A 63986-nucleotide genomic window follows, 5' to 3' on the forward strand; every position below is an offset into this window, starting at 1 on the left:
GCTGCATCATTTCCTTATTTCATTTATCTTTGATCATTTTGGTATATGATTGGATGTTAGCAGCTTCTTTATACTTGTTTAGTTTTGGTGTATTTTGTAGGTAGAAGTACAGGGGGTTTCCACCATCAAATCCCAATAAATGTATATTAATTGGTTTTACATGAAATTTATAGCATCTGCAAATGGCGGTATATATACTGGAATTTAAAAAAAAAAAAACACCAACCTGACACTGGGTGGGAACTGACTAACTGCCAATCACATCTCCAGTGACACTAATACAGTGATCAGTGCTAATAAAAAGCGCTGACACTGTACTAATGACACTAGACAGGAAAAGGTTAACATCTGGGGCGATCAAAGGGTTAACTGTGTGTTAGGTAATGTTTTTATTGGGTGCTATATAAATCCTGTATAGTAATAATAATAATGCTGTGTGCTGTTTTACTAAGCAGACCTGCTGCTTTCTATATACGTATATCTGCTGTGCAGAGAGATAGAAAGCAGCACATCCATGCTGACAGGAGAGAGATCTGTGTTGTTCACACACAGATCTCTTCCCTCTAAGCTTTGCCAACGATCCCAATAATCACCGGCCGGGACCCAGTGATTGACACTCTTAGGAGTCAATAGGAGTCCTACCCAGAAATGCAAAATCATATATATTTGAGTGATTTTGCCCAGCAAATCCGCCCTGCAGCAGTACATATGCTATGGGGCGGTGGGCAAGTGGTTAAAGCTTGTAGGAGGAGTTTTTAATATTCCCTTATTGTCCTTTGAGGCTGCAAAACCCCTCTGTCTGGACAGCATTGATTGGCTGATCACACGCACTCTTCCAAGGAAAAAAAAACTCTCTTGCTATACAGACCAAACTGAGCATGTGCAGCTTGCCCTCAAGGCTCTGTTCTATCAGCAGATGGATTGAGGACAGTAGAAGAAGGAGAGGATCCAGGGGCGGACTGACAACTCTTGGGGCCCCTGGGCAATAGGGGATCATGGGGCCCTTGTGTCCTTGCACAAACTCAAAAAAGCCTATGAAAATGGTACCAGGGGCATCTCATGGGGCCCCCTACTGACCTCGGGCCCTCGGGCAGTGCCCGAGTTTCCAAATGGTCAGTCCGCCCCTGGGAGGATCAGAGAAGACAGGATCAAGCATCCTTTTTACACAATGCAGAGGATTAACCCCTTAGGTTTCACAGTGAGTATAACAAGCATGCTTTACTGCATATACAGACTGATTTTACTGTTGTGGGTTTAGTAACAATTTAAATACACTAAAACTATTTTAGTGTACCCAAATACAATATAATTCACTTTTTCTTTTATAATTTTAAAAGACGAGACTGTGTAAATGGATACTAAATATTTTACTTGGTGTTCAGCTTCCAACATCTATGACTACCCTATGAGAGAAACCCCCTGTCTTTCTGACTCTGGGCCTCTTTTTTCAGCAGCAGGTTGTTCTCATAGATCAGTAATAAGACATCAGTGTGAGGTCGGGAGTCAGTTCCTCCATTGCGGGCTTTGTGTATGTGAGGGAACTGGGTTCTGCCATGGCAGATAACCCTGTGGTTGGGTGAGATAACTCCTATCAGCTACTCTGTGGGGGAGTCCATCACATAAACAACCGCACTCAGAGCTGGCAGCCAGAACACGTCAGAGCAACAAGGTTCCTAGTCCTAGAGAGGAAAAGGGCTGCTTATTTCTCTAAGCGTATCATTTATTGTAATGTTTACATTTGACATGTCACATTTATATTTTTTCATGCTAGTGGATCAAGAATATTTGGACAAATAAATAACATATTTTAAACCGCTTCCCCTTCCGACCACCCTATATCAGAACTACTACTATAGGGCGGCAGGGATGCGCAAAATCACATATATACAGTTGTGTTCAAAATAATAGCAGTGTGTTGAAAAAAGTGAACAAAGCTCAAAATCCTTCTAATAGCTTTTATTTCCATACACACAAATGCATTGGGAACACTACACATTCTATTCCAAATCAAAACATGAAGGAAAATATATCAAATTTGTGTTGTTCCTCTAAAAAAATTTAAGAAAAGTGAATATTAGACTGTTCAAAAAAATAGCAGTGTTTGTATTCTTCTTTACAAACTCAAACATTCACTATATAAACTGAAAAATGTTTGAAGATTTTGCTTTCCTTTGAATCACTTAATGAATATTTAGTTGTATAAGCACTGTTTCTGAGAACTGCTGTACATCTGTGTTGCATGGAGTCAACCAACTTCTGGCACCTGTGAACAGGTATTCCAGCCCAGGATGATTGGACTACATTCCACAGTTCTTCTCTATTTCTTGGTTTTGCCTCAGAAACTGCATTTTTGATGTCACCCCACAAGTTTTCTATTGGATTAAGATCCGGGGATTGGGCTGGCCACTCCATAACGTCAATCTTGTTGGTCTGTAACCAAGATGTTGCACGTTTACTGGTGTGTTTGGGGTCGTTGTCTTGTTGGAACACCCATTTCAAGGGCATTTCCTCTTCAGCATAAGGCAGCATGACCTCTTCAAGTATTCTAATGTATTCAAACTGATCCATGATCCCTGGTATGCGATAAATAGGCCCAACACCGTAGTATGACAAACATCCCCATATCATGATGCTTGCGCAACCATGCTTCACTGTCTTCACAGTGTACTGTGGCTTGAATTCAGTGTTTGGGGGTCATCTGACAAACTGTCTCCGGCCACGAGACCCAAAAAGAACAATCTTACTTTCATCAGTCCACAAAATGTTGCGCCATTTCTCTTTAGGCCAGTCAATGTGCTCTTTGGCAAATTGTAACCTCTTAAGCACATGTCTTTTTTCCAACAGTGGGACTTTGCGGGGGCTTCTTGCAGATAGCTTGGCTTCACATAGGCATCTTCTAATTGTAACAGTACTCACAGGTAACTTTACACCTTCTTTGATCTTCCTGGAGCTGATTGTTGGCTGAGTCCTTGCCATTTTGGCTATTCTTCTATCCATTCGAATGGTAGTTTTTCGCTTTCTTCCACGTCTTTCAGGTTTTGGTTGCCATTTTAAAGCATTTGCGATCATTTTAGCTGAGCAGCCTATCATTTTCTGCACTTCTTTATATGTTTTCCCCTCTCCAATCAACTTTTTAATCAAGGTACGCTGTTCTTCTGAACAATGTCTGGAACGACCCATTTTCCTCAGAATTTCAGATAGAAATGCACTGTAACCAACATGTACAACATTTGCTGCCTTCCTTCCTTAAATAAGGGCAATAATTGCCACCTGTTTTTCAAAGAATGAATGACGTCACTAATAGAACTCCGCACTGCTATTATTTTGAACATGCCCCTTTCAATTAGTGATTCAATTACACAGAATCAGCAGCATGCATGTCATGACTGTTGGGTCTGTTGGATTTCTATTACTCTACTACACATGCTAGTAAATTATTTGCCATGTAGAAATATTATTTCTACCAAAAACAGTGATTGATCAGGTTAGTGATGTCTGACTGCTATTATTTTGAACACAACTATATATATATATATATATATATATATATATATAAATATATGTATATACACATCACCCGGCTGGTGATTCCCCGCCAACACCCGGTGATCGCCGAGCATCACTGACAGGGAGAGGTCTGTGTGTAAACAATACAGATCTCTCGCCTGTCAGCTCCAGCATGCTGCTTTGTATTGCTCTGCATAGCACAGCAATACGAAGCAGTGTGATTACACAGTAAAGCACAGCACACAGTAAAACACGCACAGCACACAGTTAACCCTTTGATCGCCCCAGATGTTAACCTTTTCCTGCCCAGTGTCATTAGTACAGCATCAGTGCTTTTTACTCGTCGGCACCCGGTGATCAAGGAGCATTACCGACGGAGGGAGAGAACTGTGTGTAAACAATGCAGATCTCTCCCCTGTCAGCTCCTGCACACTGCTATGCATGGCTTTGCATAGCAGAGCCATGCAAAGCAGTGTACTTACAGTGAAGCACACACCGTTTACAGTAAACAGCACATAGTTAACCCTTTGATTGTCCTACATGTTAACCCCTTCCTGCCCAGTGCCATTAGTACTTTTTATTAGCACTGATCACTGTATTAGTGTCACTGGGGATGTCAGTGACAGTTAGACAGTTCTCCCCCCAGTGTCAGAAAGCCTGCCACAGTCTTGCAGGCCCGCTATAAGTCGCTTATCTCTGCCATTACTTGTAAAAAAATTTAAATAAAAATTCCAGTATCTATACCACCATTTATAGACGTTATAACTTTCACGTAAACCAATTCATTTACACGTATTGGAATTTTTTTTAGCAAAGACATGTAGCAGAATACATTTTGGCCTAAATTTATGAAGAAATTAGATTTTTTTTATTTCTGTACTGGACATGTTTAATAGCAAAAAAACAAAAATATTGCTTGTTTTTTTTTAAATTGTCGGTTGTCGGTCTTTTACTGTTTCTAGCACAAAAATTAAAAAAATGCACAGGCAATCAGATACTACCAAAAGAAAGCTCCATTTGTGGGAAAAAAAGGACTTAAATTTCATCTGGGTGCAGCATTACATGACCGCACAATTATCAGTTAAAGTAACGCAGCGCCGTATCGCAAAAAATGGCCTGGTCAGGTAGGGGGGTAAGTGGTTAATTGGTTTTGGAGAGAGTGGGAAAGGACCAGTACCCCTACTGGGAAATGTACCCCTCACTTCTTGTCTGCACAGAAAGTGATGGAAATCTCTCCAACAAGGGGCACAGGCAAATACATAGAACATAGTAAAAGTGGAAAAAGGTGAGAATTGACAATTTTTCTATTCTTGTCTGTGACAGGAAGTGAGGGAAAGACCTCACTTACGTAGGCTTTGAGGCCTGAAGACAATTAATGGGCGGTTTGTTTATGTGACTTGAGCCGCCTGTTGTGTCTCCATACACTCACATGGGCGGCCTGCACACCACACCTGACATCTCAAGTTGCATAGATACACAGCCCATTCTACGTGGTCTACGTGACTCTGTGCCCATGTGAAGGAGGCCAGAGTCTTCCATAAAGGGGTTACAGAAAGAATAGTAAAACAACCGTAGTAGATAGAATAGAAAACGTTTGTGGTGAAAGGCCTTTTGTTTTTTAGTTTATTTAAAAGAGAAGTATGGCCGAAGCTTTTTTTGGCCATTCTTCTCCTGTGGGTCACAGGAGTTCACATACTTTTGCTCTCCTTTGACCCAGATTCAGCTTTTAGCAGGCTATAGTCCACTCTTAGCTGACATGGAAGAGCAGCTCCAGACCCTGGAAGGATTCCGACTGTATTGTTGAGATCCAAATAGAAGATGGTGCTACAAACCATAAACTGTATCAGCTATGGGATGAAGTGTCAAATAAATACTCTATGCTAATGCAGGCCATAGACGGGTCGAAAACCAGCCATTTTTTTTTAAAAAAAAGGAAAAATCGGTCGTTCAATAGGCCGACGTTACCACCAACGGTAAAAACAATCGGTCGATTTTTGTCCCGTCTATGGCTGGCATTTAATTACTTCTGTCCCTTGCAGAGAGCTCCGCTATTATATTTGACATGAAAAAGTATTGCGGTTGCAACAATGTATCCATTTGTATCCATTTCGGATACAGAGGTTTTTATTTGCATACAAATAGATACATTTGTTGCAACCGCAATACTTTTTCATGTCAAATATAATAGCGGACTGGAATTCTTATTCTTTTTCTGCTTCTTTTTCTTCTTTTCTTCTGCTTCTTTTTCTTCTTCTTCTTCTTTTTTGTCTTCTTGCAGGTCACTGCTCATGCACAGATTTTTTATCGGTAAAATGATCGGCCAATTTGCCCATCATTTCCGGGAAAATCGGCCAAACGGCAAAATCGGATGATTTTTTTCCAACTTTACCAATAAAAAAATGTGCCAAAACCCCGGAAAACAGCCGACCAATTAACCCACTAATGGTGTGAAAATCGGCCAATTTTTTTTCTTCAGCCGAAAAATCGGCCGATTTTCGACCCCTCTATGACCTGCATAGGACAACGTTGTACATACCGTGAGAGTCCAGCACTGACACGGTATGAAATAAATATACTACAATTCTTTATTCATGATCAAGCGAGACATAAAAAGAATTCATCCAATAAAATGATTGACGCGTTTCAGCTCCACACACTCTGGGCCTAAGGCTGGCCATACACTACACAATTGTCTTCCAATTTTCTGTTCAGTTTCTGCCCAATTTCCTTTAGATTTACCTTCCACTATGTAGTGCAAGAGCCTTCCTAATTAGATACAATTGAAAGTGTTGTTTAGGTTTGACCTCATATTATATGGTTTTTGGTAAATCTAAAGCAAATTTCTCAAGAAAATTATATAATGTATGGCCAGGCTTAGGGAAGGTAAATCTAAAGGAAATTGGGCAGAAATTGTGGCCAGGCTTAGGGAAGGTAAATCTAAAGGAAATTGGGCAGAAATTGAGCAGAAAACTGTAAAAAAATGTTGTATAGTGTATGGCCAGCCTTAGTCATAATCCATTAGTGTTGGTATCCACCCAGCTTCCTCATCCAGCATCCACCTGTGAAACATGGACATGTGACTCAAAAAACGCACTAAAAAAAGCAACTGCAGGTGTGTTTTGTATGCCATTTCAATGGAGAGGTGCATTTTTTGAGTGGTTTTAAACATGCACCAAAAATGCAGCAAGCAGGACCTTTTGCAACTGAAACACAAATGACTGGTGTGAAGAGTTCAATTAAATTTAAAAGGAAACATTTTTCATACTTTTTTCTTTGGCTTTTTTTAATTGAAAAACTTACTAAAAATTGATCAGTGTGAAAGGGCCCTTACAATATTCCAAGCTTTCTCTGAGGACTACAGCACACCTCCCCTGTCATGGAAAAAAGGACAAGGGAAGTTATTGTAGTACTTTCCTAGTGTAACAAAGCTATTTCTCCATAGATACATTACAGTGGGTGAGTGTTTTCACTCTAGGACAGGAAGTGTGTTACTGGCAGGATCACCAGGTGAAAAAAAGCCTAAAAAAAGCAAACAAATGCAGCCAATACAGAAAAAGACTGGTATGCTATAATGAATTACATTTTTATTTTTGGAGTGAGATATGCATGAAATGCAAAAAAAGTATTAAATCACACATCTAGCCCTTTTAAAATATTTTTAAAGTGTTAGTTCACCTTTACACATAAAATAAAAATGTGAACTAACACCACACACCCTCCTCACCGCTCTGGTCCCCACTCTACTTACCTCAGTAGTTGCTAAACTGCCATCACCCCCTGCAACTGGTTTAGCAGTCCAGGGATTTGAAACCCCCATTCTTTGCTCTCTTCTCCTTGTCATGCTTCCAGTATGGACAAGATTGATTCTGATTGGCCAGCACTGTCATAGTGAATCAAATCTGATCCTTTCCAGAAGTGCTGCACATAGAAGAGGGAGAAGAGTGTATTTCAAATTCCTGGACCTCTGGACAAGCTGTGGGACTGTTGATAGCTCGATGATAACGCTTCAGTGTGAACAGCACTGTGTGCTGCCATGTGCAAAAATTTCATAGGTGTTTCAGAAGCGTTAAAAACGCTTCCCAAACGCCTGTCTGACGCCTGCTGACAAAGCTAGTGTGAATGTAGCCTAATAGTTGAAAAATATGATCGTAAATTATCAATTGCATCTCAGTTTTTACACTTTCAAATGCCTGCATGATCAAAATACGATTGAATTCATGAACAAAGCATCTCAGTGCTCCTAATAAATGCAACATAATCAAATCGATCTGCCTTGGTCAATCAACTCAATTTAACCAATCTAAATCAATTAAAAAGGAGGTTATACTTATTCAGTTGTTTGCCAATTTGATTGTTAGGATCTAATCACACATCGATTTGATAATAAATTGAAACCTGCGTGGCCACTATAAGTATCCTTGGTTGTTATTTTAAAATGTTGACAGCTATGAATTTAGTGGGGTTTTTTTACTGTTTATCAAATATTACATATAATTTATTTTTATTTTCCATTTTCATGTAACTTTGAACTATATTGTCATGAACTACTTCCTTCTCTGTCTCTGGCTATTACTTTTGTGATTGATTGCTTCCCTTCTTTGCTTTGTGTGCTCACTCTGTCTCACTTCGAAGTGTCTCTAGAACTTCCTCCTGATGGTTTTGTCCTCTTTTCCTTTCAGTTCATGTTGTGGTCCTGCAGCCCTTGTTTCTCTCCTCCCCCTACACTTCTCCCCCTCTTTCTCTCTTCTGTCTTCCACACTGCTGACTAACTGTTCAGATATGCTTCCCTCTCATCTCTCTGCAGCTGCTTCAATTCTACCAGAACAACAGCAAGACTTCAACTGAGAAACTTCAGGAGAACAACAGCGAGACTTCAACTGAGAAACTCCAGGAGAACAAAAGTGAGACATCAACTGAGAAACTCCAGGAGAACAACAGCAAGACATCTTCTGAGAGACTCCAGGACAACAACAGCGAGACTTCAACTGAGAAACTCCAGGAGAACAACAGTGAGACATCAACTGAGAAACTCCAGGAGAACAACAGCAAGACATCTTCTGAGAGACTCCAGGAGAACAACAGCGAGACATCAACTGAGAGACTCCAGGAGAACAACAGCGAGACATCTTCTGAGAGACTCCAGGAGAACAACAGCGAGACATCAACTGAGAGACTCCAAGAGAACAACAGCGAGACATCAACTGAGAGACTCCAAGAGAACAACAGCGAGACATCAACTGAGAGACTCCAGGAGAACAACAGCGAGACATCAACTGAGAGACTCCAAGAGAACAACAGCGAGACATCAACTGAGAGACTCCAGGAGAACAACAGCGAGACATCAACTGAGAAACTGCAGGAGAACAACAGCGAGACATCAACTGAGAAACTGTAGGAGAACAACAGTGAGACATCAACTGAGAGACTCCAGGAGAACTACAACAAAATTGAAGGTACGTGAGCATGCATCATAATTTGTAACACATAAAGAAAGCCGGCCTTACGTTATACAAACATAATATGTGTTGCCTGACTATAATAGGTTCCAGTGGGTTAAGACTGGGGTAACTTTAGACCAGTCTTTTTCAGCCAGGGTGCCCAGGCACCCTGAGGTGCCTTCAGGTTTCTTCAGGGGTGCCTTGGCACAATGCCTAAAATTTGATCAAAAGTTGTATACAAGCCGGGTGGATCAAGCATGCATTTTAGTTACACAAAGCCACAGGTTTTCATTGTGCACCATTACAACATTCTAGTTGCCAGTGTCCTAACAACCAATGACCTCATCAGTTTATAAGGAGGAGGTCAGGCACTTGCACAGCATCCTTGTTTGCCTCTCCCTTACCCCTCTACATCAGCACTGGTTTCACATTGGCTGAGTGAGGACGAGAAACTGAGGGAGAAGAGAAACACTGGAATACTAGTCAGTACCAGTGTGCAAAGCTGTATTTGCTTTGGATAACCTCTAATGTTGGGCATCCTCCTAGCTGCTGCTGTGTTTTTGTAAAAATTTGTTTAGTTTTCTACATTTTAGAATGAGGTGCCTCAAAATTGTACAGAATTTTAAAGGGTGCCTTGACTGGAAAAAGGTTGAGAAACACAGCTTTAGACCTTACTCTTTTTGGGGAAGAATCGATAGACTACATTGGATTTTTCAAGGCAATAGCTATAGCTTTAAAGCTGAAGTTTAGGTATGGCAATTTTTACATAGTTACATTGGTCCAGCTTGGACCAATGTAAGTATGTGTATGCCATAACTGTAAAATCTTTGTGGAAGCTGGAAATCACCAAAGTAGGCACTGCTACTGCAGTGATCACCACTAGCTTCCAGGTCCCGTGCCGAGCAGCTGCTCTGCTGCATTGTAAACACAGGAGGTCACTTATTCGGTGAAGAGGTGGGATGGTGATATCAAAATCTCCACCTTGTCCAATCAGAGAGCACTTTGAAAAAATGCAGTTTTCTCTGAATGGTGCCTGTGCCGAGCAGGCGATCTCCTGGATTCATTAAGCAGCAGGGCAGCCACTCAGCATGGGAACCGGGAAGCTAGTTGCTAGTGGCTACCCAGCCTCTCCCAGTAAGCTGTCTACATGGTCCACCACATGCCAATTCATGGCAATAAGGACACCTCAAACTAATTAATTGGAGCAGTTCTGCCACCTTCATGGTGTAATCTATTATTTTTGCCATTTGTTTACGTCAGCCTACTTTACATACACGACCCTTACTAGATGGGTTAAACCTATAGCCACACTGAAATCTAAATGCTTACTTTCACATTGACATGCATTTTTGACACATTTCATTTAAGTTTATTTGTGTGGCCCCATGCAGGTCAATATACCAAGCATGTAATGGTGTGAGCAGGTTCTAATGAAACAATACGTTCAGTGCAAACCAGCCCTACAGAAAAGACTAAAGAACTGCTCCTGAAGATTGTGGCTGCGTCTCTGGCCTCAGAAAAGACCCAGGTGTTCTGATATGTGTTGCATACTATAGCATTCATGGTTTTACGTGATAGTTTTTCAAAAAGGATGTTTTAATTTCAGCCAGGATCTGGTGAACTGAACATTTTCTGGATTATTCCTTGGGCTTCCAAACTTTTTGGTCATTGACCAAGAACAAGCAAAAGTAGAGTCTGAACTGCTTATCTGTAATTTTTTCTTGATAACCAGATGATTGACATGACAATCAGGCAAATGGCATTTTCTTTCATTTAGCTTTTATTGAAAAAGCAAAATAAACATACAACCAGTATATGTTGAATTTTTGAACAAAATACGGCTGATGTGAATGACCAGGCAATTGGCATTTTCAAAAGGAGATGAGCAAAGGGAACCCCTGTGTATTACTCATGACAAGATACAGTACCTTTAAGAGTGTGATTTGGTAGGCATACTTGACCATGTACAGTCACAAACAGTAGATTCTTACTACATGAAGGTAATTTCTTGCCATATAGTGTTGACATGATGGCAAGACCCAGTCCATTCTGAACATCACTTGTGTAGCCTTTGCCTACAGCCCTCTTGACATGTGCCAATTGTGTCTGAACAACCAAAAATAAAAAGTTGTTAGAGGAATGAATGATTTCCACTATGTACATCTGCTTCAGTCTGCGGCTCAAAAGAACTTGCATTCCCTGTAATTGAGGTTTTGTCTTGGCTCTTTGTTAACATACAAAGGCAGTTGTCATAAGGATCCATGACTCAACGTGACAGCTACATTCCTCAGGTTTCACATTTGTGCCAATGTTTCAGTTTACTGTGTGTAGACAAAAGTCCGAAGTCTTTGTAGAGTTATATCTTGGTCATTGTTGTTGAGCTACTTTTGAATGAATGTCAGTTGGCCATCCGGTAAATTTTTAGATTGCAGAAAGAGACCCATACAAACAGAAGTACTGGCCAGAATTTGTAAAGGGCTGCTGTGTGGTGTACAGTCTATGTCTGGGCTGCTTGAATTGAATGAAATATCAAACTGCTTATTCGTAACAATCAAATGGATCCAGTTATATGTTGCTGCACGGGACTTCCTATCAAAGGTTTGTAAAATGAATAGATATAAACTGCCATGCTTTCTAAAACAACGCTGCTTTGAAATGCCAGTCCAACCACACTATAGACATTCTTTGTAAATATCCTTTATGGATGAAAACAAAATCTGAACCTCAAGGTTCAAGGCCTCATGTATAGCCACAAAGCCACCATGTGATCTGAATCATGGTAGAGCATGGAGGACATCTTACCACTGATTTTAAAAAGGATGTCACAAAATAGTTTGTGGCAATGAGGAATCAGGAGGGAGAATGCGTTTTGACTACACAGTGGTACCTCTAAAAATACCACCTGCCTAAAATAATATGTATAAAATAGTAATAAATAAATACCAGGATATGACAGGGGATCACACCAGGTTAGGGTTATCACCTCATCCCTTTAAAACTGAACACATATTAGTTACACAGGTTCGGTGGCTGACTAAGGTGGTAATTAAACTCACTTAGTGCCTTATCTGCAATAAATTAGCCTCAGAACCTGAGTAATTAATATGTGTTCGGGTTTAAAGGGATGAGGTGGCAACCCTACACTAGGTTGATATAAAGGCAGATTCTGGTACCTGTGGTAGTTATATGTAGTTATACACAGTATTTTATGATTTTTTTTAATGAATACATACCTGAATTAAATAGTATTTTAATATCTGTCTAGAATTCAGGGTGTTGTTCTGTGCATTTGAGTTAATTGTTCAGACATGGCTGTAACTATTGACACTTTATATTACAGCCTTTTCTTTTCATAACTTTTCATAAACAGCACCTTATCATCCTATTGCATGCCTGGTTTATTCCCCTGGTGCCCAACCTGTGGCCCCTTTGGTATATGATGTGTGGCTGTCAGACCTCAGCAGTCTGTAGTGGGAACATTAATTAGGGTAATAGCATTTCTATTAGCCTCATGCTACATGTTCTCAAGTTTACATTGCAGCTTATCCCCAGTCAAAGATGTAGCATGTCCACACTCTCTGACCCTCAATTCCTCTATTAAGTCTGCAGTTTCTGACAGCCTTCTCAAGCATTACATATATTGAACATTATGTGCGGCCATTTGGTGATGTCAGGGTGGCATTTGAGGCCCCTTTTAGTTCATACGTTTACAACCACTTGTTTAGACAGGGGAATCCCTATTTGCTTGCAATATTGAGTCTTTTGGGGGGGTAATGTAATCTGTAGTGCCACCTGCTGGTGAAATGTCCAATCTACTGCTGTGTCAAACAAGGTGGTTGATGTACTAAAGGAAAAACAGAATGTTTGCTTAGCAAAGTTAGCTACACTATATTGTTAAGTATTGGGACACCCCTACAAATCATTGGATTCAGGTGTTCCAATCACCTCCATGGCCACAGGTGTATAAAATCAAGCACCTAGGCATACAGACTGCTTCTACAAACATTTGTGAAAGAAAGCTGTATAACTCAGGAGCTGAGTGAATTCAGACGTGGTACCGTGATGAGTTGCCACCTGTGCAATAAGTCATCATTGAAATTTCCTTGTTACTAAATATTCCACAGTCAACTGTTATTGGTAATATAACAAAGTGGAAGCAACAGGGAACAACAGCAATTCAGCCACGAAGTGGTAGGCCACGTAAAATGACAGAGCGGGGTCAGCGTATGCTGAAGCGCACAGTGAGTAGGCATCGCCAACTGTCTCCAGAGTCAATAGTCCAGCAAACTTTGTGTGGCCTTCACATTAGTACAACAACAGTGGGTAGAGGGCTTCATGGTTTCCATGGCCGAGCAGCTGCATCCGAGCTTTACATCACCAAGTGCAATGCAAAGTGTCAGATGCAGTGGTGTAAAGAACGTCGCCACTGGACTCTAGAGCAGTGGAGACGTGTTCTCTGGAGTGACCAATGACGCTTCTCTGTCTGGCAATCCGATGGACGTGTCTGGGTTTGACGGTTGCCAGGAAGACAGTACTTACCTGACTGCATTGTGGCAAGTGTAAAGTTTGGTGGAGGGGGGATTATGGTGTGGGGTTGCTTTTAAGGGGTTGGGCTTGGCCCCTTATTTTCAGGGAAGGAACTCTTAAGGCGTCAGGATACCAAGACATTTTGGACAATTTCATGCTCCCAACTTTGTGGGAACAGTTTGGGGATGGCCCCTTCCTGTTCCAACATGACTGCGCACCAGTGCACAAAGCAAGGTCCATAAAGTCATGGATGCGCGAGTTTGGGATGGAGGAACTTGACTGGCCTGCACAGAGTTCTGATCTCAACCCAATAGAACACCATTGGAATGAATTAGAGCGGAGACTGCGAGCCAGGCCTTCTCATCTGACATCAGTGCCTAACCTCACAAATGGTCTTCTGGAAGAATGGTCAAACATTCCCATAGGCACGCTCCTAAACCTTGTGGACAGCCTTCCCAGAAGAGTTGAAGCTGTTATAGCTGCAAAGGGTGGGCCAACTCAATATTGAACCCTACGGACTAAGACTGGGATTCTATTAAAGTTCATGTACGTGTAACGGCAGGTGTCCCAATGTAAGAAATTGCTTTAGTTAGTATATAAATTTTACTTTTTCCTTCTACGGCCATGGATAATAAGCAGGAACCTGCTTATTACTCCCATTCACACAACATAAATAATAAATATATGCTTAGCTTTGTTCACTAAGCTAAGGGAACCTTTATTTTTTTAAATGATAGTTCTCTACTTCATTGGTAAATCTATCCCATTTTTTCATACTGCATCAGATACCAGATTTCACCAGCCATCTTTTGCTCACAGTCTAAAGCAGTGGCCTCCAAACTGTGGCCCTGGGGCTAGATGAAGCCCTTTGCTTGATTTTATCTGGCCCTTGGAGCAACATTCCCCCCACTGTCCGCCACAATGGTTGCAACAGCGGTTCCTGCCACTGGCACCAGTGATGGAGCACTTTACCTCCCACTGCCACTAATGATGGAGCACTTTTCTTCCCACTGCCACCAATGATGGGGCACTATTCCGCCTTCTGACACCAGTGATGGGGCACTTTTCCTCCCACTGATACCAATAATGGGGCACTTTTCCTCTCACTGCCATTATTCATGGAGCACTATTCCTTCCCCTGCAACAAATGCTGGGGCACTTTTCCTCCCACTGATACTAATGATGGGGCACTCTTCCTTCCACTAACACCAATGAGGGGGCATTATTCCTCCCCTTAATACCAAAGACGGAGCATTGTTTACTGCTATTGACACCAAGACATTTTATGCTCCCGCTGTCCACAATCTTGCCCCCCTACAGTTTGAAGGACAGTAAACTTGCCCTTTGTTTAAAAAGGTTGGAGACCCCCGGTCTAAAGCATACATACATAAAGCCTTTTCATGTTGCACCTAGGGTTGCCTGAGCTTCTGAGCTCCAACTTCCCATTATGTCAAGGTTGAACATACTATTCGTTCAGATTGTTCATTTGCACCAGGACCTACTTCTGTTTGTACTAAATGTGTGTCAGGTGGGTGCTGAAAGACCTCCTGATACTGTCAAGTATATCTGCACATGGCTCACTTTGATCATTACAGGGTGAATAAATGTTTTAGTTAGCCAGTAGTTGCACATGGGGGGCCCAAAAATTGGTCTTGCACAGGGGCCCTTTGGTGAGTCTGCCATAGTGTTACATTTTGCTTTACTATGCTAGCAACTGACTCTCTGTACTTTATTCTTCCTGTATGTATTTGAATGGAAGAAAAATTGGAAATCCCCCTAAATTCCCCAAAAATTGGCTTGTTTTTATATTGCTGCAAAAACCTTTTTATAATGTCACATTGATTCGGGAAATGGAGGTAGTTTAAAGGTTATACTTAGTTTATCCAGCACAAATCAGTATGATTGTGAAATGTCTGGACATAAAGAGCTTGGGATAAACAGCCAAAAATACTTTCACGATTTATCAATTGATGACAAAACCAATCTGACTAGATCTCCTGTATAGTGTCTACCGGGAACTGGTTGCATTTAATATAAACAAAAAGCACAGAGTATGTGAAGCATGTGTGTAGAGATGAGATGGTGAGGCATGATGAAGAAAACATAGTCCTTTAATTTTTCTTCCAAGGACGTCAGGCACTGAGCCAAGTGGAGCATTCTCTGGTAATCTGGAGGGTCATACTAGGCCCCAAGTGATGTTTTTCTCCACCTCGCAGCATAAGCCTATGAGTCATCTGATGACCCACAGAGATTCAAGCAAGGTTTAATTGGATCCACACCCAAACTACAACAGTCAGCACTTACCAAAGGGAACCTATCCAGGATTTTGTAAAAATGGCTGTTAGGCAATCAAGCTTAGTTACAATGGATTTAGTAAAATCAAGCAAAATAGCTTGGACCAAGATATGTAGAGCAAATCAACAAGCTGACCTTGATGCGGACTTCTACAGCTGCAAATGCTTGTCTTCCCTTCTATTTCTATGTTTAACTCCTAGTAGAATGATCTAAAAGGAAAGTAGAAGGAAAGATCTATGTAAGCTACAAGTCCTTGGGGTCATAACATAGGGCTATGGATTAACTCCCCTTTGTGAGCCCATGTTTCACTCAATGTTTCAGTGCTGATTTGCTTATTGGACCAGCACTGAAACATAGAGTAAGTCACAAGCTTCTCTATACCCAGAGGTATTCCCTTCAGATCCAAGCACCTCTATACCCAGAAGTATTTCCTTCAGATCCAAGCACCTCTATACCCAGAAGTATTTCCTTCAGATCCAAGCACCTCTATACCCAGAAGTATTTCCTTCAGATCCAAGCACCTCTATACCCAGAAGTATTTCCTTCAGATCCAAGCACCTCTATACCCAGAAGTATTTCCTTCAGATCCAAGCACCTCTATACCCAGAAGTATTTCCTTCAGATCCAAGCACCTCTATACCCAGAAGTATTTCTTTCAGATCAAGCACCTCTATACCCAGAAGTATTTCCTTCAGCTCCAAGCACCTCTATACCCAGAAGTATTTCCTTCAGATCCAAGCACCTCTATACCCAGAAGTATTTCCTTCAGATCCATGCACCTCTATACCCAGAAGTATTTCCTTCAGATCCAAGCACCTCTATACCCAGAAGTATTTCCTTCAGATCCATGCACCTCTATACCCAGAAGTATTTCCTTCAGATCCAAGCACCTCTATACCCAGAAGTATTTCCTTCAGATCCAAGCAACTCTATACCCAGAAGTATTTCCTTCAGATCCAAGCACCTCTATACCCAGAAGTATTTCCTTCAGATCCATGCACCTCTATACCCAGAAGTATTTCCTTCAGATCCAAGCACCTCTATACCCAGAAGTATTTCCTTCAGATCCATGCACCTCTATACCCAGAAGTATTTCCTTCAGATCCAAGCACCTCTATAGCCAGAAGTATTTCCTTCAGATCCAAGCAACTCTATACCCAGAAGTATTTCCTTCAGATCCAAGCACCTCTATACCCAGAAGTATTTCCTTCAGATCCAAGCACCTCTATACCCAGAAGTATTTCCTTCAGATCTAAGCACCTCTATACCCAGAAGTATTTCCTTCAGATCCAAGCACCTCTATACCCAGAAGTATTTCCTTCAGATCCATGCACCTCTACACCGAGAAGTATTTCCTTCAGATCCATGCACCTCTATACCCAGAAGTATTTCCTTCAGATCCAAGCACCTCTACACCCAGAAGTATTTCCTTCAGATCCAAGCACCTCTACACCCAGAAGTATTTCCTTCAGATCCAAGCACCTCTACACCCAGAAGTATTTCCTTCAGATCCAAGCACCTCTACACCCAGAAGTATTTCCTTAAGATCCAAGCACCTCTATACCCAGAAGTATTTCCTTCAGATCCATGCACCTCTATACCCAGAAGTATTTCCTTCAGATCCAAGCACCTCTATACCCAGAAGTATTTCCTTCAGATCCATGCACCTCTATACCCAGAAGTATTTCCTTCAGATCCAAGCACCTCTATACCCAGAAGTATTTCCTTCAGATCCAAGCACCTCTATACCCAGAAGTATTTCCTTCAGATCCAAGCACCTCTATACCCAGAAGTATTTCCTTCAGATCCATGCACCTCTATACCCAGAAGTATTTCCTTCAGATCCAAGCACCTCTATACCCAGAAGTATTTCCTTCAGATCCAAGCACCTCTATACCCAGACGTATTTCCTTCAGATCCATGCACCTCTACACCGAGAAGTATTTCCTTCAGATCCATGCACCTCTATACCCAGAAGTATTTCCTTCAGATCCAAGCACCTCTACACCCAGAAGTATTTCCTTCAGATCCAAGCACCTCTACACCCAGAAGTATTTCCTTCAGATCCAAGCACCTCTACACCTAGAAGTATTTCCTTCAGATCCAAGCACCTCTATACCCAGAAGTATTTCCTTCAGATCCAAGCACCTCTATACCCAGAAGTATTTCCTTCAGATCCATGCACCTCTATACCCAGAAGTATTTCCTTCAGATCCAAGCACCTCTATACCCAGAAGTATTTCCTTCAGATCCAAGCACCTCTATACCCAGAAGTATTTCCTTCAGATCCATGCACCTCTATACCCAGAAGTATTTCCTTCAGATCCATGCACCTCTATACCCAGAAGTATTTCCTTCAGATCCATGCACCTCTATACCCAGAAGTATTTCCTTCAGATCAAAGCACCTCTATACCCAGAAATATTTCCTTCAGATCCAAGCACCTCTATACCCAGAAATATTTCCTTCAGATCCAAGCACCTCTATACCCAGAAGTATTTTCTTCAGATCCATGCACCGCTATACCCAGAAGTATTTCCTTCAGATCCAAGCACTGAGCAGAGGGGAAAGAAAGTGTAGAAACAGTAACTATATCCTAGGTGTAAATGGGCAATTAAAGCAAACCTGTTGCTTTACCTTGAATGGGGAAAGTACAGGTCTGCAGTGAGTATATCCTAGGTGTATATTGGTGATTAAGCAAACCTATTGCTTTGCCCTGAATGGGGAAAGTACAGGTCTGCACCTTTCATATTAGTGGATAATGACTTTGTACTTGGCAGAACCTAAGGGCTTTTTCATACCAGCAAGTCACACTAAATGTGTTGGTGCACACTGGGAGTAAACAGTGTCAATGTACCAATCCCTGTGCATTATACAGTTAACTTTTTTTTCTTTTAGAACTTTATTGAAACATCACAAGTGACATTTCATTAAGCTCTACTCACACAACAATGTTGCAATGCGATAATGTGTATTACAACCCTCTGCACTGAAAAAAGGGAACAAGGCTTTTTGCCTTGACAGACAAGACTGCCCAGTGCATTCCCAGCATACCTGGAGTAAACAAACACTTAAACTGTCTGGTAATAGCAATACAGCCTGAGGAAAGAAGATGCTCTTTGCAGTGTACAGTAAGGGAATATTTTACATGAACACGTATACTTTCCTCTCAGCTCACTAGTCTGCCAAGAATGAATCATTTTCAATGACTTGAATAACTGCAAAATCGTTGAGGTTGACCCTTCCATTGCCAGAAGTTCACTGTCTCCAAGTAATGAAATATGCTGGATAAGACAAATTGTCAGTTAACATTGGCTTATTCTTGCAAAATTAAGCAAAGTAGGTTGGACTTTTTAGGTACCCCAAAAAATTGTCTCATAATATGCTATTCACATTTATGTTATGATAGCAACAATAGCGACTAGTTTAGTGATAACTTTATGCATTTCTTTGAGATAATTTCAGTGACATCAGGAGTGTCATTTGGTAAAGAGTAAAATTATTATAGCATAACCTATTTGTGATCACTGTCTGGGGGCATTCCCTAGACCAACAGAAAGGAGACTGAGATGGGATACTGGGAAAAGCATATCAGTCACATTGGGATCCCAAATATATAGGGAAAGGGGTAATTACCAGGATAATAGAACCAGGGAAGTATGCCGTAGACCGTATGGAAGCACTTTGTGTAACCAGATCCTTATGCTAGTTGCTGAGAGTCAGTGCTGAGAAAATAAAGATCTGAACCTACGAGAGAGATTGAAAAATACTCATCATTGGCCTGTGGTGGGAGAACCAGCAAGTACCATATCGAAGTGAAAAAGAGGGGGGAGCCTGATGGCATCCATATACTTATATTTGAAGGACATCCTTAAGAAAGAGGTATGTATGCCCTTGCTTTATATTTGGCTACCCTACTCTCAGCAACTAGCATAGAGATCTGGTTATATAATTTGTTTCTTTATTGTCTGCAACATACTACCCTGCTAATTCCCCCCTTTCCAATATAATTGGTATCCCAAGATTGATATGCTTCTCCCAGCATTCCTTCCTAGTCTCCTTTCCGGTGGTCTTGGGCATGCCCACAGACGGTGATCACAAATAGGTTATGCTATATTGATTTTACTGGTCACCAACCATCACTCCTGATGACGTTGAAATTATCCCGAAGAAACACGTAAAGGTATCGCTCAGCTAGTTTACATCATTGTTGCTATTGTAACATGAATGTACTTTAAGCAATACCATGAGGCCTGGTTTTGACGGTGTGGTTGCATTCTATGGGTAGGGCAGACCATTCATTTCAATTGATCTCCCTATCTGCAGAATCACAGGGAAAGAGGTCCCCAATCCTTTTTTAAAATTGCACCACATGGAACCTTATGGTGCTCTGGCACTGTCTAGTTTCATGTACGCAAAAATGTGATTAGTTTGCCGATGAGTGGGGGTGCCATTAAGACTTTTATGGCACCCCCATGCATCTGCTCAAGAACAGCACATTCCCAACACACAATAATGTGAACCTAGCCTAAGATGATACTCACAAGTTATGCTTATATTACAACTTGGTATAGAAAGAGACATGAGCAGGGGGGTGCCCCAAAGTTTTTATACTTTATAATGTTTGCTTTTATGTCATTCATGAATAGATGCTTAATTTTATGAATAACATGTAATGAGACTATTTTTTTCCTACTTTATCTAAATTTGCTATTACGATTTGGAGATGTGGGTACCTCTATTTGAGTTTTGAAGGATTTGTGTATACAGGTGAAACTCGAAAAATTAGAATATCGTGCAAAAGTTCATTTATTTCAGTAATGCAACTTAAAAGGTGAAACTAATATATGACATAGATCCATTACATGCAAAGCAAGATAGTTCAAGCTGTGATTTGTCATAATTGTGATGATTATGGCTTACAGCTCATGAAAACCCCAAATCCACAATCCCAGAAAATTAGAATATTGTGAAAAGGTGTAATATTCTCGGCTCAAAGTGTCGCACTCTAATCAGCTAATTAAGCCATAACACCTGCAAAGGGTTCCTGAGCCTTTAAATGCTCTCTCAGTCTGGTTCAGTAGGAATCACAATCATGGGAAAGACTGCTGACCTGACAGTTGTGCAGAAAACCATCATTGACACCCTCCATAAGGAGGGAAAGCCTCAAAAGGTAATTGCAAAAGAACTTGGATGTTCCCAAAGTGCTGTATCAAAGCACATTAATAGAAAGTTATGTGGAAGGGAAAAGTGTGGAAGAAAAAGGTGCACAAGTAGCAGGGATGACCGCAGCCTGGAGAGGATTGTCAGGAAAAGGCCATTCAAAAGTGTTGGGGACTTTCACAAGGAGTGGACTGAGGCTGGAGTCAGTGCATCAAGAGCCATTACACACAGATGGATCCTGGACATGGGCTTCAAATGTCGTATTCCTCTTGTCAAGCCGCTCCTGAACAACAAACAACGTCAGAAGCGTCTTACCTGGGCTAAAGAAAACCAGACCTGGTCTGTTGCTCAGTGGTCCAAAGTCCTCATTTCTGATGAGAGCAAGTTTTGCATCTCATTTGGAAACCAAGGACCCAGAGTATGGAGGAAGAATGGAGAGGCACACACTGCAAGATGCTTGAAGTCCAGTGTGAAGTTTCCACAGTCTGTGTTGATTTGGGGAGCCATGTCATCTGCTGGTGTTGGTCCACTGTGCTTCATTAAATCCAGGGTCAATGCAGCCATCTACCAGGAGATTTTGGAGCACTTCATGCTTCCTTCTGCAGATGAGCTTTATGGGGATGCTGACTTCATTTTCAAGCTGGACTTGGCACCTGCCCACACTGCCAAAAGCAAAAAAAACTGGTTCAATGACTGTGGGATTACTGTGCTTGATTGGCCATTAGAGAATCTATGGGGCATTGCCAAGAGAAAGATGAGAGACATGAGACCGAACAATGCAGAATAGCTGAAGGCCGCTATTGAAGCATCCTGGTCTTCTATAACACCTCAGCAGTGCCACAGGCTGATAGCTTCCATGCCACGCTGCATTGAGGCAGTAATTGCTGCAAAAGGGGCCCAAACCAAGTACTGAGTACATATGCATGCTTATACTTTTCAGAGGTCCGATATTGTTCTATGTACAATCCTTGTTTTATTGATTGCATGTAATATTCTAATTTTCTGAGATTGTGGATTTGGGGTTTTCATGACCTATAAGCCATAATCATCACAATTATGACAAATCACGGCTTGAACTATCTTACTTTGCATGTAAAGAGTCTAACCCATATATTAGTTTCACCTTTTAAGTTGCATTACTGAAATAAATGAACTTTTGCACGATGTTCTAATTTTTCGCGTTTCACCTGTATACATTCTTCCTATATTGGCTTAAGCCAGCCATACATAGGTCAAATTCCAAAAGAATTTTCTTTAGAAAATCTTTTCTAAGAATTTTCGTTTGAATATCACACCATTAGTGGGCTACAAAAATGGCAGATTTTCATGTGACCATCGAATTTGAGTGATCGGGCATGTTGGAAATGTTTAGTTAATGATGGGAGAATCGCACGACAAATATAATCGAAAAAGAAATAAGCAGGAACTATGACCTGGAAAGAAAAGAAAATTCTTGGCCAAGAAAATTCTTTTCTGTAGCAACACATGGTGAAATTGAAGGCTTGGTTGTTCAAATTTCAAAATTAATGGTGGCACCATCGGGTTACAAAACGCACAAAATTTCTGATTTTCTAAAGAAAATTTGTTCAGAATCCGACCCATGTATGGCCTGCAGTACTCTTATTTATTTCATATATGTGTTCTTGGTTCAGTTCTCACTGGACACTGCCTTAGTCTTTAATGTACAGGTGTACCTCGGTTTACGAACGCCCCGGTTAACGTCATTTTCGGTTTACGAATGAAAATCTATTGAAAATAATGGCTCGGTATAGGAATTGTTTTTGCAATACGAACGGATTAATTGGTTTTCAGTGCATTTACATGTCCCCTGTATAGTACTATGCCTTTAAAGTGCACTTTACAAAGAGTTTTGAACAAATAAGACTTTTTTTTACTTTTTCCTGACCTCCGGAATGGATTAATTGGTTTTCAATGCATTTACGAATTTTGTTTTAATGATGTCCCTTTATGCCTTTAAATTGCACTTTATAAAGCGTTTTAACAGATAAAACTTTTTTTATTTTTTTTCTAACCTTCGGAACAGATTGTTTTTCAATGCATTTACAAATTCATTTTTAATCATGTCCTTGTACAGTATTTATGCCTTTAAAGTGCACTTTATAAAGAGTTTTGAACAGATAAAAGACTTTTTTTTTACTTTTTTCTGCCCTCCGGACTGGATTAATTGGTTTTCAATGCATTCCTATGGGAAGCCACGTTTTGGTTTACAAATTTTTTGCAATACAAAAAGTCCTGCAGAACTAATTAAATTCATAAACCGAGGTACGCCTGTATAATGTTTTTGTGTTCGGTATATTATTTGATGTGTATATCAAATAGTAGGGATGCAATAGTGGTTTTGCATCCCTTCTATTAAATATACTGTGGAGGAGGAAGTGGAGTTCACTGAGTGTGTATACCTGGACTTAAAAAGATTTATATCAACACATGCAGATTTCACAAATATTAACTAATATAGAGTACTGTATATGCAACATTAATGTTAACAATGTTGGTTTGCACCCCTAATGTTCTCAAACAAATTGCCCCTAGGGACGCATGAATATTCCTCCTGGGATTGTGTGGTTTTATTCTAAGTGCTCCGGCTTCCTCCTATAACCTGAAAGCATACTGATAGTTTAATCAGCTCCCACCCAAAACTGTGTGTATATCTGTATGAGTGTAGTAGGATCATTACTGTAAACTTTGTATAATTTGGCAGAATTGTCAACGCTATGCAGCTGGAAAACATACAAGGTTCACTTTAATCTCCACCTACACATATTTTCTAGTCTTACACATTGCACACTGGACACATTCATGTATTCATTTCAGTATACAATCCTTTTACACATCCAACTTATATTTACAGTTTATATCCTGTTCCAGTTTAGTCATTGTAGAGTCACTTTATTGCTTTGATACTGGAAGACAGCGATAAACATCATGGCACAGACAGCAGAAATAGGTGTTCTGGTCTTTGTCAGCAGGGATATAGTCAGATCACTGTGTGTGTATGATGATGATGATTTTTAGTACACTTACTGAGCATCCCAGGACAGACTGCATGAGAAAGGTGTAATTGACTAAGTGTCATCTCTGTCTGCTGCCTCATTCCTCTGCTATCTGCACCTCTGATGAGCTTTACGGACACCAAGAGAAAAATGGTGACAGGGAAAGGCACAGCCTGTGATTGACAGCCTCAGCTCTGTTCCTGTGTGTTGTGTGAAGGGGGTGGTGTCCCTTCCCTCCAATCAGCTCTCAGAGCTCTCCTCAGTGATGTAACTTCAGCCCACACCCTCTGCTTTTCAAAGCTGAGAGATCCTGTGTAACTTCTGCACTTTTAATGGATGTAGGGGACAGACAGCTGTAGATAAACATATACAACTTATGTATGCGGTACTACTTAGGACGATTTGTTTTTTCTTGTATCACCTGAGGGCAGCCACTTCACTGGTGTAGCACTACCCATTAAAGCTTGGGTCCCCATATAGTCCTACACAGCCAGGCAACACCATTTCCTCACTCAGACATACATCCAGGAGACAGTAACCTGTTGGATGGGGTAAGGAGCGTATGGGATGCCCAAGGGTAATGGCAACAGAGGACAAACTCCGTAGCAACTATATACAAGTCTTTACAGCAAACAGTCTCTTTTGGAGAGCTAGCCAGTATCTCCTGTATTACTATCCCAGACCCCAGATGACTCCTCTCCTTAGGTAAAAAGCTAATCCAGTTTCCCACCAGAGTGCCTCTTTTCCCTTACTGGCCCAGGGGGTGCAGGTTTGCTACCTCACTCCTTTCTCCTGTGCTGCTGTTGATGCTGTTGGGTTGGTGGTTGCTACCAGGCCTTCTAGCTGGGCCTCTCTTTCCCAGCTGCACAGGTGGTCCTCGCTCTGGAGTGCCGGTGAAGTCCTAAGCTTTCCTCCTTCCAAGCTCCACTGCTTGTAGGTGGGCCCCTTTCCATCCGGGACCCCTCCTGGACTCCTGCTGAGCAGGTTCAGTTACTTTTAAGGGCTGTCCTGGCCCCTTGCCAAGCCTCCTGTTGGGGATTGGCCAGGATCCCTTAAGAGTACAGACTAGCCACTCCTTACCTCTGCCCAATGCTTCTAGATCTTTCTCCAAAGTTCCAGAGCAAGGGGAAGTCTGAGAGAGCTAGTCTGCAGAGCCTCTCAGCTCTGACATAAATATGACCCACCTGGCTATCACACCCAGGCTGCTACTCAGCCCTCCTAACTAACAATTAGGCTCTAGCTCCCCCTAGCTTTCTAGGAGGTTGCTAAACAGGTTATAAGTACCGTATTTGCCGGCGTATAAGACGACTTTTTACCCCTTGAAAATCTTCTCAAAAGTCGGGGGTCGTCTTATACGCCGGTATACGGCATACTGACACTTTTTAGGGGGGCGGCGCAGTGCCGCCGCCCCCCCTTCCAACGGAAGGGACACTAAGTACAGGGGTGGGCAGGGGCTGTTTCTTACCTGGCTCCGGTCCCACGACGATCCGGACCAGGAAGCGCGGCTGCTCCTTCAGTTCGGCCACTGAATGTTCGCGCGGCTCCTCGGCTCCGCCTCCTCAACGGTGATTGGCCGCCAGAACTGTAGCTCAGGAAAGGCACACAGGCGGCCAATCACCGGCGAGGGGGCGGGGCCAAGCGGCCCCATGAAAATTGAGTGCAGGAGCAGCAGGTAAGTGTTCAGTGTAGAGGTGCTGCTGCAACCACATATGCTGGCTGCAGCAGCACCATACTAGAACAGGGTCAGCAAGTGTAATTGGTGTCAGTGGGAGGAATAGTGCCCCATCATTGGTGTCACTGATACCAATGATGGAGCACCATTCCTCCCACTGACACCAATGATGGGGCACCATTCCTCCCACTGACACCAATGATGGGGCACTATTCCTCCTCCCCACTGACACCAACGATGGGGCACTATTCCACCCCCACTGACACCAATGATGGGGCACTATTCCACCCCCCACTGACACCAATGATGGGGCACTATTCCACCCCCCACTGACACCAATGATGGGACACCATTCCTCCCACTGACACCAATGTTGGGACACTATTCCTCCCACTGACACCAATGATGGGGCACTATTCCCCCCACTGATACTAATGATGGGGCACTATTCCACCCCCCACTGACACCAATGATGGGGCACTATTCCACCCCCCACTGACACCAATGATGGGACACCATTCCTCCCATTGACACCAATGTTGGGACACTATTCCTCCCACTGACACCAATGTTGGGACACTATTCCTCCCACTGACACCAAGGATGGGGCACTATTCCCCCCACTGATACTAATGATGGGGCACTATTCCTGCCACTGATACCAATGATGGGGCACTATTCCTCCCACTGATACCAATGATGGGGCACTATTCCTGCCACTGATACCAATGATGGGGCACTATTCCTCCCACTGATACCAATGATGGGGCACTATTCCTGCCACTGATACTAATGATGGGGCACTATTCCTGCCACTGATACCAATGATGGGGCACTATTCCTGCCACTGATACCAATGATGGGGCACCTATTCCCCCCACTGATACTAATGATGGGGCACTATTCCTGCCACTGATACCAATGATGGGGCACTTATTCCTCCCACTGATACTAATGATGGGGCACTATTCCTGCCACTAATGCCAATGATGGGGCACTATTCCTGCCACTAATACCAATGATGGGGCACTTATTCCTCCCACTGATACTAATGATGGGGCACTATTCCTGCCACTAATACCAATGATGGGGCACTATTCCTCCCACTGACATCGATGATGGGGCACTATTCCTCCCACTGACATCGATGATGGGGCACTATTCCTTCCACTGGTGTGCATTGGAAGAGGGGTAGTCTTATACGGCGAGTATAGCCCAAACACTACATTTTAGCAGGAAAAGTAGGGGGTCGTCTTATACGCCGGCAAATACGGTAAGTGTAAGGCTAGTTTCACACTACAGAGTTCTCTGATAAGGGATCTGCGGTGGATAGTTTTTTCGAGACCAACTAAGCTGTGACTTCCATCCATTCAAGAGGTGATCCTGCTTTCTCCTGAAAGCCTGTTTTTTTTTTTTTTTTGCTTGTTTTTATTTTGTCAAATGGCAACTTTGATTGGGCCTAATGTGCAAGTGTTTGGCTTGCGGTCGGGGCATGGTTCCATTAACTTGAATAGGTGAGTTTGACAGACAGTACCGTCTGTCAACTCAACAGTCCGTGTTAATTATCCACAATGCAAAGCATCACAGCCAGGAAATGTGTACAGCCCCTCCACTCAACAGAAATATATATAACTGATAGAAGGCCAGGAATTGGGGGGTCCACTCTTCAGTCTTACAATGTAACTGGGATATACAGGTATATATACTGTAGTTGATAGAAGGCCAGGAATTAGGAAGTACACTCCTCAGTGATACAGTGTTACAGTGTTATAGAAAACTGAGAGGAAGCCAGGAATTGGGGGTTCACTCCTCAGTCTTACAAAGTAATTCTGATATATATAATTGACAGGAAGCCAGAATTTGGGGATCCACTCCTCAGTCTTACAAAGTAATTCTGATATATATGATTGACAGGAAGCCAGGAATTGGGGATCCACTCCTCAGTCTTGCAAAGTAATTCTGATATATATAATTGACAGGAAGCCAGGAATTGGGGGTCCACTCCTTAGTCTAACAGTTTAACAGCAATATATATAACTGATAGGAAGCCAGGAATTGGGGGTCCACTTCCCAATCTTACAATGTAACAGTGATATTTATAACTGATAGGAAGCCAGGAATTGGGGGTCCACTTCTCAGTCTTACAAGGTAACAGTGATATTTATAACTGATAGGAAGCTAGGAATTGGGGGTCCACTTCTCAGTCTTATTGTCAGATGTGGTAACTGTTGTGGCTCCAAGGATTGCAACTTAGCGTATTTTACCAGTAAACAACACATTGAAACTATGCCCTGGCATTTTATAAGTGCATTAGAGAATTTTTATTGTGGCTTTTAAAAAGGGAACAAGGAATATAGAGTTATAAAACATTTTATTGGAACTCCAGGGAAGAGAGTAAATGCAGTAATAAATATGATTTTCATTTCAGGCTTTTATTTTTAGTAGTGTCATTTGTGATATCTCAGGAAATCAAATCTAAAGCTTTCCAGACAGACATCTATTTTGCATCAAATTTCTTACATTTGATCAGAATTTTCACTCACGTTTTGAGTATTTCTTTTTGTCCTGCTTAGGTCCTTTTTTATGCAGGCGCCTGTGTTGCGTCTGAGCAGGGATTCCATAATGAGGTTTGACAGTTCCAAACCGCATGACAAGTCATATCCTATTTGTGCCTATAGAACCGTTCAAATCGGTGCAATTCTGACTTTGTGGTGTGGTACTGATTTTGAAAAAAGGTTCCTGCGCTATTTGTGCCGATTCTATGTGCGTCTTGCTTAGACATCTGTGCATGAAGTCGTACAGATGTCAGGTAAGCCACACATGAAATCGCACTGATCAGCGGCTTTGAAATCATACTAATTCAAATGAAGTAGCGCGATTTCAAAGCCCCATTCAATGTAAACCAGGGCTAATAGTGTTTTTCTATCATTGTGACCAGCAGGAATGAGAGGTAGACAGGGCATGCCATATAGAAGTCTTTCTCAATCAGAGTTTAGCAGAACCCTGGAGTTCCTTCAGAAGTTGCTAGGGGTTCCTATAGAAGAGAGCAGTGGCAGATTGATCTCCTGCCTACACTGACCCCCATTTCAAAGGGTCACTTGTACATTGACCACAAATGTAAGAGGTCACTTCCACACTAAACACCAATGTAAACGGTCACTTCTACACCTCCCACCAATGTAGGGAGTCACTTCTACAAAGACCACCAATGTAAGGGGTTACCTATACACTTCCCACCAATGTAAGAGGTCACTTCTATAAGAACCACCAATGTAAGGGGTCACTTCTACACTTCCCACCAATGTAAGGGGCCACTTCTACAATGACCAACAATGTAAGGGGTCACTTCTACACTAAACACCAATGTAAATGGTCACTTCTACACCTCCCACCAATGTAAGGAGTCACTTCTACAAGGAACACCAATGTAAGGGGTCACCTATACACTTCCCACCAATGTAAGAGGTCACTTCTATAAGGACCACCAATGTAAGGGGTCACTTCTACACTTCCCACCAATGTAAGGGGCCACTTCTACAATGACCAACAATGTAAGGGGTCACTTCTACAAGGACCACCAATGTAAGGGGTCACTTCCACACTAAACACCAATGTAAACGGTCACTTCTACACCTCCCACCAATGTAAGGAGTCACTTCTAAAAGGACCACCAATGTAAGGGGTCACCTATACACTTCCCATCAATGTATGGGGTCACTTCTGAAGGGACCACCAATGTAAGGGGTCACTTCTACACTTCCCACCAATGTAAGGGGCCACTTCTACAATGACCAACAATGTAAGGGGTCACTTCTACAAGGACCACCAATGTAAAGGGTTACTTCCACGAGGACCACCAATGTAAGGGGTCACTTCCACGAGGACCATCAATGTAAGGGGTCACTTCTACACTGACCACCAATGTAAGGGTTCACTTCATTCAATGTAATGTTTTTCTACAATTTCCACTGTCTGTATTTCCTTTCTGGCCATCATTATCAGGCATCAGTATCACCCCCTCACCCCCCTCATACTTACCACACTCGATCCATCACTGTGCCTTGTGATGAGGAAGTAGGGGGTGGGGGCTGAGTTGCACTGTCTGTGTCTATGCATGCAGACAGCATGGCTTGGGATTGAACCTGCATGAGTGCCCCCCATAGGAAGTGGCTTCCTATGAGGGTATTCATTGAAGAGGAGGAGCCAGAAGCGGGGTAACCAAGAGGAAGAGGTTCGGGGCCATTTTGTGCAATTCCATTGAACAGAGTAGGTAAATATATCATATTTGTCTTTTAAAAAAATATATACATTTTTGCCTTTACAATCACTTTAAGTAAACCCCATTCTTTATTCTTTTATTTATAAATCTCTACAACCTACTGATCACACTAATGTAATTCTCTGAGACCTGAAAACTATCTCAAGGGTTTCTCAATGGTAAAAAGGCTGAGAAAGGCTACTATAGAGGAACATGTGCTTTGATCATTCTTCAGACTTTGTATTTTGTTTTATTCAGCATTTTCCATGCTGGGCCACATTAATGAGTTTATTTAAGTGTTCTGAGATAATATAAACCAGGGACATTATCCACCTCAGCATTGATAGTGTGATGTCTCATACAGCTGGGAAAAAGCCAGATAAGAAATGTAAACCATTGTAAAAATTGGAAGCCACTGGCCTGGGTCAGTAAGACAGTGAGACATTCATCATTTTCAGAAGTCAATCCATAATGGAAGGCCCTGATTTTCTTATGACTTATGACAGTTACTTTTAACCTACCTGGGTTTTGTTCTACTACATCTTTTTTCTTTTTCTTGCAGTCTAACATGTCTTTAAAGATCAGAGCTATGAATATTTTCATGACCCTCATCCTCTTTGAGGTTGTATCTTCAACAGAAGAGGTAAGCATATACATAATAAGTTGATTATCAAACTAAATTCTGGTGACTTGCAGCAACCATCCATAAATCAACATTCTAAGCATACTATTACTAAGTACAGGTTGCTGAAACCTAAGCTCTGAATTGGTTGCGATGGGCTAACACATGCCATTTTTCTTTGTACTGTGTGAGTATATAAGTTAAAAATTGTGTTTCTTTGGTAGAGTGGCAGAGTGATCTATGTGATTCCAAGCAGCCACCACTTTATTTAAAGGGTTTGTATAGTGGTTTTTTGTACATTGACTTTAGTATGGTTGGAGCTAAAAAAAAATGTAAGCTTGCCAATATTTTTTAATGTTTTAGTTTGATAACTATAAAATATTGTATAGTAATATGTAGCACTTTTATTTCTAGGCAAAATGTTAATCTTTAGGCTACTTTAGGCTACTTTTCAAATGTTAAGCAATCTGACCTAAACTGGTTTAACGAAAAAGCCAATTCTTTAGTAGCTGAAGCTGAAATTTACACATATACAACAGTGACTGTTCCTTCTCTCCCTTCTCCTCTTAATTTACTCCAGAATTTAATGTTTCAATTACAGAGAGACAGTCTCGAAGCAAACAGCTTCTGCTTCTTCATAAAACCTTTGCCATGGAGGCACCCTATATTGGGTGATTATTTGTTAAATATTTTAAAAACAATAATCTGCAACTGTGTGTAATTTGAGCACTTTTCTTGAACCCCTTATTACTGTAGCGACCACATGCCTTATAATTAGTTCTAATATTTTTATATCTAAAAGGAAAGAACAGTGAGCGCTGGTCCTAAACAGCAGCTGAGCACTCTAAGCAACCGATATATACTTATACAGAATAACATAAAAAACAATGCAGCGCTGAAGATAGTAATAATAAAACAGAAATAAGTCCACTGCAAGTCCAGTTCATAGAAACATGTCAGGTGACAAGTGGAAATTCAATGTTGGTGATCCGTGAGGAAGTGGCTGAAATACGCACTCACCAGAAAGAAGATATATATAAGCAGTATATATCAAAAGCCCATGGATGCTCAATCCAGAAGGAACAAAGCTGGTCTGGTCACAGAAAGTGGGTCCCTCCTTTAAGGTTGCTGCAAAAGATCTTCCTCCTCCCAGTTTGGTATTGGATTCCAAAGTCAGGGTTCTGCAAACAAAGTGCTCCTGTAGGTACTGTGAATATCTTCTATATTTGCACCGTTTAGGAGATATTCACGCTACATTCGGCCGGTGATGTCACCTTCACATGCACTCTGAAGGTCTGGCATACCGTGCTGGACCAAAGATCCATTATCTCCTGCGCTCAAAGACTCAGATCAAATGGTCATTAGTAACAAGCAGCGTGTTCATCCGCTGGTCATCAGAGGTTGTGCAGCTCTATCATGAAGCTGGGGAAGCTTGATAAAACTGTGGAATGGAGATAAGGGGAAGCAAACCTTCAGAGTGCATGTGAAGGTGACATCACCGGCCGAATGTAGCGTGAATATCTCCTAAACGGTGCAAATATAGAAGATATTCACAGTACCTACAGGAGCACTTTGCAGAACCCTGACTTTGGAATCCAATACCAAACTGGGAGGAGGAAGATCTTTTGCAGCATCCTTAAAGGAGGGACCCACTTTCTGTGACCAGACCAGCTTTGTTCCTTCTGGATTGAGGATCCATGGGCTTTTGATATATACTGCTTATATATATCTTCTTTCTGGTGAGTGCGTATTTCAGCCACTTCCTCACGGATCACCAACATTGAATTTCCACTTGTCACCTGACATGTTTCTATGAACTGGACTTGCAGTGGACTTATTTGTTTTATTATTACTATCTTCAGCGCTGCACTGTTTTTTATAATATTTTTATATATTTGTTTTATATTGATTATCTTTTTTGTTTAGAGCAGACCTACTAAAACTTATCTGCTTTCTTATGTAGGTTGTCCACCTTCGAGAGAAGAGAGGAACAAGGACATACAAGTGTAATTATTTACCAGTTGTTACTTTTAGGTGAGATTCTGATGTGTAAGTCTCAACAGACTGATCAACTAAATTTCCTTCTTTTCTCCTGTCTCCACAGCCTTGTGTAGTGAAAAGTCCTCCGGAAGAGTCTTCAAGGACAATGAAACCTGGCTGCGCCCTGCAGGACGGAGGGTAGAGTTCTGTCGCTGTGAGGATGGGCGGAATCAATGTCATAGTGTGCCATTCATGAGTAAGGGCAGAATAAAAACTGTTACAAACACCAGTGGTGCTGAATGGATAGAGTTAGGACTTTTCGAAACAGCTGTTTTCCATAGCCGCCAATATGAAATCATCTTTCTTTGTTATAACAATTCTAAAGTAATAACAGCTGAAATCTTGCTAGTTGCTATGGGGTATTGTGTAACACTGCTGTTTGCATTATGTTGACAAGGAACAATCAAGAAAGGAGATGTAACTATAGGATCTTACATGGGTAACTTAAAACAGTAATGGTGGCCTTTACTTGTGAAAGCCATCCTGAGCTGCTGCTAACAAACCTCTGGTCAGACTAACTCTGTGGCTTAATAAATCAAAAATATTCATCTACCATCACCTTCACCAACAGACTGTTCAGAACTGAAGTGCTACAATGGAGGTCGCTGTCGCAAGGCCCTGTACTCCTCACACCATCTCTGCCTATGTCTCAGCGGATTCTCCGGAGAATACTGTGAAATAGGTACGGACCTCCATGGTATGGAGGTATTACAAACATACATAACTATGTACACTAATAATGAACACTGTGCTCTGTATAATGATGCCGAGTATCTCTGTACACTAATAATGAACACTGTGCTCTGTATAATGATGCCGAGTATCTCTATACACTGATAATGAACACTGTGCTCTGTATAATGATGCCGAGTATCTCTATACACTGATAATGAACACTGTGCTCTGTATAATGATGCCGAGTATCTCTGTACACTAATAATGAACACTGTGCTCTGTATAATGATGCCGAGTATCTCTATACACTGATAATGAACACTGTGCTCTGTATAATGATGCCGAGTATCTCTATACACTGATAATGAACACTGTGCTCTGTATAATGATGCCGAGTATCTCTATACACTGATAATGAACACTGTGCTCTGTATAATGATGCCGAGTATCTCTATACACTGATAATGAACACTGTGCTCTGTATAATGATGCCGAGTATCTCCATACACTGATAATGAACACTGTGCTCCGTATAATGATGCCGAGTATCTCCATACACTGATAATGAACACTGTGCTCCGTATACTGATGCCGAGTATCTCCATACACTGATCATGAACACTGTGCTCCGTATAATGGTTTCGAGTATCTCCATACACTGATCATGAACACTGTGCTCCGTATAATGATGCCGGGTATCTCCATACACTGATCATGAACACTGTGCTCCGTGTAATGATGCCGAGTATCTCCATACACTGATAATGAACACTGTGCTCCGTATAATGATGCCGAGTATCTCTATACACTGATAATGAACACTGTGCTCTGTATAATGATGCCGAGTATCTCTATACACTGATAATGAACACTGTGCTCTGTATAATGATGCCGAGTATCTCTGTACACTGATAATGAACACTGTGCTCTGTGTAATGATGCCGAGTATCTCTATACACTGATCATAAACACTGTGCTCTGTGTAATGGTGCCGAGTATCTCCATACACTGATCATGAACACTGTGCTCCGTATAATGATGCCGAGTATCTCTAAACACTAATAATGAACACTGCTCTGTATAATGATGCCGAGTATCTCTATACACTGATAATGAACACTGTGCTCTGTATAATGATGCCGGGTATCTCTATACACTGATAATGAACACTGCTCCGTGTAATGATGCCGAGTATCTCTATACACTGGTAATGAACACTGTGCTCCGTGTAATGATGCCGGGTATCTCTATACACTGATAATGAACACTGTGCTCCGTATATTGATGCCGGGTATCTCTATACACTGATAATCAACACTGTGCACTGTATAATGATGCAGAGTATCTCTATACACTGATAATGAACACTGTGCTCTGTATAATGATGAATATCTCTATACACTGATAATGAACACTGTGCTCCGTATAATGATGCCGAGTATCTCTATACACTGATCATGAACACTGTGCTCCGTATAATGATGCCGAGTATCTCCATACACTGATCATGAACACTGTGCTCTGTATACTGATGCCGAGTATCTCCATATACTGATAATGAACACTGTGCTCTGTATGATGATGCTGAGTATCTCTATACACTGATAATGAACACTGTGCTCTGTATGATGATGCCGAGTATCTCTATACACTGATAATGAACACTGTGCTCTGTATAATGATGTCGAGTATCTCTGTACACTGATAATGAACACTGTGCTCTGTATAATGATGCCGAGTATCTCTATACACTGATAATGAACACTGTGCTCTGTATAATGATGCCGAGTATCTCTATACACTGATAATGAACACTGTGCTCTGTATAATGATGCCGAATATCTCTGTACACTGATAATGAACACTGTGCTCTGTATAATGATGCCGAGTATCTCTGTACACTGATAATGAACACTGTGCTCTGTATACTGATGCCGAGTATCTCTATACACTGATAATGAACACTGTGCTCCGTATAATGATGCCGGGTATCTCCATACACTGATAATGAACACTGTGCTCCGTATAATGATGCCGGGTATCTCCATACACTGATAATGAACACTGTGCTCTGTATAATGATGCCGGGTATCTCTATACACTGATAATGAACACTTTGCTCTGTATGATGATGAGTATCTCTATACACTGGTAATGAACACTGTGCTCCGTGTAATGATGCCGGGTATCTCTATACACTGATAATGAACACTGTGCTCCGTATAATGATGCCGGGTATTTCTATACACTGATAATGAACACTGTGCTCCGTATAATGATGCCGGGTATCTCTATACACTGATAATCAACACTGTGCACTGTATAATGATGCAGAGTATCTCTATACACTGATAATGAACACCGTGCTCTGTATAATGATGAATATCTCTATACACTGATAATGAACACTGTGCTCCGTATAATGATGCCGAGTATCTCTATACACTGATCATGAACACTGTGCTCTGTATACTGATGCCGAGTATCTCCATATACTGATAACGAACACTGTGCTCTGTATGATGATGCTGAGTATCTCTATACACTGATAATGATGCCGAGTATCTCTGTACACTGATAATGAACACTGTGCTCTGTATAATGATGCCGAGTATCTCTATACACTGATAATGAACACTGTGCTCCGTATAATGATGTCGGGTATCTCCATACACTGATAATGAACACTGTGCTCCGTATAATGATGCCGGGTATCTCCATACACTGATAATGAACACTGTGCTCTGTATAATGATGCCGGGTATCTCTATACACTGATAATGAACACTGTGCTCTGTATACTGATGCCGAGTATCTCTATACACTGATAATGAACCCTGTGCTCTGTATAATGATGCCGGGTATCTCTATACACTGATAATGAACACTGTGCTCTGTATGATGATGAGTATCTCTATACACTGATAATGAATGATGGAAGAATGCTCAGGATCTGTACATTGTGATAATATGAATGCATTACTGAAGAATTGTGTTATTGGCACAAATGTCACAGAAAGGTGATGCTCACTCTCTCTGTCTCTTTCTGCAGACAAACGGGCTACATGTTACGAGGGCTCCGGAGAGTCGTACAGAGGAAATCACAGCCGCACAGTGAGCGGAGCAGTTTGTGTAAACTGGAACTATCCAGGGCTCATTGGGAAGAAATACACTGCACAGCACAGAGAGGCTTTACAATTCGGACTGGGAAATCACAACTACTGCAGGTAACCTGCAGGCTATACAGTTCGTAGCAAGAGGCAGTTAAAATATGTACTTCCTTTGAGACTGATTAGGCCATTACCTAGACCTCATAGATTCCGCCCAGGAATTCAAAGCCATTCTTTTCTAGGCCTGTCCTTTATGAGCTTTGGTATATGATGAAGTTTATTTATTCTTTGCCCTTTTCAAATTGTCCGCCTCATACCACCACCTACAGCTGTGTAGCTATACTACAGAACTATACTAGTGTACTGAACTTGTAGTATGTCAGTTTATGGGCTCTTTTATATTCTGATTGCAGTTTCTTTAGATTCTTGTTTAACCCTTTTGTGACTTAAGTACAAGTTTAAATGCTAAATGTCCCTTGCTATGACAATGTTAAAATTGCTGCAGAGAACTAGGAATGTGCACCTGTGCATGTTACTAGTTCTCAGACCTGCTGTTAGTCATAAAAACTACTAATAGAGTGATTGTCAAATTAACTGTCGCTGCTAAACTTGTTCTGGACTTCTAAGCTTCAAAAACTCAGATCACGAAAGGAGCATGCAAATTGTTCCTTTATTATTTATTCATTCCTTAATATTCAGAAGTAATGGCTTATAGCACACACTTAGAACAACGTATCCAATTCTGAAACATTTTTACAGATGGTTCCAATCTTTGATACTTTAGGCAAACCCAAACTTTGCTCATACAAAGCAAAATAAGGCCCCTTTCACACAGGTGTTTCCATATGGCCGTTTTTCATCTGTCCGTTTACGGATGAAAAACAGATACCTGTGTTTTTCTGTGGACTAGCTGATGTAAACGGATAATCATCTGTTTACATTCGGAAATGTCCGCATCCGTTAACATTAGAGATGAGCGAATCGAACATGACGAAGTGGAATTCGTTTCGAAGATTAGGAAAAATTCGATTCGCGCCGAATCCGAAAATTAGCAAACTACGGATGCACGAATCGAATTTTCCCAAAAATGGCGGCGACATGTGTGGCGACGGAGCGGGGATCTCTGGGAAGGCGCGCAGACAAGGCGCGCTGACCCATAATGCATTCATTCATGACATGTGATCGCATTAGCCAATCAGCAGCCAGCCAGCCAGCACTGTGTAATGGTGGAGCTATAAATCGCGGCCATCTTAGAATTCTCCATTAGCCTCCGGTCATTCAAGAGAGACAGACCTGTCTGTATTAGGGACAGAGTTAGGGCCACAGAGACTTTAGGGCCACAGAATCGTTACTCAGGGACACAGAATTGTTACTCAGGGACACAGAATCGTTACTCAGGGACAGACACAGAATTGTTACTCAGGGACACAGAATCGTTACTCAGGGACACAGAATCGTTACTCAGGGACACAGAATTGTTACTCAGGGACACAGAATCGTTACTCAGGGACACAGAATCGTTACTCAGGGACACAGAATTGTTACTGAGGGACACAGAATCGTTACTCAGGGACACAGAATCGTTACTCAGGGACACAGAATTGTTACTCAGGGACACAGAATCGTTACTCAGGGACACAGAATTGTTACTCAGGGACACAGAATCGTTACTGAGGGACACAGAATCGTTACTGAGGGACACAGAATCGTTACTGAGGGACACAGAATCGTTACCCAGGGACACAGAATCGTTACTCAGGGACACAGAATCGTTACTCAGGGACACAGAATCGTTACTCAGGGACACAGAATCGTTACTCAGGGACACAGAATCGTTACTCAGGGACACAGAATCGTTACTCAGGGACACAGAATCGTTACTCAGGGACAGACACAGAATTGTTACTCAGGGACACAGAATTGTTACTCAGGGACACAGAATCGTTACTCAGGGACACAGAATCGTTACTCAGGGACACAGAATCGTTACTCAGGGACACAGAATTGTTACTCAGGGACACAGAATCGTTACTCAGGGACAGACACAGAATCGTTACTCGGGGACACAGAATCGTTACTCAGGGACACAGAATCGTTACTCAGGGACACAGAATTTTTACTCAGGGACACAGAATCGTTACTCAGGGACACAGAATCGTTACTGAGGGACACAGAATCGTTAGGGACACAGAATCGTTACTCAGGGACACAGAATCGTTACTCAGGGACACAGAATCGTTACTCAGGGACAGACACAGAATCGTTACTCAGGGACACAGAATCGTTACTCAGGGACACAGAATCGTTACTCAGGGACACAGAATCGTTATTTTCTGCTTCACAACCACTATTGTACGTTCAAAGAGTTAAATCCTGTTTTATGTTTGGGGTGCTTATTGAATTAAAGAGTATGTCAGACAACACGCAGAGGAGTGGCAGAGGAGGCAATGTTTCAGGAGCGAGCAGACGTGGCAGCAGAGGAAGGGGTCGAGGCAGCACTAGTCGCAGCCAGAGGCCAGTGCTCCCGGTGTCATCCAGCGGTTGTGTCTCCACCGACAACCCTGCCGTCATCGATTGGTTGACTCGGTCGTCTTCCTCTTCCCAGGTCACCTCTGACACCTACAGCCAATGGTCGGTGGGTACGTCAGACACAACCGTTAGTTGGCATGGCCCGGGAGCAAGCCCACTGAAATAACGTGTCCTCTACCTGCCCCTGTCCTTTGGTGTTCCCTCACCAAGCGAAGTATCGCATGCTGTGGGCTCAGCCCCACTGTACAGTGAGGAAGAGCTAACAGAGGGCGGTCAGGAACGGGGGGAGACATCCGCCTCTTCAGCAGCCAGGCAAAGAAATACTGGCGAGGAGAGTGGCTCGGTAGCCGGTCTAGAGACAGGTCTGTCTCCTGACCCACACGCAGCCGAGGGGGCTAGTAGTGACGCGGAGACCCTAATTGATGATGATGAGGCTGATCGCACTTGGCAGCCTCGTCGTCATCAGGCTATTGCTTCCGCATCATCAGGAGAAGAGGGTGCCAGCTTGGCAGCGAGCAAAACAGTCGGTGGGTTGCCCAGGAGGCAGCAGGGTCGCAGCAGTGTCAGTGGAGGCAAACGGCCACGGAGTAGAGCACCAGCTCCACTGCAGCCTACCACCACGGCCAGTAGTGGTGCCGGTGTGCACGGAGGAAGTAGCAGTCAGCCAGTGAGGAGTAGCGAGGGCAAAGTTTCCTACTCGGCAGTGTGGCAATTTTTCGTCAAGCCGCCCGAGGAAGTAAACGTAGCCGTATGTCGACTATGTGGCCAGAAAGTCAAGCGTGGCCAGGGGGCCCATGTTGGGACTACAGCGTTGCGTCAGCATATGCAGCGTCGCCATTCGGTGGCCTGGGAAAACCGTGATAAAGATACGGCGGTTCTGCCTGCCCCAGCCCCCGCTCCATCACCCGCTCCGTTACTTGCTCCGTCACCCGACGTCAATCGCCCTCTATCAGCCAGTCAAGGCTCCAACACCTCTGCTGAGGGGAGTTGTCGCTCGTTGGCATCTTCCGCTCGTTCAGATGCTCCTTCTCCTGCTACTCCTCTTCACGGATTCTGTCAGCAGTCTTTCTTGGAATCCGTTTCCAAGAGACAACAGTTTGCGAGCACGCACCCGACGGTGCAAAAGCTGAACGTCCTCCTGTCCAAGTTGCTGGTGCTGCAGTCCCTCCCTTTCCAAGCACCATTCCGAGAAATGATGGCTTGTGCCGAGCCGCGGTGGAGAGTGCCAAGCCGGCATTTCTTCGCCAAAAAGGCAGTGCCAGCCCTGCATTCACAAGTAGAAGAGATGGTGGGCCAGTCTTTGAGCATGTCGGTCTCTGCCAAAGTGCACGGCAGCACCGACGTGTGGAGCTGTAACTACGGTCAGGGACAGTACATGTCATTTATGGCCCACTGGGTGAACGTGGTGCCGGCACAGCCGCACCAGCAACTTGGACAGGTCACGCCGCTTTTGCCTCCACGTTTGCACGTCCTTGGTCCAGCAAAGATGTCCGCCTCTACCACCTCTTCTTCCGCCGTGTCCTCAGCCGCCACCCCCGTGCCAAGTCCCATTACCCGACCGGCATATCACATGTGCAGGGCGCAACGGTGTCACGCTGTGCTGCACCTGGTATGCCTTGGCGAACGTAGTCACACAGGGGAGGAACTTCTGAGTGTAATGAACAGAGAAATCGACAGATGGCTGTCTCCGCGCAAACTGAAAATCGGAACCATGTTGACCGACAACGGAAAGAACATGGTGTCTGCTCTGCGTCAAGGAAGGTTGTGCCATGCGCCATGCATGGCTCACGTGTTCAATCTGGTTGTCAAGCGGTTCCTAAAATCCACCATCCCACTGCAAGACATCCTTAAAATGTCACGTAAACTTTGCATGCATTTCAGCCATTCCTACACCGCAAAGCACACCCTCCTTGAGCTGCAGCGGCAGAACGGAATTCCACAGCATCGCCTGATCTGCGACGTTGCAACAAGGTGGAATTCAACCCTACATATGTTAGACCGCCTTTACGAACAGCGAAAGGCCATCACCGATTTCCTGATGTTACAAGCGGATAAAGGTACTCCCCTGTGTAACTTAGATGTCAGCCATTGGCAGCTCATGCGTGACACCTGCCGCTTGCTCAGGCCCTTTGAGGAGGCCACGCTATTCGTGAGTCGGCAGGACTATAGGATGAACGACGTCATTCCTCTGTTGCACGTCCTGGAACAAATGCTGTTAACAATGGCTGGTCAGGGTGCGGTAGACGTGGCGCACAGATCTCAACACCACATGACCCCTGTGGGGGCAGGACAGGAAGAAGAGGAGGAGTTAGAGGAGGACATTGGTGCTCAGGAATTATTGAGTGAAATGGGTGGTTTTTCCACTCAGCGGACAGGAGTGGAGGAGCAGGAGCATCTGGTAGAGGAGGAGGAGGAGACAGAGGACCCAGACGCACCGTGGCAGTATGCTGTGGAGATGGAGGCAGGGAGTCCCTCGCATTCCTTGGCACAAATGGCCCATAGCATGCTCGGTTGCTTGCGTAGCGACAGCCGAATAATAACCATCAGACAGAGGGATGACTTTTGGCTGCCCACCTTGTTGGACCCTCGCTACCGTTCAAAAATGGTGGCCTTTTTCACACCTGTTGAGAGGGAGGCCAAAATAAAGTACTATAAAAACCACCTATGTAGTCAGTTGGTCTCTGCCTTTCTGCGCCAACGTCCATCCTCAGACACTGTGGGCCCTGTGCGCTCGCGTTCCGCTGCCATGGCAGCAGGGGAGGGGTTGGGTGGTAGGAGCAGTGGCAGCTCCACCAGCAGCGGCTGCCTCAGTCTGCAGTCGATGATGAGTAGCTTTCTTCACCAGCGCAGTGAGGAAACTACTAACCAGCCGCAGCAGCAGCAGCATCAGGTGGACCTGGAGCAGGACCTCAAACAACAGGCTCAGGCCTACTTGGACAGCACCCTGCCAACCGAGGTAGACAATCCCCTTGACTACTGGGCAACGAAACTTGACCTTTGGCCCCAACTAGCTGAATTTGCCCTTGAAAGGCTGTCATGCCCGGCCAGTAGCGTGGCATCGGAGCGCGTGTTTAGTGCGGCAGGAGGTATTGTAACTCCGCGGAGGACACGACTGTCCACCCAAAGTGTGGAGAGACTCACGTTTGTGAAAATGAATCAGGCGTGGATTAGTCTGGATTTCAAACCACCAGTTCCTGACACAACTGACTAAATCCGCCATGAATCATGCCCCAAACATGTTATTATTTTTAACATAGGCCTCTGTATGGCCTTCAATTTAAGCTGCTTACGCTTCGCCACTCTGCCATGGGCCCCTGTACCGCCTCCTCTTGCTGCTGCCAGGTCCAGAGTGTGTCATGGGTCCCTGTACGGCCTCCCATTGCTGCTGACTTCATCGCCAGACTCTGCCATGTGCCACTTTCAGGTCTCCTTACACTGTCGGTGGGTTCCATTTTGTGATAGGGTGCTGTATGGCCTTCCATTGCTGCTGCCTCCACCGCCACCCTGCGCCATTTGCCTCTGTCGTCTGCTCACGCTGCTGACAGCTTCCGCTTTTTAACCGAGGCCTGTGTTTGGCTTCCGAATACTGCTGCATCCACCGCCACCCTGCGCCATGTGTCTCTGTCGTCTGTTCACGCTGCTGACGGCTTCCGCTTTTTAACCTAGGCCTGTGTATGGCTTCAGAATAATGCTGCCTACACCGCCACCCTGCGCCATGTGCCTCTGTCGTCTGCTCACGCTGCTGCCAGGTCCATACTGATTCATGGCCCCCTGTACCGGCTCCTCATGAACGTGGTTCAGCGGGTTTGCATCACTTAACGGCAAATCGTTGACAAACGCTGGGACGTTCAGTGTTGTGCGCATTAAGCCAGACACCAAAGGGCAGCACAGACCTGTTATTACTCGCTCAAGCATGGCTGAACAAAACCAGTCTCTACCACAAATTGGACCCAGACCTGCCCAGGGTCTCGTAAGTAGATTGCACGGAGGAGTAGAGTTTGTTATTGGAATTAACTGTGAGGGACTTTTAAACCTAGGCCTGTGTATGGCCTTCAATTGAAGCTGCTTCTGCTCCGCCACTCTGCCATTGGACTCTTGATAGTCGACGACTACACAAAATGGAACCCACCAACAGTGTAAGGAGACCTGAAAGTGGCACATGGCAGAGTCTGGCGATGAAGTCAGCAGCAATGGGAGGCCGTACAGGGACCCATGACACACTCTGGACCTGGCAGCAGCAAGAGGAGGCGGTACAGGGGCCCATGGCAGAGTGGCGAAGCGTAAGCAGCTTAAATTGAAGGCCATACAGAGGCCTATGTTAAAAAGTCCCCCCAGCAGCAGCGTGGGGAGACGACTATTAGCTGCCAGGCCCGTAATCTGCCATGGGCCCCCGTACCGACTCCTCATGCTGCTGCCAGGCCCGTAATCTGTCATGGGCCCCTGTACCGCCTCCTCATGCTGCTGCCAGGTCCAGAGTGTGTCATGGTTCCCTGTACGGCCTCCCATTGCTGCTGTCTCCATCGCCACACTCTGCCATGTGCCACTTTCAGGTCTCCTCACACTGCTGGTGGGTTCCATTTTGTCATAGGGTGCTGTATGGCCTCCCATTGCTGCTGCCTCCACCGCCACACTGTGGCTCCACACTCTGGTTTTGGCCCAAATGAGTGAAGTGTGCGGTGATTCTAAGATCGACGGCACTCATCTGCATGTCATACTGACTGACAGTTTTAGTTCTCTTCCCCAGCAGACTCCAGGGGCATTTAAATTAAAGGTACAGTGTTCTGCACTAATATAAAGGCTCTCTGAAGCCTAGAAACACCCTTTTTATAAGTTAAATTCGCAGCGAATATATTCGACTCGAATCGAATTTATTCCGCGAATTCGGCGAATCAGCCGAATCGAATTTTTGAATAATTCACTCATCTCTAGTTAACATCTGTTTTTTGAACCGGAAAAACCTATTTTTCTTCTGTTACAAAAAACAGAACAGACGAATAACAGATGTAAACAGACAAAAACTGATGTAAATGGCCGAAAAACTGATGTAAACGGACAAAAACTGATGTAAACGGATGAAAAACAGATGTAAACGGTCTGAAACGGATGTAAATGGACGAAAACGGATGTAAATGGCTGAAAAACAGATGTACATGGCCTAAAACAGATGTAAAACAGATGAAAACGGATGAAAAACAGTTGTAAACAGATGACAAAAACTGATGTAAACGGATGAAAAACAGATGTAAGCGGTCTAAAACGGATGAAAAACGGATGTAAACGGATGAAAAAGCAGATGTAAACTGATGAAAAACGGATGTAAACTGATCTAAAACTATGACAAACAGACTTAAACTGATGAAAAACTAATGTGAACTGATGAAAAACTGATGTGATCTGATCCTTTTTCTTGCATGTAAATGGCCAAAAATGGATGTAAACAGACAAAAAACCTATGTAAACAGGCAAAAACTCATGTAAACGGACAAAAACCAGATGTAAGCGGCCTAAAACGAATGAAAAACGGATGTAAACAGACGAAAGCGGATGTAAATGGATGAAAAACTGATGTAAATGGCCGAAAAACGGATGTACATGGCCTAAAACAGATGAACAACAGATGAAAATGGACGACAATGGATGTAAACGGATGAAAAACAGATGTAAACAGATGAAAAAACAGATGTAAACTGATGAAAAACAGATGTAAACTGAGGAAAAACATATGTAAATTGATGAAAAATGGATGTAAACTGATGTAAAACTATGAAAAACAGACTTAAACTGATGAAAAACTGATGTGAACTTATGAAAAACTGATGCGAACTGATCCTTTTTTTTCTTGGAAAAAACGAAACGCGGATGTAAATGGCCAAAAATGGATGTAAACAGACAAAAAACTGATGTAAACGGATGAAAAACAGATGTAAACGACCTAAAACGGATGTAAACTGATGTATAAGGATGAAAAACAGATGTAAACAGATGAAAAACAGATGTAAAGCAATTAAAAACAGAAGTAAACTGATGAAAAACTGATGTGAACTTATGTAAAACAATGAAAAACAGACGTAAACTGATTAAAAACTGATGTGAACGAAAATAATGTGACTGAACTGATGGAAGAAAACAGAACGCCCATGTGAAAGGAGCCTTACAGCTTCACTTTACAGGCAGCACTTACCTTTCACACACCTGAGAAATACTTCTGGATATGGGGGAGCATGTGTTATTTCCAGTGCCTTCCACAGTGCAGTTGTCAGTGCCCGCGTGATCAAGACATGTCACTTTGGGATGTTGGGGAGTTGTGATCAGAAAATCAAACTGGCACAAGAATCTGGCTGTTGATTGGGTGAGAAAGGTGACAACCAATTGCTGTTGTTTTGTCCACTGTGGACAAAGCGCAGGTTGGTTTTTATTCTGACAGGCCTGTTTATTCATTCATTCAATGAACAATGGTGAGCAGAGTGCTGTAAACCAACCACATGAGCTGCTGGATGTATACATTGAACATTCCGTTTTATTTTGCAGAAACCCTGACAGTGATGTCTCTCCCTGGTGTTATATATTTAAAGATGGGGCGTACAGGTGGGAACATTGCAGTGTGCCAGCCTGCCCAATGGGTATGTATCTTCATTATCTAGGCTTTCAGGTGCTAATATTAAAGAGACCTTTTTGTCAGACCATTCAAGTCAACAAAAATCTTTCTACTATATTATATATGAACTGAACATATTTATTGCATGTTATTTGCCGGCAAAGAGTTTTCAAAAGCCCTGAGAATGCTGCTGGGTACCACCATTTGGAGGTCATGTCAGCAACCCTCAGAATTGTCACTCAAATGTTCCCCTTTTTTTCCTTACTTGGCAGCTACATAAAAGTTATGTAAGGGGGTGAGGGACAAAGGAGCTGGGTCAGCACAGACAGTAATTAGATACTTATAGATGAAGGGGGGTTGTGATGTGAAGGGAGAGGAGAAGTTTTAGCAGAAAAAGGAACCACAGAGAACAGTGACTAATGGGATGATAGGGCAGGGGTTGATGGCAATGTACAGAGCTTCATGGGACCCTAACAAGAATTCACATACAGTAAGAGAACCTACTGCACATATAGGGCACCTAGATGGAGAGTGAATGGAGGTCCAATTTGTACTTCTATATGTAATCAGCTTGAGATTTGTAATGCTTGTTTTTGAACATTATGCAAACCACCTACAGCTGGAGATATGCTGAAGATATGAAATAGTATACGGGTCATTTGATTTTTTCCAGCCTACATAACGTGACACAATGAATACTGCCTAATGGTCTGTATATTGCCATAGTGCAATTTCAGGTATAGATAAAATCCATTAGGTCATGGTTGGCATATGTTACTTGAATGATCAGATGGGTCTTGTTTTCTGTTTAAGTAGGATTGTTCCCAGGGGCGGACTGACCATTTGGAAACTTGGGCACTGCCTGAGGGCCCGGGGTCAGTAGGGGGCCCCATGAGATGCCCCTGGTACCTTTTTTCATAGGCTTTTTTGAGTTTGGGCAAGGACACAGGGGCCCCATGATCCCCTATTGCCTGGGGGCCCCATGAGTTGTCAGTCCACCCCTGGTTGTTCCATATACGTATATTGCACAATGAAACATTCTCTTATAAAATATTGCACAGTTTGAATAGCATCCTGATATACAGTAAATATGTTGCATTGTACTGCTTGGTGTAACAATAAAGATAATGTGCTTTATATATTATCTATCCCAAACAGCCACCCCAGACTGTTATTCAGAGCGAGGAACTTCATATCGAGGCTCTAGCAATGTCACCATCTCTGGTGCCCGCTGTTTGCGGTGGGACTCAGCACTGGTGAAGAACAAAGTCTATAATGCTTGGAGTGGCAAATCCCGCAGGCAGGGTTTGGGAAGCCACAACTACTGCAGGTGAGTCCTGTATACTGTAAAGGGGATCTGTGCAGCAACATGCTAAATGAAATATAAATACTCTGCAAATGAAGATTCACGACCTCTCAAGGGACAATAACTGACAACAGATATTTTATCAAATATGCTGAAACATTTTGCTGTATAGCTTGCCAATCCTAAAGCCAGGGACATCTCCTGGAACAAAACTTTCTATGGAAAAATCTCCAAATCCAGTAATCGTATTTGCAGATCAAGGGTTTTTGGACCACCTCACTATCACTTTACAGCTCCAAGTTGTATCATGCCATTCTCCATTTTGTATGCTTTTTTTTACTCAAGACAGGTGCAGTAGTACATCATTTATTGTGCCACCTCCCCATTGTTTGTCCATACATTCTCATGTGAGTGAATGCCCACGGGCACCACTGACTGACAGTTCTCGGGGGATACAATGGTAATCATATAGGTTAGAAAAACAAGTCCAGTTCCTATCTCTTCCCCCCCATGATATTCAGTTCCAAGGCTACCTAGGTGCTCAAGTTGCATTTTTTTTCACTTTGCAACCCATATCATTTGAGTTTATTGTTTCACACTTTTTACAAATCTGTAATTGCACCACTGATTCTGCACTATGTATAATCTCTTTGAGTTATATATTTAGGAAATGCTAAAATGACAGCTGTCTATTTGTATTGAAGTGTGCTCTGGTTTATATTTTAAAGGAATCCGGATAACGATGTGCGTCCTTGGTGTCATGTGATGAATGGAACTCAGACTAGCTGGGAATTCTGTGATGTCCCTAAATGCTGTAAGTAACACAGTAATATCAAAAGTCTATGGATTAGCAAAAGGCTGGCTATATCTGACCCATAGACCGTTCAGAGCCTATTATAACAAACAGAAAATTGATGTTGCGCTAATCACAATAATGCCACAGACATTCCAAAACAAATAATGAGATGAGAAGACAATAGATAATGCACCATAACATAATCAGTCAATGGAAGGAATATGGGAGTGAAGGGAAAGATGAAATAATAAAGGTCCAAAATGAGGACCAAAAGGTGTAACAGACAATAAATTGTGACTGTGGGAAAAATGCACGGAAATGATCAGGGAGAAATAAAATATTAACTAAATCACAGTAATAGTGGGACATATGAGTCCGTCATAACATAAATGAAATAATATGAATACAACTGATGAGAGAGAGTGGAGCAAAATGTGAAAAATACAAAATGAAGTGCTTAATATTGAAAGTGGACAAACCACTTATCACAGAAGAATGACAATAACAACGCACAGTGAGGCCAAAAAATTTGACCATGCGACTAAAGAGTCATAACACAATGTGCATCAAAAGGCAATGTGACATAAAACAACTAATAGGTGACCATATAAATACCATAAATAAATGTGGCAAACATATATAGAGTGCAACTAGTATAAAACAGAAATGGTAATATATAATCGCACAGTGAAACCAAATGAATGTATTACTGTGCACCGTAAAATACAATAACACAATGAAGAAATAAATAACGTGACTAAAAAAATCGTAAATACGACATAAAGTCCATGTGCAAAAACATCCAACAAAAACGCATTAAAAAATAAAAAACAACGTAGATAGGTAAATGATTGTTGAATCCCACACCGGCTAAACTGCCTCCTCACCTCCGCGCCCAGACTCCAAGGGGCCAAAAGGCTTTCCGGACACTCACTGCAGGGGTCCTTTAAGTGGAATCCCAAACGGCGATGTAGGGATGATATCTCCCTCACTGGTGGACCATACTGTTCAGCGGTGGTAATATATCTTTCACCTTTGGACACGGAAATCCACCAGCGCACAGAGCTCCTGCCAGGGGGTTCATTGAACCAGAAAAAGCAGCCAGTTCACAGCACTCCCAGGGAGACAAGAAAAAGTGCTTCCATAGTGTAATATTGTAAATGAATCAAATTTATTGTAAAGGTAAATGCACACTTACATTGGAAGAGATCAAACAAGGCATCAATCATATGTGCTGATATGGGTGTACTGGGTATACCAATATGGCTGCTGCTGTTCATGTCAGAAATGACGTCACTACATTCCGCTCTCCGACCTACACGTTACATCACTGTCACGTGACTTCATCAGGGTCATGATAGCCTATTATAGCACTCCACATGATCTATATTTCGAGACTTCCTCAACCTATATAAAAATTAAACCTGTGCTGCAAGAAGTGCACAGCCTGCTAGTGCAGACCCCTTCTTCTAAAAAAAGATATTAATCTGAACTGTTATATTGATTTAGTCACTTCAGATCAGAATTTCTGAGTTTTCTTTGATCTCTCCCTGTATGCTTGAGCCAGGACATTGACTCTTAAATTAGAGACAGCCAGGTAACTAGCATTTACAGAAAGAGGCACCGCAAGTCTGCACATTTCTCTCAGGACAGGTTTAATTTAACTGCAAATGTAATTCCACTCAAAACTCATATACTATAGTTTATGTGAGTATGTGAACACCTGGCTTCGTGAAAAGTATGTGAATACCTGGTCTTTCCACATTCTGAAGTCAAGAATATAAGGTTGGTTCCCTTTTTCTGCTATAGCAGCCATTACACATTTGGGATGGATTTCTCTAGATGCTGGAACAGTGCTGGTCATATTTGCTTCCAGTAAGGTGGAATAGCATTAGTGATGGTGGTGATGTTGAAAAATCATTGTGGACTTGCAGTTGGCATTCTAGGTCATCCCTCATGGATTCAGCTGAGATGTGGCTAGCCCTTAATGCAGATCAGTCAGTTCGTTCTTTCCTGTATCAGAAAACTTTCAAGAAAGATCGACAAGGACAGAAATTAGATGCATAAATATGTTGGTCAAGTTGCATCCCCTGATGGTGCTTCTTATCATAACCCATTACCAGTGTTTAATAATGGATACTTAGGTGTTGTATACCTACATATACACATGGGGCTAGTATATTAAGGGGTATGTCAGTTATGCACGCTTCCTGGCAAGCTGCATTTGTATGCACAGTGGCCTTTTGTATCTCTTCAGAATTCGAGTCGTAAGATATTTGCCTGGAACTCCCATTTCCACCAAAATGACAGTGGTGAGATATCTGCCTGGAACTCCCATTTCCACAGAAATGCCATTACAAAGCCAAATTATGGTGTCATGCTTGGTTACCCCATAATGTAAAATATACAAATTGAAGGGGGAGTTTCCATGCTCATTTGGCCTTCCAGATATAACTATAATGCCAAAAGGAGGAGATATACAAAAGAAGACAGAAAACATACAGTCAGAAATGGCCAGGAAGTAAATACCCCCTTGGCTAAGCCTGATTTTACAAGTGAAGTCTGGCACAGAGGATGAGCTTCACATACTTTTATTTGTTTCGCTGCTACATATTAACAGTAAATTTTCAAATATCACCAGTTTTCCAGGCCTAGAAATATCCCAGCCATTGCAGAGGTATAAATCATGAGGAACATTATAGCATGTAAACATTGCATCCTTCTCATATTCACATTACTGCAGATATTTAGCTTTTGAGACCTACAACTCCAGGCCAGTATTTAAACCAATATAGCATGGAGGGGAGCAGTGTTCTAATCTTAGTTTGGTTTGCACAACCTGATCTGAATTGTGATGTCAATATCTTGCTCCTCAGCCACCTGTGGAATTCGAAAGCCCCCACCACAGCTACAGCCCCGATTTCGTATTGCTGGAGGCCAAAGTGCACAGATTACATCTCATCCATGGATGGCTGCTCTCTTCTATATTTATAGGGGATCAGAGTTCTTCTTCTGTGGGGGGACCCTGATAGACCGCTGCTGGGTGCTGACAGCTGCTCATTGCCTTTTAAGTGACAAGTGAGTAATTATTTTAAATCATTAATTGCTAAACAAAATATCATTAAGACCTGCTACTATGTAGACTCTGCTTCTTCCTAGACTGACTGCCAAAACGATTCGTGTCAAGCTGGGCCGAACAATGCGTGCTGTGCCTGGAGATCAGGAACAAAGTTTCACAGTGGAAAAAATGTATAAACATCCACACTTTGATGAAGATACCTTAGATAATGATATTGGTGAGTAAATAGGTATAGGATACTTATTATGTTCAGAGACAAACTTTCATGAAGCAAAACAGCTGTGTGACAAAGCTTGGAAAAAGGCAGCCATTCCTCGAGTGTGTATGTGCTGCATGCTAGTTCTGGGTCAAGAAGGTTAAACCTGTCAATTGGGTAACTGCCCTGGCACTAGCATGTGAACTCTAAGTTGAAAATATGCTGTCAAAATGCAAAGAACATTGATATGGATCACTCATTGGAATGATAGATGCATGTGATAAATACATAAATGGGTACAGTAAATAAAGTGAATGTATATATAAGGAAAACAAGCAAAATTGATCATATACCTTTGTTGTCCTTATATACATTCCCTTTATTTTATTGTATCAATTTATCTATTTATCACATCTATCTACATAATTACATAGTTAGTCTGGCTGAAAAAAGACAAAAGTTCATCCAGTTCAACCATAGAAAAAAAACCCGTTATAATCCTATACCCACAGTTGATCCAGAGGAAGGCAAAAAAACCAGCAAAGCATGATCCAATTTGCTCCTGCTGGAAACAAATTCCTTCCTGATCCCTGAGAGGCAATTGGCTATTCCATGGATCAACTTATCCATTTTGAAATCTACCATTTCAAAGAGTGACCCATATCTGTGTAGAAGTCACTTACAATTTACCATTGGACTTCTACTCTTATTAGTTGATTTTAATATTTCCCTGTATATTAGCTCTGATGAAAGGGGAGGCATTTCCCCGAATACATTTTGGCTTTGCTTATCACCTATGGACTATATCAAACACTTAATCAGCGCCTGAGGAATTAGAAAAAATGTTCCCAGCTGCTGGATAATAAATGTATACTACCACCCTGGGTAGATAAGATCTATATAATATGAATATTCAGTGCTTTAAACACTGTCCACAACTTTTTTTAAAAGTTCAATTTCAAAAACACAGGAAACATTCCATGCTAAAATTGCTATGTTCTCCTCATGCTCTCACCAGATGATGAAGCTGACCAAGCCCTTCAATCCATACAAATGTGTCTTCTCTTCTACCCAGATATCCAATTGGACTTCTGTCTCTTTCCCACCATGTAAAAGATATATATATCGCATATAATGTCATCTCCTCCAGTAAATTAACAAACCAAATAATAATGCTCACATAAAAATTATATTAGTGTGCCTAACTTATCTCCACCACGTGAAAAGACTCTGGTGTTCGCCACCTCTACCCTTACCATCAGTCCAACAATTCTTGCATTTATGCATATTATCCTTTCGCTGTTCTTCACCTGTTGTCTCCTTTCCAAATGGGTAAATTCACATAAAACACAGCATGTATGAACTCCAGGGACCGCTCTATTCATACCAACGCCATCATATATACGCAATGTTTTCATGTATTCAGAAGTCATGTGGAAATAAATAGAATAAAACATAGTGCAGCAGTATTTAAAATCAGAAACCTTTTATTTGCTAAATAAGCCGCTTGCGTGTAAAAATGAATGCCAGCAACAACTTTTTCCAAGATGGCCACTACTAAACTTCCAGTTTGCATCTGACATCATTTTCTGATGCTTTTCATCAGCTCGACTTCCTTATAGGAACTGTCAACCCTAATAAACTTCTTAAATATACCCTCAAGTATGATGAACCTTAATACCAAGCTTCTACACCCATCCAACAGTATCTTTTAGAGCGCCTTTTCTGTCACTTTTAGAGAGGCAGTGGCTTGTGACACATTGGGTTACTTATACTCTAAGAACACCTGGGACATGTTGGATGCTTGTCAAACACCCAAAAATGAGCATACTGTTACTACTTCCACCCCCTGAGCTTTACTATGATACCTATCTTAGTACAGAGTTGCCGAATCAGACTGTATAGTATCGAACTACGGAGGAGACAAGCAGTTTATAGGCTTGGCAGATTCCACTTATCCTTCAACTTGATGTATCCTTAGCACGCTGGGCATCATAAAATATTTCAAAACCCTTGTAGAAGACATGGTTGTCAGTTTGACCAGTTTCCAGCCAACTGAGTTACTTCGACAAGTTGCTATTTTCTCCTCATTGTTGCATTAAACAAACTTGGGACAACAAGAAGGAAAGAAATTGCAATTTTTGCTTTTACTGTTTGACAAGTTGGAAGAGGTTTAATGATTTGTTTTTAGAAATGGACAAACTACATATCTGCTGTCACCATTATCTAGTAATAGTCAACTGGACTTATCCAAGCAACTTCTTCACTTATAAAGAGAGTAAGAAAAATACCCCAGCATTAATACAGTTAGCATAGACACTTTAAACTAATCACTACGAAAATAAATATGTTACTGTCCAAGAATAGGACTGGATGTGTGAAAACTGAGGAACCACCATTACGTAATCCCATTTTTGGTGTCAGGAAGATTTAATAGGTTGTAATGCTTCTGTTTACATACCTAAAGGTGTGAATTCTAAAAAAAAAAGTTGAGGTAGAGCTAATAAAATGACATTATACAGTAAGTGAGAGTAAGATGGTCCCCCAGTCCTGCTTAGTGATGGTTATTCCAGTTTGACGTAGATGGCCTCTTTCACGCATCCTGCAAACCAGTTGTCCTCTCTGTACAAAAGGTGAAACAATGTCTTCAAAATAATGTTACTTTTTTTTTAGGTGTAGAAAAACTTGCCCCAAAGAATTTGCCCTCCTACGTTGAGAAATGTGTTTGTTGAGAGGTTGCGTTGTCTCCCCAATGTCTTTGCACTCCTCACTATACTGTATTGCATATAGCAAGTTACTTTGCTTGTGTTTGAGTGTTGGACCTTTTTAATGTTCAAGCGGACCTGGCCGGTCCATTGCCAAATAGGGAGGCTTCTTTCCAGGTTACAAGTCCTTACCCTGTTCTTTCTCGTCTGAACCTTTCCTTACTGCTAGTTGCTTTCCCTAAAAAACAAGTTCTCTCTCCCTGCACTAGCCACTTGCAAAATGCGTGCCAAAACCTGGGAGCAGGGACTTATAATAGACATTGTTGACCCAAGATGGCTGCCAAGGGTCACATGGTTACAGAGTAGCCAACTGGGACACTGCTCCATAAACACAGGAAAACATAGAGAAACTATTCCTTTTCTTTTACTTCCTCTCAAGGCTTGTGGTACCACTCAGGTCGAGTTCCACCTACAGTGGAGAAAACACTGCACCTACCTACAGATGGGACTGTGTTTTTGCATGACCTTATGGAGGTTTTGACAAAAGCCCAGTCTGGGCACTCAAGGGATGTCTTTTGCATTTGTTGTTACTATCTCAGCCCAATGTTGCAGGGTTTGTTCCACTGGATGGTGGGAGCCAAAAAGCAGTTACTGGTGTGTTTTGGTTGGTTTCCTATAGCCCCCCCCCCCCAACATGAAACATACAGTCCAGTAAGGTTAATTTGTTTTTCTGTACTTCAAACTGGAACAACCATCATTTACATATAATGCTACTCCAACATATCTACCCCAACATTTTGACAATAATTCACATCCCCAGCCTTGCAAATAGAAGGATTAACACCTATGAAGCCTTTCTGACACCAAGGGTAGGATTATGTAACTAGAATAGGAACAGATATAAGCAAAGAGAGCAAATGTGTTTATTGACAGATTCACTATAAGTTTGTATTTCCAGCTCTAGAAATACACACACTTTTTTTAACGTATTCTGCAAATACACAGCGTCCCCATTGGTATACCATCAACTCTTTCATGTTGGCTCTTCATCTTGTACAGCTCTTCTGAAGCTGCGGTCTGCATCTGGATCATGTGCCATGGAGACAGACAGCGTCAGGCTGGCCTGCATGCCTGAGAGAGGACAGAAGCTGCCAGACTGGACAGAGTGTGAGATCTCTGGATATGGGAGACAAGAAGAGTGTAAGGAACCAGAAATGTTTATCATGTGGACATATTATTGAAACCAGTAAACTTTTTGATTTTTTTTGCTAGTGGCCCAGAAACATGATTTTAAAAAAAGCTACTATATTTTAACAGAACCAGTTAAAGTTAAACGGTTTTAAAATATTTCTGCTAAATTGCATGCACTTTGTGCAGCCCCTAAGATCTTAAGCCCAGGCTGTACATGGAAGCCCTATAGGAGGGAAAATTTGAGTCTAGTGGCAAGGTGGGACTTGGAGGCTGAGACATCACAAAGAGATCATACACCTAAAGTCTATCTCTAACCATCACTTTTCTCTTTCATTTTAGTTTCTGCATTCTTCTCTGATCAGCTGAAAGAAGGACATGTCCGATTATACCCTGATAGCATGTGCACCCCCAAGCAACTTGCTGACCGAACAGTGACTTCCAACATGCTGTGTGCTGGTGACACAAGGAACCATGATGATGCCTGCAAGGTAATATATGACTAATCATGCCTTAAAACTCAACTCCGGGCTTCTTGTTCTTTCCCTCTCCCCATTTCTCAGAGACCAAAAGGACCCTCTTGAGCAAAGAGTGCTGCTGATGAACAGGGTCAGCTCTGCTCCTTGAATCATTACATTGCTTAGACGGTGATGCTATGACACTCTGCACTTAGTTTTTCCTCAGTCTTCCTAGATGGTGACATTGGGCATTATTCTGCCGGGAAGACTGAGGACATCTTGTGGCAAAGTCCCACTATATACATTTTCCTTCAATTTCTGTCCCAAAGACACAGTATGTAGCATGTAAAGGCAAATTTATGTTACACGCTCAGTCCAACACAAAAGAAGGTTTGGTAGGAAGTATTAATCACATTCACTTCAGTTTCCCTTTGAAGCTATCATTGACAGGAACAAATGTAGAAAAATAATAAAGACAAAAGATACTCTATACTATTTAAAGGGGTAGTTCAGCTTAAAGTGGTGTTTCTATTATGAGTGGATACTGCTGGGCTGCATGAGCCTTCCTTCCAACCTTCCACATATACACCCTGTAAAACAGATTAAAAGTCCAAGGATGAAAGTGGGAGGTCCCTTTGTAATGTTCAAAGAATCTGGGTGACCCCGCTACTAATCGGCAGAAGATCTGCCACCCAAGGCGATATCTATATTATAATCAGAGTCATATTTCTAGGGTAGGATTAGAAAATGAGGAAACAGCTGGGATAGCTACTCATCCCCAGTGGTATACAAGTCAAGATTCACTTATTCAAGTACTTCATCTTCTTTCTTGCAGGGTGATTCTGGAGGACCCCTGGTATGTCTCACCAATGGACGTATGCATCTGCTTGGCATTGTTAGCTGGGGTGTTGGATGTGGACAAAAGGGAAAGCCTGGCGTTTACACCAAAGTGACGCAATACCTAGACTGGATAGAACAACACACGGGCATTCGAATGTACTGATACCAGAGACTTTAGACTTTGAAAATACTTTAAACCACTACAAAGTCTTTGGAGATGTCAGGGACCATAAAATGTATTGTTAAAGAACTCTCACCATTAGACAGAGGCCATTTCATATTTTGAACTAGTATTTTTGAGGATGCGGCCTATTGATTTGCCAGGAACTGGTGTCTTTCCTGGTGCATGGAGCTGAATAATAATACAGAACTCACTGATGCTGCCTTCTAAAGATGTCCAAACACCCACTGCATCAAAACTGTTCTTAAGTTTGAAGAAGTCACTGATGACTTGACCCGTGCCAGCTTCTCAAATCTCTGGGAGATTGTAATGGTGAAGTTCCAGCATCTATGTGTGTCTCCACCCTACCCACAAGATCATGACGAAGATTTCACTGCTTCACAGCCTGATTCCAAAATGATTTGGCTATTTTATGTTTTGGAAATGCACCATCATCTGGCTTTTTAATCTGCATCAGTCAGGCAGGTCTGGTGCCTAATCACTCTGAAGACTTTAAAATTTCTGAAATTATTATTTGTTTTAGGGCACGTCTTGAAGGGCTTTGGGCTTGTGTCAATAGAATCAGTTTGACGTGCATTTGAAATACTTTACTTGCAGTTGACCTCCTTGTGACCTACTTCAAGCAGGCTTTGCTTTGCTATATAGACTTGTATGGGAATGCCAAAGTCATTTGAAATGAACAAAAGCCCATCTATACAGTCCCTTAGTTTGGCAATTAGGGAGTTAATCTGTACCAGCCAATCAACTACAGGTTTTATGATTTCAACTGACATTGGAGTATACAGTATATGCTGGCAACATAATTTCAATGGCTGCTGTGGGCAATGTCAAAGACACTAATACTTGAGGCTCGTATTTATCATGAAGTCCCCGAATGCAGACCATCTTTTATCAAAGTGTCTTTCCTAAGTACTGGCTGTGTTCCCCTTGCAGCAACCAAGCATATTCAGACTTGCGATGGTAAAATAAGGATGTGGATCTGCATTAGTATGGGGGAATACAGATTTGTGCTTAGGAAAGATATTTTGATCAAGAATGTATTGATTGTATGTAAATTACATGTATACTTAAGCACTAGGGAGGAATATGTTTATTATGTGCAATAGAAATAAAGAATATTTATTATTTTTTATATTTAATCTTACTAAGACTAAACACTTTAAAGTGTAACATTAGGAAAAAATAAAATTTTCCTTAATAAAAAGATAATCTTATCACTTTGATATTTATTACATATTATTGTAAAACTCCTTTGCTTCAAAAGTGTTTAGGGCCAACAACACTAGAACACTTCTGTTGACATTGCAGCAGTGCTGTCAGCCTCACCACACTGTGCTTCCTCATTGTATTGAGCAGTGACATCATGATGTCAGTGCCATCCCCATTGTAAAGGCCTTTTCAGTGTTTGCTCCCAACTGCCAATATCTTTTTAGTGGTGGCGCCAAAATGATGAGGTTACTGCAACTCCTCTCCTCTTACTAGCTTCACTTCGGTGCATTTCCTCTGGTGATGTAGGTGCACCACAACATCCTGCCCATGACTCAGGCAGAAAGAAGCCTTTGCAAAATCACAGTGGTCATGTAGAAGGATATTTTTGTTTAAATAAAAAATGTGGAGAGTTCAGTAGACCTGTATTTAGGCTAACTTTGCCATCTGCTTTAGAGACCCTGTCACCAACATAAATAAAAATTGCCAGTAAAAGCACCAAAAAAAACAAGCATTTTAAAAAACTTGCTTGCTGTACCTTTCCTTTCCATAAAGAAATATTTGTTGACTTGCCTCTGAATTTGTTTGAAACTTTATCTACTACAGTATGAATCAATGTCCTAGCATCTCCCCCTCCCTCTTTGCACATCAGAGCCCTGCCGTCTTCTGGGAGTGTCTAATTACTCTCTGTGCTGGCCAGGCTCCTCTGCCCCTCCCTTTATAACCTTTTACAGTATGTGTCTGCTGAGGGAAGAGTGAAGGTTAATACTATATGGTGTTACTATGAAAGAAAGCAACGGTAAAAAAAGACGCCACTTCAAATTTCTTTTCCTACTCCCCAACTCGGGTATCCCAGCCTCCTTACCTGCCTAACAACTAGGCTATGATATCTCCAATGCCATGAATAAATACATAAAAAATGGGATCTACAGAGTGTTCCCTGAGTGACAGTTCTGCGTCTGCTGAGGCTGCTGATATCATATCCAAGATGGTAGTGCCCAGCAGCTGTCCCTTGTGGATGTCTACTCAAGGGAGGCTTTTTCAGGTAAATTACATGCATAAAATACATTAAAGGGTTAGTTCACCTTTACAGAAAAAAATGTAAAGGTGCAATAACACGGGAGACCCTCCCCACCCTCTCTACTGAAATCCCTACTCCTCTCCCTTTTCTCCATCAGTGTTTCCAAGACGGACCACATGGATTCTGATTGGTCAACACCATCACATCTGGTCCATCCTGGAAGAGCTAAAGGAGAAGAGGAAAGGGAGTGCAGATTTCAAACCCCCAGACCGCTGGAGTGGCTGCAGGGGTGCTGCCAACTCGGCAACCCCAGAGTTAAGCACAACAGGGACCGGAGGAGGGTGGGAAGGGTGTCTGATGTTAGTTCACCCTTTTTTCTGTAGAAAAGGTAAAGGTGAACGAACACTTTAAATATACATATATTCTTATGGAAAACATTTTTTAAACTAATGATCTGGTAACAGGGTCTTTTTAAGGTCCAATGAGCATTGAGACCAGAGCATTGATTTATTAAAGCCTGATCTGCAATGTGACATTATGTGATCTTCCATTAACAGCTGTTTGGAATGCGAATATCATCTCAGTGATCAGAAAAAGGTTGATATTTTTACCAGCCCTTAAAAAAAAAGATATGAGGTTTAAGGGTATGTGTACACTGATTTTATGTGTGGTTGCTGTGTTTTTTGTTCCGTGTGCTCACTGCATAAAAAGGCTAGGTTCACATAAGCACTTGGCATTCTTTTTTAACACCTGCCAAGTGCCTTCCCCACCCAAAAACTGTTCAAATATATTTCTAGCATTAAGGACAACAGCAGGGTGTACAAATGACGCACTTCTTATTTCATCTAATAAACACATTCCAAAAAACAGTCAGCTGAGGTCCCTGCGTGGCCAACACATGCAAACACTACACACAGAAATTGCGCAAAAGAAATGAGTGCATATCCTTAGGGATAAAAAATGAAAATATAGTCATATTCTTCATCAAGCTGATTCCCACATGAATAAAAACTGAGTTTCTGCCATAATATTAATAGAGTGTGACTAAAATGTATGCTGTGATAAAAGTCCCTATTATAGACGTGTGATAGGGGAAGGGTAGGACTTTGGACAATACATTTTGTGTGCCTTTGAAGCTCTTATTTTGACATTTTTATGCAATAAGCTAAACAGCTTTTCTCAACCAGGGTTCCTCTTGAGGTTGCAAGGGGTTCCTTGAGCAGTGAGCACCTACACTGACCAATGCAAATGGCCAATGTTCCACTAGCCACTAATGGGACCATACTCCAAAAAGAATGAGCGTAAATACTTGGTGGGTTCCACTGGTGTTTGTGATTCGGCGCTGACGCTCAGCCTATCAAATCAATGATAAGCTGACAAATGCTGTGGCTGTTTGCATGCAAGTGGATAGACAAGCGATTACATGCAATTAGGGACAGATAAGTGACCCAGGGAGCAAATTGCATCCATGGCCTCTCAAATGTCCATAATCACATGTAACACCTCAGGTGTCTGTGCTCTAAAATGCCTACTTTAGCACATGCTACCACAAGGCATTGGTGTGAAGCCAATGCCAGCTCTTTAGAAATCCCATTCTCCAGCTACTGGATGCTAAGGCAGAGATGGAAAAGCACCATCAACAACTGTTATTAGACAGCTAGCAGCTGTAAGTCTTCTGATGGTTAACTGTCACTGTTGCAACTAAAGTAAACTTTGTATCCCAGTTACCTTATCGAACTAACACTACAAGTGCAGGGCAGGCTCCTATATGTACCTGCACAAGGTTATCAGCCATCTGCTTAACCCAGGAGACCCAAAACAGGGGAAGCTCTAATAGACCAATAAAACATTCAGTATAGACTTGAGCTGAGCTACGAGTGCAGTATGAAAAGCTCATGTCCCGACAGAGATTGAGTGACCACACAGACATAAACTTCATCACTGCAACAAGCCACACTTCCAGATGTTCAGCACTGAAAATGGTGTAAGCATGCTATACAGTTTTCATTTTCTCTTTGCAAACAGTTGGTGTCCCCCATAGTCAAATTTCTTTCTTTGACACCTTGAAAATTAAATATCCCCTTCCCAATATATACTTATTCATCTATATTCATTACATAAAGTAATCATCTTGTACAATAAATAAGTGTATTCAGCACTCACACCATGATGACATAAATGATAGTGTACCAGTCCGCGACAATAGGTAAAATTCCATTCATCTGAGAGGTATGCAGAGTAGGGAAGGTATGGACAATGGGTACTAAAGCATGCACGATGAAGCCGGCAGCTCCTTGCCAAGGATGTGGGGAATCCCTCGGAAGCAACCAAAAGGACAAGCAGGGCGCCAGATCAACGTGGGTTAAAACATTGAGACTTTATTAGAAGAGCACTTACATGTAAAACTCCCTCGGTCAACAGGAATGCATGTCAAAGGCAGGAACAGTGGAGTCACAGGTCACTGGAATAGTGGAGCCGATGATCCCTGCATAGCCTGCTTGATAAAGTAGGCAGAGCTTCTGAAACGCGTTGCAGCCCACCCACTCACCATTCACGGCCCTGGGAAGGCACGGAGAGACGCCGTGGAGTCCACAAGCGGGTCTTTCCCCAGGCTATGCAGGGATCATCGGCTCCACTATTCCAGTGACCTGTGGCTCCACTGTTCTTGCCTATTGCATGCATCCTGGATGTTGACCGAGGGAGTTTTACATGTATGTGCTCTTGTAATAAAGTCTCAATGTTTTAACCCACATTGGTCTGGCGCCCTACTTGTCCTTTTGTTTGTATTCAATTACAACATGCTTGCTTTGCTCACCTTAATTTTGCCTATTTTCGCTTAGGGTCAATGAATATGGAATCTCTTCTGAGAAGCAGATCCTTAACAATAGGTTAATTCATCTGTGTACAGGGCTATTCAACAGAAACAATGGACCCTAAACCTCCCCACCTTGGATAGCGATGATTGGGATGATATCTGGGATGATCTGTTCCATGCTTTGATTTCAGCTAGAGATCAGCTTATAGAGTTTAAAATTGTGTATTGTTATTATCTTACTTCAGCCAGGGTGGGGAGATTCTCAGCTACCTAGTCTAAAAAGTGTTGGAGGTGTTCTGCTCTCAGTGCAGACTTTCTCCATATCTTCTGACCTTGTCCAGCTGTTCATAACTATTGGGCACTCCATTTATACAGTCACAGCAATCGGGTGCCGCAGGAGATTGGTTACTGTTTGATGGGCCTTGTTGACTCCTTGGCTGCAGGGAAAGCAACAAGAACCTTGCTTTGTATGTTACTTTTTATACCAGGAAAGCAATTGTTCTTCACTGGAAACCGAAAAATGGAAATCGATAGTAAACAATACTCTTTCATTGTATAAAGCCACATAGAACACCCCAGGATGCTCCAAATTTGATAAAGTGCGGTCCTTATGGCTTGAAAGCCCTGCTATAGCAAATTAGACTTATCTTCCTTTTTGCCTCCTGCTTCAGAGATAGGGCATTGCTATACATACTGTATTGGGGTTCTTCTCCATGGATCCCCTTTTACAAAATACAATTAATTTTGCCGGGTCTCCCTCCGAAGGCTTCTGATGGGACTTGTCCTCTGCTGTTGGGGGACATGATGATTGTTTTTTGGTGGTAATTTTTCTGTGCAATTACAACATGTTGTCTAGTTTATATAGCTATATATTTTGTGTGAGGTCTGGGGGAGTAATGTATAATCATTTACACCATCCACGATCCTGACAATGGTACACAGATGGAGTACAATTTTTTTGGTTTTGTCGCTTTCTCTGTTTTCCATAGATGGATTTACTTTGTAGCTTTTGTATTTAATTTTTCTCCATGTAATTTTTGATGTGGGGCATACTGTGTGTGTCTATGGATGAAGCAGCCCAGCATGGGAGCAAGCCTGCGGCCCCATAGGAAGTGACTTCCTATAGTGGTGGACAGAGAAGAGGAAGAGCCAAGAGCACCAGCAGCAGACCCCAAAGGAAGAGGTTCAGCAGCAGACCCCAAAGGAAGAGGTTCAGGGCCACTCTATGCAACGCCATTACACAAAACATGTAAGCATAACATGTTTGTTATTTTTTTTTTTCCAAATAAGGCTTATAAACGACTCGACTACTGCAACTCCTTCCTCACTGGCCTGCCTCGCCGCTGGCTATCCCCGCTTCAGTCGATCCTGAATACGGCTGCCAGACTCATTCACCTTTCCAACCGCTCCATCTCCGACACCCCCCTCTGCCAATCCCTCCACTGGCTTCCGATTGCGCAACAAATCAAATTCAAAATCCTAACATTGACGTACAAAGCTGTCCACCATACTGCCCCGTACTACACCACTGACCTAATATCCAAGTACCGCCCAGCACACACACTCCGCTCCTCACAAGACCTCCTTCTCTCTAGTTCCCTGGTCTCCTCCTCCCATGCCCGCCTCCAGGACTTCTCCAAGGTGTCATTTATCCTCTGGAACTCCCTGCCCCAACCCATCAGATTATCACCTACTCTCCTCTCCTTTAGGCGCACCCTGAAAACCCATCTCTTCAGGGAAGCCTACCCCACCCCCTGCTAACTTGCCGACCTCCTCCACTCTTCCTACCACTCCATTCCCCACAGCCATCTCCTCCTGTACCACTATCCCCTCCCTCCTAGATTGTAAGCTCCAAAGAGCAGGGCCCTCAATCCCCTCATGTTTTGCATTGTATTGGTATTGTTCTGTCACATGTTCTGTCCCCCTTTGTAATGTACAGTGCTGAGCGAACCATTGGCGCTTTAGAAATACTGTATAATATTAAAAATAATAATAAATGGTGTCTCTTATTAGGCAGAACTTTTCCTTTTAAAATTTAACTAATTTCCACTTAAACACATCACAGGAACAGGCGCTTTCCCTCTTTCAAGTCTTATGCATGCGCAGTTCACGCTCTTTCCCATGATGCAGCAGCGCAGAGCACAGCATCTTCATCAGCAAGAAGCACTGCACACTTACAGGTCTTGAAAGAGGGAGAGCGCCAGATCTAGTGATGATGAGAGCACACCTAACATGATGTAGGGAGCTCCAGATCACAGACAGGATGGTGCCGATCAACTTCAGTAATAGTTTTTCAGCCAAGCCATGGGCAAATCATGACTGGCATACATGTATGGAAGTTAAATCACACTGCATACTGTATATTAAAGTTGCACTGTATTTTTAAAAGTACAGAGCACTTTTTACTGCATAGAGCATCTTACTGCAAAGGTAAACAAACCCTTAAAGTAGAACTAAAGGCACTAAACTTACCTCCTCTGACACACGGGTGTCAAACTGGCGGCCGTCCAGCTATTGCCAAACTACAAGTCCCATGAGGCAATGAAAGATTGACAGTTACAAGCATGACTCCCAAAAGAAGAGGCATGATGGGACTTGTAGTTTCGCTGGAGGGCCGCCAGTTTGACACCCCTGCTAAAAGTCTGGGTCCCTTGCTGGCGTCGGCATCTTCTCCCCGGGTGCAAAACCATTGCACAGAGCAAGTAAGTATGACATGTTTGTGATTTAAAAAAAAAATAATATATGTTTAC

The 63986-nt window shown here is 42.4% G+C and overlaps 1 protein-coding gene across 1 annotated transcript; it reads left to right on the forward strand.

Moving 5' to 3' along the window:
* The first annotated feature begins 8897 nt into the window (after positions 1-8897).
* On the forward strand, positions 8898-57408 carry PLAT (plasminogen activator, tissue type). Its single transcript, XM_089670256.1, has 14 exons — positions 8898-8960; positions 30437-30517; positions 32460-32502; positions 32601-32732; positions 33108-33218; positions 36264-36438; positions 45379-45470; positions 46604-46775; positions 47480-47565; positions 50424-50625; positions 50707-50843; positions 54587-54727; positions 55058-55206; positions 56009-57408. Exons 2-14 carry the CDS (start codon positions 30443-30445, stop codon positions 56174-56176), a joined length of 1683 nt encoding a protein of 560 aa, XP_089526382.1. The 5' UTR covers positions 8898-8960; positions 30437-30442; the 3' UTR covers positions 56177-57408.
* Positions 57409-63986: the final 6578 nt, after the last annotated feature.

The sequence above is a fragment of the Staurois parvus genome, unplaced genomic scaffold (genome assembly GCF_062004578.1).
Source record: "Staurois parvus isolate SC_StPar_1 unplaced genomic scaffold, SC_StPar_1.0 ptg000088l, whole genome shotgun sequence".
NCBI lineage: Eukaryota > Metazoa > Chordata > Amphibia > Anura > Ranidae > Staurois > Staurois parvus.

What these genes read in the sequence shown, in the direction of transcription:
- PLAT (XM_089670256.1), top strand. Translation starts at nt 30,443, where the DNA reads ATGTCTTTAAAGATCAGAGCTATGAATATTTTCATGACCCTCATCCTC. An exon ending in CATTGCCTTTTAAGTGACAA is followed by an intron (nt 50,626 to 50,706) that starts GTGAGTAATTAT and finishes GCTTCTTCCTAG; the next exon opens with ACTGACTGCCAAAACGATTC. An exon ending in TACCTTAGATAATGATATTG is followed by an intron (nt 50,844 to 54,586) that starts GTGAGTAAATAG and finishes CATCTTGTACAG; the next exon opens with CTCTTCTGAAGCTGCGGTCT.